Source organism: Excalfactoria chinensis, chromosome 2 (genome assembly GCF_039878825.1).
Source record: "Excalfactoria chinensis isolate bCotChi1 chromosome 2, bCotChi1.hap2, whole genome shotgun sequence".
NCBI classification, from domain to species: domain Eukaryota; kingdom Metazoa; phylum Chordata; class Aves; order Galliformes; family Phasianidae; genus Excalfactoria; species Excalfactoria chinensis.
In genome coordinates, this window is record NC_092826.1 from 7,404,787 (window position 1) to 7,465,734 (window position 60,948).

Consider the following 60,948-nt stretch of genomic DNA (forward strand, 5'->3'; position numbering starts at 1 on the left):
TGCAACCTTGTTATTACATGAGATCATGTCAGAGAACCAGGTGGGTTTTCTTCAGATAGTTCAGAAGTCCATTGGACCCATCTTAGAAAATCATCACATCTGCGGATAGAAGGGCTGAGAGCTGGCTTTCAAGTCTGCACCTGGAGCCTTCTGCTTGACTAAGACTAGGGTTAAGCAAAGAGCACTAAGGTGATGAAAGATCAGTAAAAAATGAGCCTTTGGCAGCTCAAATCTGCTTTCAGCCTCTGTCTCGAGTTTGTAACAGGAATGGAGGCGACCTACAGAGACTCCTTTCACAGATGAAACAACTCACTGTAAACAGCTCCTCAGCTGCCGGAGGGGCAAAGATCTATCGTTTCTCCCAATTGCTGCAAATCTGCATCAAGTGGCATGGATATAACATGAGGTTAAATTAGGCTCCCAAGGGCTTTTATGTCTTGGAGCTAATGGCAGTGATAACCCAGTAGAAGGTATCAGATATACCAGTGGTTCTGTAGACAAAACCAATGGTTTCCAATTTTGTCCATAACACTTCAAACAGATGTTTATGCTTTTCACAAAGTGATGTCTGGTTATGGTCAGGACTTCCCTTCTGGATTAAGAGGGCTTTTTTTTTTTTTTTTTTTTTTTTTCACGTTATTTAAGATTATAGCAAAATGACTTTGAAGTTCTATCCAAATATGATTGGAAATGGAAATACCATCTTTGAAAATTAGCCATAAAAACTGCAACATATTTTTGTTCTCCTTTAAATTCTGATAATTTTTAAAGAGCTCCATCTGAGGAGAAAATATCCTATGATGTGAGGGACAAACAAAGAAATAAATGCTTTCCAGTAGGGAAAGAATTCTAAACAGGAAATCTTGCATTCAGTAACTAATGCTCTCCATGACACTCCTTATCACTTTGCTCAGTATCTTTCTGAGCTGAAGGGACACAATGTGTTGTCTTTTCAGATGTGAGGCCTCAGACATCAAAATTTCAGTACATACCTACTTTTGCTTTTTTTCCCCAGGATGAAGTCAGTATCAATCATGCTGTTAAACAATCTGTGACTCAGATGTATTCATCACCAAAGGTGAGGAGACCCAATGACTGCTCCATGACACAAGGTGGTTTCCTGGTGGTTAGATTCTCCCTTTGTGCAAGGTTCCCTGGTGCTACAGTAGGTGGATTAATTCATTCAGGTCTTTCAAAAAGGTGTGTCTACATGCATTCAAAATCCACTCATCCTGTAATGCTAATATTCATGAGAGCTTTAATACTTGTAATTATTGACTCTGGGCCCAGAAGATGATATGAATTGTCCTCACCCTTTCAATAGTGAACATTTTTGGCACGAGCTCTGTCTTGATATTCATTTTTAGCAAAGCAGGGTTCCTAACCTGAACTCTACCCAGCAATGTAATAACAGCAGAAATGAACAATAATTACCTAGATCTGTAAAGTTTTGCTACATGCTATTAAACACTTGTGGCCTTGCATCCACACGTTTTATCTCACCACTGGGTGATGAAAAGCTAAATTAAATCCTCAGTTATTCTGGCAGAGACCTGCAGAGTTCATTAAGGGAACAGAGCTAAACACAACCTTGCTGCTCAGACTTTTTGAATAGCTGCTTTTTTAATTCAGTAACAATGGTGACCAACCCATTGGAAGAAAGACAAAGAAAGTAAGAGCATCCTGACTACAGACAGTGGGAACTCATGTCCATAGAGCTGTGAGTGCTGCTGACCACTATTGGCTATCTAGTACAGTATATAGTAAAAGTAAATGTGACATGCCTGCATGCAGCTTAAGATAGAAACCAGAAGAACTTAACTTATATATTCCTGCTAATAACACAGCTTGGCATTTTAAATGCATTTTTTCTAGTGCTGTAAACAGTGCTTTGGGTTATTTCTTCTTGCTCTACTTGGCCTGTTCTTATGGCAAAATGACAAGCTTTAGTCATTATTACTATCTCTTTCCACTGCATTCCCCTCAAGGTAGCCTCAAGAGTCTTCAATGGTTGTGACTTTCCTGTTCTTCTTAGTATATTTATCTGAATTCTCTGTCCCAGTTAGTGCTCCCTTATATGGAGTCTTTGAATCAAGTTCTCTTCCCTGGTGAGCTCTTCCCTTTCCAATGACAACTGAATGTGGAAATAGCCTGTGCAGCCAAACCCTACCTGTAATTTTAAACAGCATTTTAATCACTATCTAAGCCCAGCACTATAGCTCTGTCACTGTTGATCCACCATTTGCTCAAATCAAAGTATGACGTGAGCAGCTTTTAAGTGAAATTGACCTGCTCCTATTAAAAATGAGGCATTGATTATGCTACTTATTCAGAATTTAAAGACATGAGTCTGCCATAGCTAACATTCTTCCAAGATTTTCTTTGATTTTTAATTCTGAAAATTATTCTATTTATTTATTTATTTATTTTTTCCATAGGAACTGGTTTGTTCAATCTAGCAGTGACATTAAGCATGGTATATTCTAGTTTTGTGTCTCCTTTAGGCAAGGAGTGAAGCCATGTATGCCTAACAGTCATGTTACTGTATACCAAAATTTCTGCATTTTTAATTTATTTCTTGAACTTTTGGAGTTATTAGCCTGCATTCCATACCCAGATGACATGCTGTACTGTAGTATTTCAGGCCAGTAACCAGTTATTTTGGCCAGTAAGATGAAATCTTCAGAGTACACCTCTTGGCCTCTCTCACTGCCCACCCTCAGTGGTATGGTGGTAGTCCCAACCTTGCTGTGATCTACGTTACACCTTTCTTTGACAACTTTCCCTTTGCCTGCAACTTCCACTTAGCAAAACTTGTTTTTGTTCTCCTAGTTATGCCAAGTATGCTAAGTTTCTTAAACTTAGAGGTAATCTCGACCTCTCTTTCTGCAGCCATTCTATGTTCTGTCACTACTGAAGGTTTGGCTTCATCATCCCAGCAGTTTGCATTTGGATAGAGGGAGGCTGCTATTAGCCCACCCCTGAGAATCCTCTTTGCAAGTCTAAACAATCCCAGCTCCTTTACCTTCCTGCATGTAATATGCCGTAATCTCCTGGCTATATCTGCAGATCTTTACTAGGCTCTTGAAGGTTCTTGATATCTTGGGAGATTCAAAACCAGTCTCACCAGAGATAAATAAAGGAGGCAACAATTTCTCCAAATATTCTGGGCACATTCCTGATGTAATTCAGTGTGCATTTTGTATTATTTTCTGTGAGAGCAGCCTCTTGACTCATACTCATTCAGGCATCAACCACAGTCTCCAGATCCCCTTCACTAAGGCTCAGCCATCCAGTTCCCAGCTTGTGCCAGTGTATGGGATTATTCCACTCCAGGAATAGATCTTCCATTGCTGGATATCATGAAGTTCTTCCTAGTACAATAGTCATATTTCACAAGGTTCTACTGTGTTGAATCTTTGCTGCTTGGTATAGCAATCACTTTCCCTCAGTTAACACTATCTTGAATTTGCTGTGGGATACAGTAAATGATGATAATCTCATTATCCAAATAACTGATGAAAATATTGAACAATACTAGATCATTGCAGCACTCCACTTGTTACTGGCCTTCACCTGGGATTATTGCACACTTTGATCTTAGCAGTATATCCATTTCTTTAAGCCACATTCATGCATCCCATACTTACTTAGATAGAAAAGAATATTTTAACGACATTTGCCAAAAGCCTTACCAAAGCTAAGCTATATTATATCCACCACTTTCCCTTCACTTTTAAAAAAATATTTGGTTAAACTGGCCTTTTTTTCCTGTGTCAGTCAGTGTTCCATGTACCCAATTTGGATTAATGAGACAAGAAAACCTGTTCAGTTCATCTAAGTATGTCTAAGCTAACATAGGACAGAGTATATGCTCAAATCCCTGTCCTTCATCTGCCCAGATCACTTAATTGCTGTTTGCTGCATGGCTGTCCAATAGCAGCATGGGGAAGATTGCACTCCAGCCTACACAGATCCCAAGGCTATCCCATTGGGCTTTGCATCTTCCAGCATGCTTGTATTGTCTCATTCATACCCTGGGGGGTGCATCACATCCCTCCAGCTTTGTGCCATAGAAACATCAGTTTTGTGGATTGCAACACCTCCCTCAGATTGTTTCAGATCCTTTGAACTGAAAAACAGATGAATAATAATAATAATAATGTGCTAGAAGTATGGGGATATCACTTGTAGCACACAAGAAAGGCAGGGCCAAGTGCCATGCAACATTTGGGTGGGCAGTCTGCTGCAGAGGTCTGGTCTTATGACATGAAGCCAGAGCTAGTTTGGGCTACTTAGTGTCAGGGACAAAGATTGGATTTTGGTTGGTTTATATTTCATGGTATGGGCCCAGCATCTGTTTGAGATTTAGCTCATAAAAGACAAACTTAACACCGAAGTGGGAATTCTTCTGACTCATTCAATTTGTTAATCTCAAACAGATTTACCATGTCCTGTGTAATAGGGAACAGCCTTTAAAGTTATTAAATAAATGAACTGATGATTTAGAGCTGGCTTTTGATTCTGAGCAACTGTCTTGAAATGGCTGACAAAAAACAAAGCATGTTCAGCTTTACTGCAAGAACTGCAATCAACTTTTCTATCGCTCCCTTCTCCTGTCCCTGCTCCATTATTTCATCTCAGCATTGCACACCTGGTCTTTGACAAATTCTGCCTAAAGAGACCCTGAGACTAGATTGCAATCTATAATTCCTCTCTGTGTCCTACACCCTCTATAGCACCTTCTTCTTAACAAGAAGAAAAGTAAATCAACCTCCATTTCTCTGAATATGGGACAGGAAGGAAACCTGAGTTATTTGTTACATAGGTGCTTGTGTTTTTGTGCTTCCTTGGCTATGGGTTCAAATTATAAAAGCAGTTCTATAACCAAAAATTTCATAAGTAGTCATCTAACTGATAGCAAATTATGCCATTTGGCACTGCCTTGCAGAGCAAGACTTTCTTTTAATTAATTGCTCATCTGTGTTTTTGGTATGTAATTCTGTTCTCAGACCAAAATGTGTATATTTTTAAGTGCATCCTCAAGCAGGAGGTGTGTCATTACTGCTTTATAATGATTAGACAGATCTTCCTTATCAGACCTAGCTGGGAAAGAATTTTGACTTATACTTTCTTAGTTGCACCTTACACTGATGGGCAATGGCCAGCCTGTTCTGCTTTATTTCAAGCCATCTTCATCCAGTGAGCTCCAAAGTTTGTCTGAGATGTGAGTTGGATATTCAGAGTTACTATGAAAAAAGAAGTAAAAAATAGAAGAAGCATAAGAAGCATTCTGGTACACACATGTATTTGTGTTTCTGCATAAAGCAACACTTCAGCAAGACTGAGTGGGAGGTAAGGGGGAAGAAATTACCTTCCAGATTGATAGATAGTTGAGAAACCTCTTTCAAAACATAATCACAAAAGACGAGGGGTAAAAGGAGAGTGGGAAGCACTGTTATTTCAGTTTTGGAGCAATTTTTTTTCTCCAAATAAAGGTCACAAACAGTGACATCACCTTGCATTTGGTTTCTTCTGTCTGGGTCAGTACAGGAATTACAGAAAGTGACAAAGCTTTCAGACAGACATGTAAGTCAATTTGACCAACAACAAAGTGTTTAGAATTAGGCAGTTTTCTACTGGCTTCCAGGTTCTGTGATAAATGGGTCTGAACAGTCTGTCTTATCAGAGTACACACTCAAACCCTGTATCTTCCTGGTCATGACTCTATTAATAACAAGTCACTGCCAAGTCTGTACTACATAAGTAAGTGAAAAACTCCAGTCTTGACACACGTTGCTCATCCAGCCCTCAAATGAATTCAGTTTTAATGTTATTCGTTCTGTGCCTATAGGATGGATGTGCACAGTGTTTTCCTCCTAATGCTCAAGTATACAGAACACCTACTTCCTACTGTGTGAAAGCAGCTTTTTACATTTACAACTTAAAAGTATATCTTCAGATGGAGGATCTTGGCATCCCAGGACATCAATTTAGCAGATTGCAGCTGTAAGAAGTCTTAGATGTGTAACCGCATGTATCAGCTGGCCTCTGTTAAATACTTTATGTACACAATGTTTCAGAAAGTAAGTTAGTGACTTGTGCAGCCTATTTTCTCACAGGTCATTTTTGGAAGAGAAGTACACACACTGCTCTTAGAAGAGGAATAGAAAATAGCAGTTGCCCGTGCCAAAAGGAGTACTTGAGTCAGAGTAAACCCTTCCTGAATAATGCAAAGTATCACTGGATATGGGACGGGGAAGTTCATCTACCTTTGAGATCTGCAAAAAATTCCCACTCATTTATAAAGGTGCAATGTTGCTTTCCTCCTCTGACCACTGTTTAAGTTTACAGCACTGCTTTTAGTTCAGTGTTCAAACAGATCTCTGTACTTCCTTGCCTGCTTATAGTTGGCATGAAAAGAATCAACATGAATAAAACAAGAATAATATCTCATGCCCACTCAGTACAGCTACACCTAAAAGGGAATGAACTGCATTCATCTGTATGTTTAGCTTAGATCCCTAGTGAAATCAGCTCTATGTCATTTTAAATACAGGTGTGTACGTGTGTGTTTAGCAGGTGGGCAGGCCTGAAGATTGCAATATTCTCTCAACAGGCCTAAATAGACTCATAAAAGGGGCTATCAGGTGCCATAAAACCTATTTTCTGCTTTCTGAGAAGCTCCATACAGCTTTGTGTTTAGCCTTGGGAAAACAAGTGGGCCGCTGAGCAGCTGGCCACCATGCACTTTCCACAGAGGCCATCAGCATGCAGACAGGCCATGGTGAATGGTACTCTCCTGCTTTTGTGACAAGCAGGTGATAAACAAGATAAAAACGAAGAACCTGCCTGAGTAGAAAACATGAGATTAAATCAGGCAAGATAGTTAGCAACAATGCATTACAGTCCAGCTGTGGTTAACATGCAAGCAAATAAAGACATGTTGTGGTACCTGAAGGCAGGTCAGCACCATGCAGCCATTTGCTCACTTCCCCACTAACTAGTGGAATGGGGGTGAGAATCAGAAAAAAAAGAAAAAGAAAAAGAAAAAGAAAAAGAAAAAGAAAAAGAAAAAGAAAAAGAAAAAGAAAAAGAAAAAGAAAAAGAAAAAGAAAAAGAAAAAGAAAAAGAAAAAGAAAAAAAAAAGAAAAAGAAAAAGAAAAAGAAAAAGAAAAAGAAAAAGAAAAGAAGTAGAACTCGTGAATTGAGGTAAAAACTATTTTGTAATACAGAAAAGGAAGACAGAAATAATAGTAATGATAAATACATATATTTACAAAACAAGTGATGCAATAAGCGACTGCTCACTACCCACCAATCAATGTTCAAATGGTCTCAGAGCAGCAGCTACAACACCAGTCAACTCTCCTCAGTTTTATGGTCTTTTTTTTTACATACATGGAATATCTCTCTGGCCATTTTGGTTCAGCTGTCCTGGTTCTGTTCCCTCATAGCTCCCTGTGTTCCCCCTTGCCCCTCATTGCCCAGGCAGTACAAGCTGAGAAAAAGAAACATTCTTAGCTCTGTGCAGCACTGCTCAATAACTACAACATCACTGTATTATCAACAGTGTTTTTCTCCAAAGGCCAAAACATAGTATCATACCAGGCACTACGGAGGAAGTAATTCTGTCATAGCTGAAATCAGGACAAGATAACTCTGCCACCAAATCCAGACCTTTACCACCTGATATGTGCAAAACCACTGCCGTAGTAGGAAGAGGAGTTGTTCTAGACCTTAACTGAAATCCCATTTGGGATTTCCTCCTTTTTGTCTAATTGTGTGCAAGTTTCAGAGAGCCTCTGAAGACTCCATCTTTGCCCAAGAGACACACTGAAAAAACACTCTTCACAGATTCTTTGCTTTAATCTAGATATTACAACCTGAGCCCTGTTTGGAAGAGGACTGGAAAAATAGGAGTATTATGTGGTAAATCCTGATTCCCCTTTCTACAGTAGCAGGGATATGGAGCAATCTCCAAGCCTTTCAAAAAACATCTGTGAACCACAGAACCAAATTTGTCTGGTTTTGTCTGATTTGCTATTTTATTTTTATTTTTATTTTCCAAGATGCATTAGCATCAGTAAGAGAAATTGCAAGCAAAATGTTGTGCAAGAGTATATAACCACTGAGTAGGCTGTGGTTGAGATTTTTTCCTGGTAAGCAGAAGGGCTGGGCTCCAACTCAACTGCATATGTATGGTATCTGGCCTGCATTATCCATGGGTTATTGACTATGAGGCAGTAATAAAGAAAGCACTGACTGATGGATGATAGGTATTTTTCTCTCAGAGATGACTCAGAGCCAAAAACCTTATGTGAAATAAACATAAAACCTATTTTAAACCATGCCTCTATTAGCACTTTCTCTTGGGTAGGTTTAATATTTGCCATTCAACATTTTGACTCCTCTGAAACCCAGTTCATGGGCACTTTAGTAGTTCCAATGCATTGGACCGAATGCATGAGTGCTGATTCTGGGGCTGAGACCATCACTCAGCAGCTGAGTCCTGCTGTGAATTTTGCTCACAGATGCCGTGTCAGCCCACTGAACTTCCTGCAAAAAATGTTCCCTTCAGAAAAAAATCATACAATCATAGAACGGCTCGGATTGGAATGGACATGAAAGATCATCTAGTTCCAACCAAATCCTCCCAAATGCTTCACCAGAAGGGACATAGCTTTGTAAACAAATCAAAACAAAATAAAAACCAGCCTCTCCATTCATCAAATTATTACCTGGAAAAAAAAATACTCTAGTTTTTAAACAAACATAAATATATATATATATGTATATATGTCTGTTACTTCCTTTGCAAATGGAAGGAAGTTCATACTGCAAGCCCAATGAGTCATCTCACATCTATGCTCTTACTGAAAAGGATAAACCTGCCAAAAGTAGTTTCCAAACTGGAAATGAGTACTTATGCGGGGATGTGAATGATATCAGGGAAATCTGTGACAAGGGCATGTGAATCTGTAGTCCATTGTGTTATTTATTTATAATTTTTATTGAGGTCAGTGCCCCAGTTCAAAGCTGCACTGGATAGTTTTTGGAGGACAACTGATCCATATGGCTCCATGTCAGCATCATAAAAGGATCCAAAGACAACAAAAGCTCCAGTAGAATAAAATTCCCGGTGGATAGGGTGTGATATTTGATGGGTCACACAGGGAATTCTTCTTACATGAACCAGCAAACATCAAGTGTATTTTTCATAAAACATGTAGCTGTATTGTTAGTGAGAACAAGGGAACACCCAGTTACTCTAGCAGTGACTAATAATATTACCACTGCTTAAACGTAAATAGAGCTTTCTACAGAAAGGGACCTCTTAAAAAAAAATAATGTTTTGCTCCAAGTTCATTCAACTCTTTTTCCTTCTTTACTGCTGCAGCACAACCACAGTAATTTCCAGTGCTAATGCTGTCATAGCAAGGAAAGGAGAACAGTAAAATAATTGAAATCTCTTTCCATAGTATCTCAATACAGATGAAACTGCTACCCTTTGGTGGGTAAATGATCAGGTCCCTAATCTAGTGCTTCTTCATTCGTACCATCTTCTTTTCCCTGCAGCCTTGTAGGCATTGATTAGTTAACAGCTTTAAAGAGCTTTTTAAATTCTGAAAGATTGTTACTTCCAGGTATTGGAAGACTTAAGTAGGTTTCTGCCCAGCACATATGATTATATACTGAAGAATCTTTCTCTAACATGGAAGTATGGAAGTATGACCTTTCCCTTCTTTGCATGTATCTCTTTGGGTGTGCAAAGCCTCAGCTTACTAGAACAAAGTAAAACAGTAAATCAATGCCTATTTACTTTTAAAAATCTTGGGAGACTGATGCTGCCATCTAGACTGGAAGACAGAACTGGAGAGCAGTGACAGCCCGTTAGCTGGTAAAGGAATGGAAATCAGTGGCTGGGCAGCCTTCCCCACAGAGATGCTCATTTGAAAAAGCTAAGCTCATGCCAGCTGCGTAAAGCTGGTTTGTTAAATAAAATAATATTTAAAGTAGAAGTACTCATTAGCTTCTCAGTGGGCCCCTGTGGTTGGCAGCTGGCCTGTCTCCCTAGCACAGTGGTTCCTCCAGTCCGCAAGTCTCTGCACGTACTGCAAATGGTGCTCTGCCACCATGGGAAGGCAGCGTGCGCAGTCGTGCAGCCCAGCACAGGCTGAATGCTCACGGAGGCACTGCCTGCTGCTTTGTCAGCAGTGCCACCCTAGCAAATTAAGGCTTGAAATTCCTGTTTTCCCTGTTTTCTAAATAGACTGCCTGAAGCCAAGAGAATGAAGTTCCCCAAGTTTTCAGCTATGTTCCTTTCTGGCACATGGCAGGATTTGGCTCTCCAAGTACAAACTTCAGCAATTACATCTTCACATAGTAAAATACTTCCTAACTTGGTTTTGGAACAACATCATTTTATTTTGCAATCCAACAACCACCCTCAAAAGGTCCTGTGGATCACTATGTTATTCTCAGCCTGTTCTCAGCTATTCTCTTATTATAAACAAGCAGAATAGGTAGGAACTGTGCTTGAGCTAGTGAGGGGTCTCAATCTGGATGCACATGTTCCCAGCCACTGACTCCTGGAGGCTTCTACCTCTCTGTCCAGCATTTTTGAGAGTCCAACAATACATGTGATCTAAATAACAAACCGAAGAAGTCAAAGCAAAAGAAAACACTTCATTCCAACTCTCCAGTTTGTTCCAATCTCAGTACTGCAGTGTTTTTACTGCAGAAGTCTGTGTTTGCTGCATATGAAATGGTTCATTCTGTTTGAACCTTTTGAGTTTCAGCCCCTTCCCCAGAAAGCAGCCAAGCACAGCAGAATGAAAAACTGCTTGAGGGTGGGCCAAACTACACAGACACCAACCCAGATCTATTTTCTGAAGGACTGAATACTTCCGAGAGATTTTGTTTCATGATCAGATGAAGAAAGGATTAATCCCTTGGAAAATTAGTCAAGCCCATCTTTTTGTTCTAGCACTTGTTCCATAACTTTAGGAGCCACTGATCTAGACATATCTTCCATAACAAACAGTGAGCCAAGCTATTAGATGACTTCATTTTGAAGATCAGACTTTGAAATCGTCCCAGTTGTAAATGATTTTTCATGGTTTCATAGGCTTCTTGGCCTCACAGTTTAAAAGGAGTACGAAAACTGTTTGACCTTTTGTGATGAAAAAAACAAAACAAAACAAAAAGCATACACAGAGCAGCTCCATCTGTGTCTCAGAATGACAAATGCTTCCCTTTTGTTGTTTTAGAAACACTATTCACCCTTGTACACATCAACTAATCAAAGTTAAGAAAACCTGATGAGAACTTAGATTTAGTAAACACTTAATATTTCATAGTTGCTGCTGCACAACATGGTGTCTCACTATTTCACAGTGAAAAAAAATGAATGAGATTTCCAGTTTTCTTTTTCCAAAGTCAGCACTTTTGACTCAGGTGCAGAAGCCAGGTTAGGAGGAGAGAAGCTAATATGCATCTGAACAGCAGTAAGCTTTTACAGGCTGGAATTAGGAAGGTTATTGTATAGCTGAGAAAACAGAGGCTGTGAGTTTACCCGAGTTTCAGAGTATCAGGAATTTCTGATTTCTCCTTCAAGTTACTGCATGACAGAGTATCAAAATACACTGTGGATTTCAGTAGTTTGGGTCACAGCAGTCTGTCACAGAAGTGTGGCTGTTAACATGAAATCACACATATGGAGTTAAGTGTACTTTACAGGAAGTCAGAAAAGCAGAGCAGGCTGTCACAGTTTAACCTGCCCCTTTGCGGGTGGTTACACAGCAGATCTGTGTATATAGAGATACTTTTCACTCAGCAGGCTAGGGCCTCTTTTTGGAATAAACGATTAGCTGCGCTTCTTGCCAAAGAGCTGTTCTCTGGGAAACTCACACAGCACTTGTTGCACCCGCTGCACCCTCTGAACTTCATTAGAAATGTATGACGGCGTTATTTTGTCCCTGCTGAAAGCAGCATTCAGTCCTTGCGGTCATGTTAATGCATTAGTTTCACAATTCAGAATTTGGTAAGCAGGCTTATCTTTATATAGTAGTGCACACATACACATGATTTTGACCCACTGTACCAGGATCCCCCCCCTCATTGCAGTCGTTTGCTCAGCCTTTCCCAGGAATGCTACTTTTCAGGTCTTTGGGAAAACCTCTTGTGCAAACTCGCCTCTCCTCATTGAATTGTGTGAAACTCTTTCCCAGCACGGTAAACACTTCGTGAAACAGGGCAAGTCTCAGCCATTCACTGCACTCAAATCTTCCCCGGAAGGGAGGTGTAGAAGCGAGCCTCCTCCCGGCTGGGCTGCACGACCCGACGGATGAGGGGGGACCCGACTTATTGGTGGAGGGGCAGTGCTTCCACTTGAGATGTAGAACCCGGTACAGATCTGGCAGCCGATGTGTTGACATCCACAGGCGGCGGGGGAGGCACTAGGACGCTGGGACGGGCGGGCGGAGCCCCGAAACGGGTGGCGGCCCGCCCCGTGCGGCCGCCGGGAAGGCACGGACAGCAGCGGAGTAGGGCAGCGCCTCCCGGCGGGCGGGGCGAGGGCTATAAATCCACCCCGCGGGCGCAGGCGGGTGGCGGTCGGAGCGCGGCGGTGGCAGCGTACGGAGAGCGGCTCTTGGGGGCAGGTAGGGGCGGGTCCGTCTATCTATACCTACCTACCTGTCTATCAATCTAAGCTATCTATCAGTCTAATCTATCTATCTGTCCTGCCGTTAGTCTGTTTATCCATCAATCCCAGTTAGCCATCCAACCATCCAGCCACATAACCTCCCTCGTGAGCCTTGCAGCCAAGTCCATTCGAGGGTCTAGCACTGCATCATCCCATCTTTTTTTTTTTTCTTTTTCTTTCTTCTTTCTAATTTTCCTGCTTTTTTTCTTTTCATTTATTTATTTATCACCTTTTCTTTTTCCTCTTCTTCTTTCTCCTTCTTCCAAGCAGGGTTTTTTAGCTGCTGGCGAAGCAGGTGGAGAAGTGGCAGGGGCTGCAGGCTGGCAGCTGAGCCGTTCCCCAGCCCTAGCAGCGGCAAGGGCAGCTGTTGGATGCTGCTGTCACGGCTGAGGCTCCCGTGGCAGCAGCGGGCTGGGCTGGTAAACAGCTGTGAAGCGAAAGCACATACTTTATTACGGAAGTTGACTACTGGTGCTTGTTGCTCTTGTCTCTGTGCTGTCGCAGCTCCATGTTGTCTTTGCAACAGATGATAAACTTGATTGACATCCACAATTTCCTTGACAGTGGTTTCAGTGGGGCTACCATCTTATTGTGGTCTGCCGGGTGCAATAAATTATAAGTCCTTTCAGGCACTCTCAGGTTCACGGCACTTTAGTGTAGTTTTGTAGTGGAGGCAGTCTGTGTACTGGATCTGGTGAAAGAAGAGATTTCACTCTGCAGTGAGGATGTTTTGGTTAGTGCTTTCTATTCAGTTATGGTTTATGATTTCCCTATGAAACACTTGCAAATTCACCTTGCTTACCGTCTTACCCACTGTTTTATGAAGCCTTTCATGTCCCATTTTGCACCCCACCCCCAGAATAACTGGGGATTCTTTTTAGGCTCCAGGTAGAGATATCTACCAGCTGTGTGATTTTACTTTATTTATTTATTTCTGACTTATCTATTTAAATGAGGCTTGTGTTTTGGACCTGGAAAGTGCAGTAGTAGAGGCATGGAAGAGGCAATGACAACCTGAAGCTTTCTGTCCAGATACTCTGCTAGGTTTCACAGTGCTTTGACTTCCTCTGACTTTTTGTCCACATTTTTTTTTGGACTTGAGTGTGTCAAAAATATACAGCTGCTGAGAAGCACACCATTTGGGGGGAAAGCAATAGAAATAGCCTTTAAACAACAGCTATGAGGTACTTCCACACGTGCAAGCCTGCCTTGCTGTTTTTAGTCTTGGCTGTTACAGGCATAATTTACAGCAGAACTTTGGCCAGCAGCACTAAGTTTGTGCAGTTTGAACTTGGCTCTGGGAGCGTGTTTTTAAAAATCTTGTGTTTTCTTAACCAAAGTCTAACAGAGTTTGACATAGAGTGACTCTGTTCTTACCACATGTACTGAAGTCAACAGCGAGCAGCTAATGCTGTACTCTGTCCTGTGTACAGCAAGAGCTTAATGACTGTGGATGAAATGTAGAACAGGAGTAGAAGCAGCAAAAAATAAGGTTTTCCAAAGTATTTGTATGATCTCCTGAGTACTAATAAGCACCAGGGCCTTCAAGAAGAATAATTCATCAGTGGATTCAGGAGAAACTGGTGTGTGATTGGACATACAGAGTTATCTGGAAATCACTTGTACAGTGAAAACAGTTTTTAATGTAGTGATGAGAGACTTCTTAGGAGGTGTATGGTTTCTGAACCTGATATTTTTCAGCACAGATAGAACAAATGCTGTAGCATAACAGTTTGAGGAACTGCAGGCTGTGACTTCTGAATGTGAGTTCCTTGAGCTGCTGTTATGCAGACACAGAATGGGCTGGGCTTCAACTTGAAAACTTTGAACCAAAACATTCAGGGTATGCCCAATCTCAAGGAATTATTTCATCTCTCAGTCCACTTAAAACATTAATTTTTCTTAAAATATTAGGTGAACTGAGAGATGAAATAATTCCTTGAGACTGGGCATCCTCTGAAATAGCTGGCCTAAAATCCAAAACAAGCTAGTGGAGGGGGAGTAGGAGATCTTGCCAAAGTGGGATTTTTCATTTATTTCTCTTCAGAAAACAGATCTATATACTGGTACCCTTCATTCATTCATTGGTCACTTCACCCCAGGTGGCAGCAGGATGGAGATGCCGATCATTTAGGTGCCCATGGAATTTGGCAACAGCACAAGAAGTGATGTGGGTGTCCCTGCTGAGGGAATGCTGCTGCATGTACATGCTGCTGTTTGGGAACCAGCACCTTCCCCACCTAAAGCCTCCTTAAGTTGTGTTGTTTCTCCCCTGCACAATGGTGTTTTTTTGTTCTTGCCAAAACAGAAAGGAATGCTAAAGCCACGACAGATTATTTAAGTAGATCAGAAGAATGCTTGGTGACAACAGCAGGATTCCCCAGTTTTCTTTGCTCCCAGGGAGAATATTATTCTATACTTTGAGTTTTCCTTTTGACGGTTACATAGGAATATCACAGTGCACCTTGAGAAGCAGTTTGGCATGGGAGCCTGGTCATTAATAATAGTTCTAAACCAGATGAATAATTTGTTCTCACAGTTCAGGTGGGATTAACAGTGAGCTGACGTGAGAAAAATTATTTGACTCAAATTATTAAACCAAAGTGATGATTTTTTTTTTTTGCCTGAAGTGCAACATGCATCTTCTCATGGCCAGCTTAAGGGATTTTGGCAAACTTTGAACTTCCCACAGAAAACACTGTTCTTTCACTTAACCTTATTAGAGCTGTGTTGCACTAAATGTGGAGTGTAAACATAATATTTCCTGCTTTTGTTGCCTCAAAATGGACAGAGTGAAAGAAATTATACAGATGGGTGAAAATGGCTTGAAGTTCTTTGGAAAGAAGATGGCTAAGAACAGTAAAATTCTCAAAAAATAATACAAACTCTAATTATAGTTCAGCAGCATTTACATCACGCATACAGCTGGAAGCTTAAGGCAGCAAAAGCCCTTTTGCTGTCAGGGGAATACAGCCTGGGAAAGTGGTGGCCTGTATTAGTTAAATCCCAGCAGTATTCAGTAGCAGTGACTTTCTCTTGTTGCTCTGATTTGACTACTGGGAAGGGAAACTGCAGGAACCAGGAGATGATGACAGGTGCAGCAGCTGCTTGATACGAATATTGCTGAAATCATAGAATCACCAAGGTTGGAAAAGACCTCTGAAATCATCCAGTCCAACCATCCACCTATCACCAATACTTCCCACTAAAGCATGTCCCTCAGTTGATTCTTGAGACCAAGTGAGACTTCTAGCTGACAGACTTTGCTTCTGACTTAGAATCCTCACAGAAGTGCAGAAGGGCACACTGTACTGTCAGTGATGCTGTTTCTCCAAACAAATGCTGTTATATGTAGATAGCCCTTCAGCTTTTAGGTGAGCAGTGGTAAATTTACGTATGCACAAAGGTGCTGTCCCTGTCACCTTCTTGGTGGAGGAGTTTCTAGACTGCTGGGGATCTCCAGCTGATCAAGGAAGCAGCAGGTTTCCCCTGTTCTATCTGTCAAAAACTGCACCTGAAAAGTGGTGAATGTATGACTTTCTAGTACTGGAAAGTCATGGGAAATATTCTGAAACTGTTTAAAAGGCTTTTAATATGGAATTCTTGTTTTCAGTTTCGGTAATGTGTGTTGCTACTGATTATTAAAAAGCTGGGTTAGGTCCCTTGGAAATCAATGGCTATTGAACTTGTTTCTCTCAAATGGTGGTGTTTTTTCCTATCTATGTCACTTCCAGAGCTCTGGGTAACTTCAGTGGAGCCAGTCAGCGGGAGATAATCCCTATTGTTAATTCCCTTTGACTGCGGAGTTGGAATAGCAGTAACAAACCATTCACAGCTTCTCTCAGATAGGTGATCATGTATCATTAAAGTGTTATTATGACATAATTAAACTCAATTCAGAGCATCTGTGGGAATCAGTACCATTACTTAAACTCAGAAAGTGCTTAGAGAGTGAAGCCTGCAATTACCCAAATTTCAGACTCAAATGTGAAAGCTCCTATGTTAACAATGAGGGAGACGAGTTTAGTTTTACTTTTAGCTAAAGGCTGATGCAGGATCAGGCCTATTTTGTTTCCAAACTGGCACAGGAGTATTGTCTTTGGATGGCACCCAGCAATTTGTTGTCAACGGGATGTTCTCCATCCAGCAGAGCTCCGTGGTGTGCGTGTGGATGCACAACTGGACTGCTTGTACTGATGCAATTTTCCGCAGCTACATCTGTTTGTACGAAGCAGGATGTATGTCAGTTTTACTGCTCTAATTTTGTGTGGCTGATCACGTTTCCTATGTTTCTTTTGGGTTTTGTGCTACTTCCTTTCAGTTAATTGTTGCAATTTTAATATATCTTTTTCATCTGTCAGTCACTTTGACATTTTTTTTTTTCCTCTTTATAGCTGGATGTTGATCCATGCAGATCTTCCCTTTCAAGTCCTGTTTTTAAAATTGGATATTCAGTACTTTTCTGAGCCTTTAACTGCCCACTTCCTCTCTGAACTAAGTATAGCATCAAAAGTATAGCTCTTGTTCCTTCTTTCCTACCATGCCTAAGACCAGTCTGTTAGTACTGTATGGGTGATGTAAAACTTAATGGAAAGAGCAAACCTTAGAAGCTAGTGCAGCATGAAAACCTAATTAATTAAAGCATTTTTTTTTCCCATGTTCTTTCAAGGTTCTCCTGCTGTTTTCTTGTCATTGTTAGTTTGGTTTGACATTTATTTATTTACTGAATTAATTACTTGATTATTTCTTTTCTTGCCATTTCACCACTCTTATGACTATTTATCTATAGAATTCTGATGTTTAGGAAGAAAAAGTAAATGATAGGGATATTAACTGTAATGTCCCTGAAGAAGATTCTGTAGATCATAGTCATAGAATCATTTGAGTTGGAAGGCATGCTTAAAGTTCATCTAATCCAACTCCCCTGCAGTGAACAGTCATCCTTACAGGTAGGTCAAGCTTGGTGGAAGAACTGGTGTTCAAAGCTTAAGATCTGGAATATACTTTATGTACAGGAATATATTTAATAGTAAGCACAAAGTGTAATGGAAAAGAAGTTAGGAAAGTAGAATAAAACATTTAAAGGAAATCTTCTTCATTAGAAGAGTAAGCAGACATCTAGACAGGAAATGCACTATTAGAGGAAGGAAGGATTGCTCTTGTTGTGAGTTTTTGGTTTAACTTCCTTTGGGAAGCTTGTGTGCACCTAGTCAAGCTAATGATGTCATTTTCTTTCTGCTAGGATTATTGAGTGCTCTAAATATACTTTCTATGTATTGTATGTAACATTTCCCCACTAAATTTTAGGATGCATTTATATCCTTTGGCAAATTGGAACCATATTAGAGTATGTGATTATTCTGTGAAATACAGGCATTGCTGTGTTTAGTGATGACCCCTTGTATTTTGATGTGTTTAAAAAGTATTTTATTTAAAAACATCACGTTTTTTCTCCCTCATGGAACATATTGCATTTATTTTATGTTGTGTGTATGTGCATACCATGACAGTGTAAAATCCCAATTATGAATTGCAACCTGTGCCTGAGTAACCCCAGCCTCTCTTATAAAGAAGGTCTGGAAAGTGATAACTTGTTTTCACTACTTGATGCAAGAGATGTTGACCTGGAGTGTGGATGGATAAGGTATTGCAAAACATCATCTGAGGATAAAAAATTGCTTTCTCATCACCTTGATGGAATTTGGAAGTTCTTATTGTAAGAAACATGGAGCACTTGATGGTGTTAACTTTGATACTAACCCACTGACCTCTTACCTTATGATACAGACAATGGTATGTTCAGCCCTTAGGAAGATTATTTTGTATCTGTAGATGTTGATGCTTGTAGACAATATTGCTGTTACCCAATTCTTGCCCTGAGTAGTTCAGCATGTACTAATGCTTAAGTTTGAGTAACTTTATAATGGGAATTCCCTGGGAAGAATGAACGTTGTGTCCTTAACACAATGACCATTTGTGTAAAGTTCCAGTCCTGGTTAAGTTCAAGAATGCTGAAGTTCTTTCCAGAAAAGGGGACTGAAAGCTTGCAGGAACAAATGATATCTATAAATTATACTTAAAAACAAACAGAAACCATTGGACACTTGTTATGGAAAACTTCATCCCAGACATTTTGGCAAGGATTATAGAGAACTTATAATAGCAATGAGCAAGCAATTTTAATAGCTGGTAGAACAAGTAGTCTATGAACTCAGAAGCTGTAACCCATATAGTATGACCTAATGAATAAATGTAAATTGAAACACATCAGCAACTTTTGTCATGTTGTTTTGTAATTTGATTACTTGTATTTGCAACATCAACATGAAAATGCAAAATAAAAAGAAATTATTATGTGTTTGTAAGGGTGAAGCTTAGAGTCCAATAGCATTCTTCATCTCTGAGTATACCATGAGCATGTCCCTTCTGGAATAATCTCATCATGTTTTTGCATCTAACTTGCACAGAACCACCCACTTTTTGAAGTAGTTGCAGCTGGGCAGAAGCTATGAACTATTAAAGCATGGCAGATTGAAAATAGGAGGGGGTGGGGAGCATAGCCTGACACTGGTGAGCTGCAGAAACAATAGCTTGTTTCTTGTCTGTTTAGACTGCAATCTTTGTGGCAGAAGCCAATCTCCTTCCATGCAATGAAATGCTAAATATGTCTTTGCAGTATTCATTTTTTGAATCCACCTCCAAAGCCCAGATATTGCTCAGGTGTCAGGGTTTGTACTTTGCCCTTAATTTTTAGTTTAATCTTTGCTTAAGACCTTTCTGTTTGCCCTCAGTTCAAGGGAGGGTGTGGGGAAGAATGCTGAGAGGATTCTAGGAGTGCTGTGACAGTGAGAAGAGACATGCTGGCCTAGTAGTGTGAGAAAGCAAGGCTTGGAAGACATCTTCTTGCTCTTTGATTTTTATTCACTCTTTAGCACTACCACTCATGACCTGGAGTTGTTTAAAGCAAAACTGGCAGTAGAACAAATGGGCATAATGAATTTCTAAGTAAATTCCAGCTGCCACTTAGATATTGAATTTCTTCTCACCAAGGCCCTGTGCTCCTCTAATGCTATGCTGTGCTCTGCAAGGAGTGCTTGCTGCCATGTCAGCACTGAGCAGTGGCTGCTTGAGGAGGTGAGTGGGGATAACAGTATTGTTTGGAGCTAAAAACACTATTTGGTGCTAATATTAAAAGCATGAGGATTTCTAAGCTTTTTGGAATGATATTATTGGAGACTTTATTTTCCACTAAGATTTCCACCAGTTTCAGATGCTAAAGAAACATGAATTTCAGGGTCTGTAGTCTATCTTTCCTGGACTCGTGTTATTATACTCTAAATTGTATTGGGAATTGCTGAAGTAGGGGGGGAAAAATCACAACAAAAACATTAAGACATTGAAGGCTCTCCATTTCTGTGCCAACTATTGCCCATTATATTGTGGAGGAGGTAGGGGTGTTCAGCATAGGAAAAAAAGAAATGGAAGACATGGACTTTAGATAGCACTGCCACCTTTTGTGGTGTTACATTTTACTCCCAAGAAACATGGTTGGACCCCAGACCTTCCAAGGAACATTCTTAATTGCATCCCACAGGCAGAATATTGTGCAAATGGTATTGCAACAGTTCTCTCCAATTTACTCAATATCTGTGGAATAGAGAGAGGGTTTGCTTTCAGTTCCCTTTTCTTTGATGTTACTACCAGTGCTCAGCTGCCAGAGTGTATCATGTTTGTGAAGAGGAACCAGGCCCTGGTCTGAGGAATTGGCAGTGTAAGGGCTCTGTCTAATCCCAGAGTGATTGTAGCAGAACAACTCTGCACTGGTGCCAGCCACACAAGGGAAACAGATGGAACAAAAGGACTGGAGATGAGCCTTGAGATCTGTTTTCATACCCACAGTGGTATGATGAAGCCATAGGGAACACTGTGGGGCTTCACCTGGAGCCCAGCAGACCCACCACTGGCACCATCATTGTGGTCGTATCCTTGTGGCTTAACTCGACTGTTACTTGGCATGGGACTCAAGCTTTTGGCTGAAACATCTCAGTTTCCTAATCAGATTGATTAGTGCATGACATAAATCTCAATTTTAGAATGTCTAAAACTTTAAGCCCTAATTATTTTTGGCTTTGAGAACTGCTGTTATGATCCATTATGCTATTAAGAACCTATTTATTTATTTATTTATTTTCAGACTTCAGCTTTATTTTCTACTAAAGCATGATTGTGGAGTAACTTCAAAAAGGGGTTGGAAGGGAATGAAGCCTAATTGGTTAAAAGCAACAAAAAACATAAGGGTCGGCAATTATCTGTGCTTTAAGAAGGGTAACAGTGATGCACAGAATACCTATGAACCTGAATGCACCCTGCCACTCTGAGGCAGTATAATTGCTTCAGATTCCTGATATTATTTTATTAAAAAATGTGCATTTTGATAGGAGAGTTTAATCGATGTAAAAGTTAACTGGTTATTAGCATTTAGTTGAAAATCAAGAGGCTGATGTAGTAGTAACCAAAGGCTAAGGAAAAGTATCGTGTCCCAAGTAGGTGAGTGTCTTCAACTTTTGACACTTGCTGCTCAGCTTAGTTAGATACGTAACTGCCAAGTCATGTATTTTAAAAGGGGAAGAGCTCTGAAAGAGTCACTTCTGTTAAAACCTTTTCTTGATTTATTGTGTGAAACTATGCCAGAGAAAATCAGTAATTCAGACAGTACACAAAGGACCTCGTGACACCAGCGCCTGTAACAAAGAATAGCTTAAAGAGGGCATAGTGTGGGCAGATGCTTATGCATGAACACTTTTGGATGCTTGTAAGATGATTAATTTCCAAGCTAATCATAAACAGGAAGATTTATAACATTTGTTATGAAATAACTGAAATGCAAACTGCATATAAGACACTGTGGAATATAACCATACACTGTTGCTATCAGTTGAGGTCCATGAGTCTCTGTGTAACAGATGTTTGTGTTTTTGTTTTTCCAAGTTCCTCTCCAGCTCACAGAGACCATGTATATATATATTTTTTCTTTTAAGTCAATCAGACTAGCTCACAGTTAATCACTGGGAAAGCTCTATTTGGCTATATGTAAGGTTATAAATGCTCTTCGAACATCACAGTAACTTTTTTTGCCTTGTTGTCAGTGTTCTGAGCTGCTTGGTTATTTTTCTGACCTGAATGTGATAGGTCCAGAGCTTGGGAGACATGATCTTCAGTGTCCAAGGCCTTCTCCCTTTTCTCTTAGCCATTAAATCCTCACGAGTATTTAGTCCCATGTTTAAAGTGACTGCTGCCACTCCTGCTTGCTGATCTTGTGGTGGAAATGCTGCCAGGCTGTTCTGATGAAGTTAATTTCTTATATGTCAGTATTATATCTCAAAAGGAGAATAATATCTACTGCCAATGTTTAAACAAACTGTTTTGAGGAAATCACGTTCTTTATGAGGCATTTAGCCAGGAGTCTTTGCCTGTTCTTTGTTCTCCATGATACCGTGTAAATAAAGGTTGGGTTTGAGTGCAGAGGTAAATCCTGTAGTACTTGAAGTTGTTTCCTTAGGCCCTCATGAACATGGGACCAGCCTGCTTGACAGTGCACCCTGTGGCATGAACCTGAACATCCCTGTGGGTGTCTTCAGCAGAATAAAGTTTAAAGCAAGGTAGGGCCATAGAATGGAATCATAACATCATTTGAGTTGGAAAGTACCTTTAAAGGTCATCTGGTCAAATTCCCCTTCAATGAACAGGGATACCTACAGCTAGATCAGGCTGCTCAGAGTCCCATTCAGCCTGCTCTTCAGTGTCTCTAGGAACAGGACACCCACCACCTCTCTGGGCAACCTGTTCCAATTGCCACCCCTATTGTAAAAAAAAGATAAATAAATTCCTCATATCCACTCTAAATCTACTCTCTTTTAGTTAGAAGCTACTTCCCTTGTTTCATCAAGGTATACTGGAACTTGCTTGATTTCTGTTCTTGGAATGAATTAAACCATGTATATTATGATTATGTAGGGTTTGGTATGTGTGATTGCATCATTGCTGGTGTCTGAGGATGGATAAGCTGACGTGCAGTTTCTTAGCTCCTTTGTTGGGATCCCTGTTCTGAAAAGCCAGGATGCTTTGCCAGCTGAAAACCTTTATTTCCTCTTACTCAGAAAAGAAAAAAAAGATTGCTTTACAACTTAAAACTGTAAGGTGCATCTGCAGTGGATTCAGCTGACAGCTGGATATAGTGGGAGTCTGCTGGGTGGATGTGGCTTGTCCAAGAGGGAAGAACGTGGGACCTTTTGCAGGCTGAGTTGGCCAAATGGAGTGAAAAAAAACTTGTTTTTCTCCAACTTGGCAACTTTACTCTACTGCATGCAGATATAAATGAACTTTGTATTATGAATACTTCTGTGAGGCAAGTGCTTTTGCAATTGATATAAAAGAATGCCTGTCTGGTTATTTAGGGAAGTTATGCAGTTACAGTAGCTTCATGCTACCCTGTCACATAAGAGGGGAGCACAAAGCACCTTTTTAGAGATTTTTCAAACCTCTATGCAATCCAGCATCTTTCTCTTTGGAAAATTAGAAGGTTTTTACAGTGGATTCAGATAGCAGGGCTTTGTTTGCCAGCTCTCAGGAAGAAATAATGTGGTGTTGTGCCAGCTTATCACGTCTGTTCCTTAGTTGGAATATTTCAGGTATTCCTGATACAGACGGGGGAACCTAGAGCTTGTAAATGTCAGATTTGAAAACATAATGTGACTTGAAGGCCTGGTATCATTCCAAAAGTTAGAACGTGGTGCACATTGGGCTTTTGTTCAGCAAACTTGATGGCAGAAGTGTAATCTGCTGGTCAGCACTTCCTAATGTTGGTTCTTTCGGAAACATAGAGCAACAACTTTGAACTATTATGAAAACAGGATTGTTTTTTAAGGCTATAAAAGACATCCATGTTGTTCTTTTTGGCACAGATTTTTGGTCATTTGTAGTCAGTGCTCTGACTCCCTAAAAACCTGAAGCTGTCCTGGGTAAACAGCTTTCTTCTATGAGCGCTAGCTGTGGCTTTGTTCCCTGAGCCACTTACTGGAAAACTGCAGGGAGCCTGGCTTCTTACTTTCCTCCTTGTAGAGAAAACATGGAAAATCCCTTGTACTTCTAGCCTTCCAGATTGCATGTAAATATTTTCAGCTTTTATTTTCCTTTTCTGCCACACAGAGTTGCTAACTGTGTAGAATAGCACACTGCACAGATGGCTGTGATTTCAAAAATATGTAATGCTGTTTCTAAAGCATCACTTTCAGTTGCTTGAAACTTTGGCAAACTTGATTTTGCGTGTTCTTTATGATTAAGATCCTTAACAGCCAAAACTGGAGAAAAGGGGTGAATCTGTGACTGATGGGGAATTAACTCTGTCTTGACTATTCTGACTGCTTTGATGTCTTGTTGTAAATTTAGATTACAGATTACTGGGAATGGGAAACTAAAGCAAGAGATTTAGAATTTATATATATATAAAGTGATAAGGTAGTGATAGATAAGGGTAGATAAGGTAGATAAGGGTAGATAAAGGGTAGTGAAGCACTGGCACAGGTTGCCCAGAGAGGTAGTAGATGCCCCATCCCTGCAGCCATTCAAGGTAAGGCTGGGTGGGTCTCCCAGCAACCTGCTATAGCAGTAGGAGTTCCTTTTCATTGCAGGGGAGTTATTCTGAGTGACCTTTAGAAGCCCCTGCTGACATAAATGGTTCTATGGTTGTATATAACAGTTCTGCTTTTGCTCCTATGACTCAAGTTGTGGTGTTATATACCCATGAAGCACTTCTCTAAACATAAAATTCACTCTTCGCCAAAATTTCCATCCAGTTGTATAGCTTCCAAGGTTTCCTAAAATCTGAAGTCATTTACACGCATGTTGATGTCAGCATTTATTTGACATTATCCCTCTCAATCAGTGTTTGCTATTTCATAGCTTCCTGCTGTGGTCATTCATCAGGGCTTCAGAGGAAGCAGCCTCTGGCACTTTATCTCTGTGAAGAGAATGAAATATTCTGTTTTCTAGTTCCCAGTTTGGACTGATATATTCACCAAACTGAAGTACAGGCTGGTCAATATGCAGACAGTGCGTTGCATCTGCAGAAGGATATTGCTGCACCATTTGTCTCAGTACTCATGTACTCTGGGGCTCCACTGAGTTTTTCCAGTTTATGTGCCCAATTAAGCAGGGCAGTGTGATGCTGTGCCTTTACTAGAGCAGGATGCAGCATTCTTCCCTATGGTGGTTTTGAAACTTTTTATTGCATATGCTGCATTGGTGTGCAATTAAAAGCATGTTGTTTTTACTCAGTACATGGTACTGCTTGGTTTGTTCAGGTCAAAACAGGTGTTCCCATTCCAGTTTTACTCTTGCTAAAAGAGTAAAATGGTGCTTATGAGCATCTAATTTAGTTTACATAAAGCAGAGCTCCTGGAAAAGGAGCCTTCATCTGAACAAAAATAATGTTTAATTTAACTTTGAGAGAAGATGTTTGTGTAGATTTGGTTATGCCTCCTTTCACGTCTGAAATGAGAGTTTTCATGCGACTGAATGCTGCAAGTTCTGGGGTTCAGAGGGACCCATAAGCATCATCAAGTCCAACTCCAGCTGTGCTGCTCCTTGCCTGACTTATTTCATCATCCTCTGTTCTGAAGCTGCCAAACCTTTGTTTTGATCTTGCAGCCTTAACCATTCTTTAATCTCCTGTTGTATGGGTGTGTGTACATAAATAAACCAGGGTATGTTTTACAGGAGATTCATAACCCTCTTGCAAAGCTGTGTTAAACTATAACCTGAGACAGTGATTATTGGAGGTGGTGGAGGGGGAGGACCTTTATTTACTTCTGTATCTTTGATGCAAGCTGAAAACAAATATTTCTTCATCTTCACAGATACCAGCTACTGACCATGTCAACAGAGTTCCAGGATGCTCACCTTGCAGAGGTGAAACCTCTGGTGGAGAAGGAAGAGGTAATTATCTTAAACATTTTTAAAGCTTTTGTGTCTTTCTGGGTTCCTCTTGCAACTGTGTGTGTATTCTTCATTCTAACAAGCTGCATGGATAGTCAGGCAAGAAACTGATGGTGCAATAACAGTGTTTTTTGTTAATAAGGCAAAATTGAGTTTTAATTATTGCTCTGGTTTTGCTTTTCTTTAATGCTGATTTATTGTGTGTGTATATACATATATACACACACATGTATGTCCACAATAAATATATATATAAATATATATATATATTCCTGAATAATTACAGTTCTGGGTTTATTTTGAACAGTTCCAATTGGACAAACTCAAGTAGATCCACCTATTCCTGTTGACTTCTCAGTGCAGAGAAGGACCTGGGGGTCCTGGTGGGTGAAAAGCTTAACATGTGCCAGCAGTATTCTCTTGCAGCTTGGAAAGCAAATGGTATCTTGGGCTCCATCGGAAGAGGGGTGGTCAGCAGGGACAGGGAGATGATTGTCCCTCTCTACTCTGCCCTTGTGAGACCCCATCTGGAGTACTGTGTCCAGATCTGGAGCCTGCAGTACAAGAAAGTCAGAGAGCTGTTGGAAAGGGTCCAGAGGAGGGCCACAAAGATAATCAGAGGGGTGGAACACCTCCCCTGAGAAGACAGGCTGAGCAAGCTGGGCTTGTTCAGCCTAGAGAAAAGAAGGCTGCGGGTTACCTAATTGCAGCCTTTCAGTACCTGAAGGGAGCCTATAAATAGGAGGGGAGTAAACTCTTTGGAAGGCTACATAACAGCAGGAAAAGGGGAAATGGTTTTAAGTTGAAGGAGGGAAGATTTAGGTTGGATGTCAGGGAAAAACTCTTTGCCATGAGAGTGGTGAGGTGCTGGAACAGGCTGCCCAGAGAGGTTGTGGATGCCCCATCCCTAGAGGTGTTCAAGGCCAGGTTGGATGGGGCCCTGGGCAGCCTGGTCTAGTATTAAATGGGGAGGTTGGTGGCCCTGCCTTTGGTGGGGGGGTTGGAGCTTCATGATCCTTGAGATCCCTTCCAACCCAGTCCATTCTGTGAATATTCAAACAAACCTCTCCTCTTTGTTTCTTGAATCAAGGCTGTGATTTTTCTTTCACTTTCCCCAGTGACTGTCGTTCTTGACACGTGGTGACATTTTCTTCTAGTTTTACACTGAGATTCCTCATTGCTTTAGCTGCTACTTTCATTTTTTATTCTCTACCTCCTTTTGAGTAAACACTTCAGGAAATTATTTCCACTTACGAATGTAATGAAATGTCTAGAGAAACTTTAAACACAGGTCCTGTGCCAAGGACATTGCGTGAAAGCAGAGCTTTCAGGAACTAAGATCCCTTTCTAATGCCAGTGTTCAGTAGCAGCAAAATGAAGCAGAAGTTCTCTGGTTACTGAAATGTTTTTTGCTGCAAGGTTCAGAAATGTCTTATACTGAAGAACTTCCTGGGTTTCTGCAGAATGTAGATGAAAATTTGATATTTTGATAAGGAACCTTGTATGCTTTTATTCACAGTTGCCTTAATTTTTGTCTTTGTGGGGAAAGTAGCAGAGTTAATCTGGTTTGATCACCTGTTAGGCCATCCTTATCCTAGACAGAGGAAGTTTGTTATAGTATTTAGAGAAAGTGGAAAAATGATTGCCTCGGAGAACACTCAGCATGCTAGGACTAGTGGTGGAGATTGGCGTTGAGTGGGTGATGCTCTCTTAAGTCCAATCTTGACTTACTGTGTACTGCGCTTCTTTCTATAGCCAATTCTTCATTTCTGAGTGGTGATGGAGCCCTATTTCATACACCGTCTTGATAGTTGCTGTGTCTGCATACACCTTCAGTTTACAGACCACTTGGAAACATGAATGTTTGAAATTAGCTGTGTTAAAAGGTCATGAGTCCAACAGTACAGATAAAAGATTGTTCAAGTTTAAAAACATAGTCTATAATGAGTGAACTTTAAATCTTGGGCTTGGGGTGGTGTAAATTGATTTCCACAAATTCATCAGCTCTTCAGATACCTGACTGCATACACATCACACACCCTAGTCACCTAAAGATCACAGCTTTAGAGTTACATCACATTTGTGGTTTGGACTGAAAAGTTTAGAAGTCCATCCTCTAGATGGTATTACCCAAGACAGAGTTGTATTGCTTCCAATACCTTCTATCCTTCATTTACACAGGATTTTAGGACTGCATGATCTCCTTGTCAGGCTACTAAACTTTTCTTTTTATCTCTGTACTTCTCCCCCAAGATTTGACTTCCCTGTCCCTTATATTTTTATGATGCTAATATAGGGGACACAGAGGAGCTTGTTGGTAATAGCAATGGTTAGATGCAGGGGTGGATATTTGGACATTCAGCAATATTCAAGAAATGAATGAGAAAGAGCTCTCCACTGGAGAATCAGTGGGTCAGAACCAGTGTCTCAGTGCATATGCAAGTGCAGAACTTCTAACTGAAAAAGTTACCTGACTTAATATCCTATAATCTCTTCACAGGCTATCACTCGCCTCCTTCCAGACTTTGATGTTCAGGTCAGTGAAGCTATTCTTCTGTTGTTGGTGGTGTGGTTGTTTTGTTTTGTTTTTCCTTTAGTAAAAGAGAAAACAGAAAAATGGGATCAGAAACGAGTGACTGCTCATAAAAAAATGCTGTAGTTGTGAGAAAGGGCCTGAACGGGGCTCATACTCTATTCTGTGAAGGCAACTGCAGGAGGTCTTTTCAAATGAAAGCTGGGAAAAATTCATCCAAAAGAATGAGTTTCAAGTAGTTCTGTTCTTCCTATTAGAAAGATTCTTCAGCTGTGGTAGTAAAAGCAAAACGCACTCTTCCCACACAAATATGCAGTTTCCCCAATTAATTTCCTTTCATTAGTGGTGTGTGTGCATTTCCTCTGAGGAAATGGCCTTCTCGGTGTAACCCATTATGCTATTAAAAGTTTCCAAAATACTTGTGAAGCCTTGGGAGCAAGGGAAAGCAGTAAGCAATAGATTTTGTCAGTACCAAGAGTGATGGCATTTTCCATATATTCATTTACACCCTGTGCACTGTTGTGCATGAAGTACACTGCCAGGTCCATTGGCATTTTTCCATTTTTCCTATGCCTTGTGTGTTTGAGAGGTGACTTTTTTCTTTTTTGAATTATTTTATTTCCATGTGCTATTATGATTGAGTTTTGTTCTTGATGGCTCTTAAGTTACAACTAAGGAAATCAGTGCTGGAGTTAGGTTGGGTTGGACTGGGAGTGAGCAGTGAGTGTGCAACTGCCTCAACAAAAAGAGTGAGCAGTGTGTTCCCATCGGTGAGGACAAGGAGTATGAGTTGGAGACTGAGGCTTGCCAGGTGTCTTGTTTATGTCAAGGGTATTTAATGAGAGAGTTAGATCATGCAGGAATAAGGGAAGCTATTGAGTTTTTTTAGTCACTTGTATGTGCAAATGGAGGTTCTTGAAAAATAACCCTGTTGAACACTGTAACATTTTGCACTTTGTTTTCACTTCTTTATATTTAATTAAGTGCTTTGCAAATTGGTTAGAAATCCAGCAGAAACACTGCTGTCACTTCCCTGGAAACCAAAGGAGGCAGTTATTACAAACACCTCACCCTCTTTTAGCAGCTCTTAATTTTTTAGCAAGAGTGTAGTTCATGTTAGTCCCACATCTTCGCCTTCATGCTTTCTAACATTGAAATCCACTGCCTGAAGTCTTGGTAGAAGTTCTCATCATCTGACTTTCTGCAGGCCTGTGCACAGCATGGGAGGAGCTTGTTGTTTGGGCCCAGATTGACCACTTGTTCTAAATAAATCTGAATCCCAGATTAAGTCTGTGAATAGGAATACTGCACCATTTTGATTAAAAATCTAGAAGTGACCCATATTTTATTTCTATTCTTGGAATAAATTTACTAGGCTTGTAAACAGTGTGTATATATAGGTTTTTAACTTGCAAGATCAAATTCTCTAAGCCATTTTGTTGGGTTTTTTCCCATGTTTTGGATTAACTGTCACTAATCCACAGCAGTGGTTCTTGTCATTTAGCCCTGTTCTGCCATCTCTTGCTTTTTCTAATGATGTTCCTTTCTTAGACTTTAATCTTTGATTGTTCTAGTTCAAGGAGGCAAAATGTGGGAAAACAAACTCAATCCCTTATGTTAAGAACTGCTGCTGGAACAGAGACTTTGCTCTGGTGCTTAAAACCACAAGAACCCTACCTATGCGTCTTTGAGTTCCTTTGTGGTAGATCTGTGAAGAAAGATGTTTTGAAGCTGTTTTAAGAACCTTGATGACTTAATTCATTGAAGAGATTCTGGAGGATCCAGATGACTCAGAACTGACCATGAAACTCACATGTGCCCTTAGTGAGAGACCCATACCATGAGCTGTGTCTGGGAGAAGGATGCATCTAGCTAAGAAAGGATCCCAGGACTCAGCAAGACACTCCTTTAGTGTCCGTGTGTCTGTATAGGGATGTGACAGTTCTCTATATCACTGTCCTTTTGCAGACAAGTTATGCAGTGCTCAGTTAATAACTTCATTTCTGTCGTCAGTGAAAAGTAGTGGCTGTCCATGATGTGTATTTGTTCCAAGAAGAAATTTCATCTAGCTACTCCGATTTGGAAAGAATCGGGCTCTTACTTCACAGGCTATTTTTGACAAACTTTCCATTTTTGAAGTGACCCACTATACAGTAGAATATCATCCTTTAAATTGCAGGATTTGTGTGTAGTTATTCTCTGGAGAAGAGCCCTAAATGAAGCTGGACTTGATGATCCTTATGGGTTCCTTCCAACTCAGTATATGATGATTAAATGATTCTGTGAGTTACTGGGAGTTGTCCAAGGCCAGAGTTGAACAGAAGAACTGACAACTCTGAACACCCACCACTCCGTACTGTCTATATTTTTTCCTGTGATGCATACCTGAAAATGTAAGTTAAGTTATGCCTCCCAAGAAGGTGAATGTTCCTCGCCAAACCTATTTTAGCACAGTTCAAGATAAGCTGGTGCAGGGCAGCGTGCCCTGTGCTGCTTTATGTTGGCTGAATGTCCAATGTGCTTTTATTATATTTGCAGTTGAGAGAATTGGCCTGTTCTTTTACCTGTTAATACAGGCATCCAGGAATATCTGTTTCCCTGCTGCTGTATGTATTCCTGTGGCTCTATACTTCAGAAGTGAGCAGCCTGCCAGAACACTGCTTTCTCAATAATGAAGCAAAACTTTCCAAGCTGTGCAGCAGCTGTAGGTGGCAGAGAAGAACTTGTCCTGTGCAATTCAGGGCTCATGGCATGAAAACTCACTAGCATGCAAGAACCCCTTTCTCTTGCCTGGGGAGAGGGAATGAGCCACCACCATGCAGTGGAAGACAAATCAGCATCGCGATGTGATGGTGTGCATTTCCCATTAGCTGTGGGCCTTGGCAGTTTGTTAGTTGAGGGTTTCCTTTTAGATCTATGAAGGATAGGTTAGGTGACAGTTGAGTTACAGATCATTGTCACTCAGTGCTGTCTGGACTAGGAAGAATCCCCAGGGAGGAATTATCACTTCATCGGCTTCAGTCCTGTACCAAAGTTATTGTTATTTGTGTAACAGGTTCATATACAAACAAGCTGAAAAGTGGTGTGAATTCCACCTCGGCAGAATCACTTGTTTTAAATCTAAAAGTCAGTGATATGTTAAACATCCAGCTCACAATCTAAACTGGGGGAGTGTAGTACTGCTGATTTCAAAGAGACATCCCAATAAAAAGAAAAAGGACGAAGGAGAAGGAAAAGCAAAAGGGAAAAAAGTGTGCATTGGGTTTTTAGAGTAACAGAGGATGAATTGAAATAATTATTTTAGTGTAAAAGAAGGTAAGGGGAAAATAACTGAAGTAGGGTAAGGAGGATTTGAAACATAACATTGTAATACCATATTAAAAGCTCAAATGCTTTTCATCTGCAAAATATGAAGGAAAAAAGTGAAAAATAGCATAAGCAGGTATTAGTATATTAAATTTCTTAAGTAATATGTACTTAAAATACACTGTCTCAGAGCAATTTGTTAAAGAGGTCTGATGATTTTTCCCTCAATTCTGGGATAAGGGAAGGGAAATGTATTCAATTAGTTAGATATAATATAAATTAAATAAATGCATGAGACAGCAACTGGGAACTAAATATATCTGAAAGCCTTAAAATAATCAAAGTGAAAGACAATGTTTTATTTAAAATAGGAAATGCACTGTTTTAGGAAAATGGGCAATGTCTCTGTGGCTTTCCCTTTTAGATGGCAAAGATGGTATGGTTGCATATTCAGAAAAAAAAAGAAAAAGAAAAAAGAAAAAAAAAATTCATAAACGTTGCTCATTCTATGTCTTTATCTGCCAGGATAGAGAGAGGACGAAGATAATGAACTCTCTTGCATTACAGTGTTGCCTCCCTCCTATAGACCCATAACAGCATATCAAAAAATGTCAGTTTGACCCAAAGAAAAAGAAAATCTGCCATAGAAGGGAACAACTCCCTGCAAACCCAGATAGTCTGTCTTAAATTGCATGTATTGTAGGTATTTTTGTGTGTATTTTAGAGTACTTAAAGAAAGACTGCACCTCTGTTGAAGTGAGATGTGAACAGATGGCATGCTTGTCTTTATCCTTCTATCGGATTAGTGTACCTTGGATGTTTTTCTAAGATAGTGTTTTAATACAAATCAGTTGGTTGAAGAGCCTCTTACTACAATGTTGACGTTGATTGGGGTGTGCTGCCATCTGTTTTCAGTGCTCTGCTTTTTGAAAACATCCGTGCCGACATCACGTAGACAAATCTCTTGATCTTTAATAGGATCAATCGGGATGTTGAGTTGTTGGCTTGGCATCACTGAAGAAACGAGTTTAAATTGTTTTTTAGGAGAAAATTGTGGGCATTTTTCATTAAGAATTAACACTAAAGGAGAACAGCACAGCACTACTACTATTGCATTGCAAAAGCCTTCCTGTGAATATAACAAGGAATTAAACTAATAATTAAACTGATGGTGACTTTTGCCGGTAATTAGATGCATGGTCTCCCATTGCCGCTGAGCTATTTTTAGGTTGACACTGAGTTTGAATTAGACTCAGGATTCTAGTTCAGAATAATTAGCAGTGGAGGTCAGTGGGGTTGGCAGGTTCAAGTGTCTGGCTTTGTCACAGACAGATTTTTTCCTGTCCTGCTCAAAGAATGAAGAGTGATGAAAGGTGGTCTCTCCTAAGAAGGTGTGCTGGGCTGTTGTTGAGAAGGTCTAGCAATAAAAACCTGATGATAGAGAATGTTGTTATTCTCTAACTGAGGAGGAGATTATCTTTCACATTTGAAGGTGTGTTACTCGTTACAGGTGCTAAAATTCCCAACCTATCAATTCTTCTGTTCTCTATTGAGAATAATCTAAATGCAGAAGGAAGGCAGAATGTAGAAAACATTAATTACTATTGTTGTTAAGTGCTATCTACTGCTATTGCAAATCTCTCTTCTGTATAAGTAAATAATGAATATCCCTACAATACTCTTCTTTTGCCAGAAGTGAAACTTTGTTTTCAGATGAGTGATACTGAAATATTTTAGACTAAGTAAGTGTTGCTTATGCACTTTGGAAAACGTATTTAACATTTGAAGTCAGACTTTGCTTCATTGCTGTGCAGCATCGTTCTCTTTTGTGTGAAGTTTTTGATTTATTTTTGTTCTTTGTGGAAACTTTACTCCTGCCTTATAGAAATGAACCTGATTCTAATTTTATGTAGAATGGGTTTGAGGTGGTTTAGCATTTGAGCTAATGAAACCTCAAATTAATCTATACTTACATCACCAAAAAATACTGTGCTAATCACTTGTTCCCAGGTTTGAAAGTTGGCAATTTGCACATTGTGTGATAGACTTCATCTTTGATGTCTGAGCTCTACAGAATAAGCACATCCCCCGGTCAAACCTGACGCAAATCCTATTTAAGAATGACGTACTCCTGAGTTAGTCTGTTCTGGGTTTTCCGGCTGGGCACTGTGGGTGTCATAAGCCTATGCAGAAAAGCAGCCTCTCCATATAACCCAGTTTCCTACTTGGGGAAAGTAGGAACCAGCTCCTGTCCTCTCTCTGCTTGCTGGATTTATCACCCTGTTTTGCCTAAAGATGGTACTGGATGTGGAAGACACAGCATACCTGCTAAATAATGCAGTGAGTATGCAGAGGAATTAACCTCTAAGGAAGCAGAAAAGTTGAACAGTGGTGTTTCAGCATAGTGTAGTTCAGGCAGCATAGAGACTCTTCTAGTATGTGGGGGCAGGGAGGGTCTTGATTTGTTGGTGTGATCATAGCTTAAAGCTGATGTAAATTGCAAGGAAAATAGGTGAAATGTGGAACAGTGCTGCTTAGCATCCTTACATTCAACAAAACAAATAGTAAATTTCACATATGAAATTACTGAGCCATGATTTAGATTGAAGTAATTCATCAGATCTCAGAAGCTTTTGTATTTTGCTCTGAAGTGGTTTCTGCAGGGGCTGTATGGTCCTAATTTCTACAGCATAATTTGTAGTAGGTTTAATTTAATTTAACTTGGATTTTGCCTCTGGGCATCGTTGCAAAGAGTAAATAAAGCCAGGCAGGAGCAGTATGCTGAACTGAATGACATGGATATCTATCCGTATCCTTTGCAGAAAATATTCTTACTGAATATTGAAGCTGGTCACTAACTGCATACCACTTTGATTCCATGAGAGTAACTGTAAATAGAAAAGAACTGTGACGCCCCTTACATACATTGTCAAGCTAACAAATTGGTTGTGTCTATCTTAAGTGCAAGTGTGAAAGAAACAAAAACTGTTCCATACATTGAGGATGTTGGTATAAACAATAAGATTCATTTATTCAACATAGACATCTAGCAAATGAGATGGTAATGAAGGGGTCTCTGATTTGATAATAAAGGTGTTTTAAACTCATTAAATAGTACAAAATCCTGTTATGTTGGATAATAGCCATGGGCTGTTTAAGGTTGATCCTGTGATAATCACCACAGCATTGCTGTAGCCATATTACTCTGTTGCAAACTTCATTTTTTTTTAGAGATGGGGTACTGGTTAGGCTGCGGTTGGACTTGATGATCTTCAAGGTCTTTTCCAACCTGGGTAATTCTATGATTCTATGATTCTATGATTTGTGCTTAGATTTAAGCAATAGCAAGTCATAAAGCTAACTCGCATAGCTGTAGTGTTTATTGCAGAAAGCTGCTCTGATCACAAGGCCCTGCAGTGTGATAAGTCTTTATGGTGAATGCAAGCTATTTAGTAGAGTGCTTTTTAGGGGAATATTACTTATTCGCTCAGTTACAATAATTTTCCTAGAAAACAGAAGTGTTTTGGAAACTGGCACCATTGCAAATGCTTCTGGCCATACTTGTTAGCCATTGTTATTTTTTAATTATTTTTATTTTTTTAATGCTGACTGTATTGTGGTCATTTCCTCAACATCTAGTTTGAGCTAGCAGCGTGACTGCTTCTGTCATTGGCTGTCAATGGCAATCGATGACAGCTGTCTGTAAAACATTAGCAAAGAGCCTGCACCATGGGGAGGCATGGAATGGCATGGAATGTGTTGGTATGGGAATTGCAGAGGTCCTGGGGCCGGTGAGGGTGTGGACAGCTCTGAGATTGGTCAGGAGCTGTGCTAATGGTCATGGCTGCAAACATGAGGGTGTTAAGTAGGGCCCTTCTACAATCTGACAGTTTCATCTTGTTCTTTGTCAGGAGCAAGATGTGGAGACCATGCATGGCATGGTCCATGTCACCATGTGTGGGATGCCCAGAGGGAACAGACCTGCTATCCTCACGTACCACGACATTGGGCTGAATCGTAAGTTGGCTTTCTCTTTTATTGCACAGTGATGGCCTGGTTGGTTAATGCTGTAGCCAAAAATGTGGGATCTGTGATGGTTAGGAAATGTTTCCTAGGTCTTTGCACACTTGTGTCTACTGCATGCTCATATAAGGTACCGGCCTTTGTGCCTAGCCTAATTCTTCTCTTATGGCAAGTTTAATTCTCAGATTTACAGACTCACAAAGAAAATAATTGGAATATTTCACTTAAATGGGCAAAAGGATGTCCTGGTAGCTTGTAATGACTGTGTATGAATGCTGTAAAAACATCTGTAGAGGAAGGCTGAGGCTGCGTTGAAAGCAGGATTGACAAGAACACTGATGTTTCTTTGGCTTGTAGGTTCCTGTCTGAAACCAGTCTTACACTTCTGTGGGTTTGTATGAATGGCATGCCAAATCAGAATAATGAAATGAAAGCTGGCATTGTATCTTTAGCCAGTATTAAGAAAATGACTTTGACAAGTGCCTTCTGTCTTATCTGTCATATTCAAGAATATAACAAGCTAGATGTCCAGATCTGCTGGTCTGTTCTTCTCACTAATGCTCTGTTTCACACCATTTGCTGTTTGTTAGAAAGCCATCAGTTTTAAAACTAAAAACAGCTGCAAATCTTTTAATGTCTGGCTTTTGGGGGAGAGGCAGTAGTGATATTAGAAGAAAAAAAAAAATCTCTTTTTTTGCCTGTTTTTGTAACACTGCCTTATTTTATTTTGAGATGCCAGTGGATCAGGGCAAAGCTTAATCTGGGTCTCATTTTTGAATAAAGCTTTTTTCTTTCTTTCTAGACATGAAAAAAAATAATAATCTTTAAAATGAATAAGCTTTCCTTTTAAAGGAGAAGGGAGAAAGCTTTATGCCTATCTTGCATATTCTCCTAAATTTGGATTTAGCTGAAAATATTGTATATTCTCTATTGACTTTTTTTGCATGTTGTGCAGTGAGAGGACATTCAGAAACACATACAAACGTTGAGTCATTTTCTGTGAATATCAGATATGGTGCTACAGAATTCTTGCTTTTCCTTCCAAGAGGAGGACATGCTAACCTTCTCCCTACTCTAATATTTGCTAAACATCAGAAATCAAATAATCTCAGAGCTGGGGGCCTGCAGCATTCGGTATCCCAAAAGGATACTTTTGTCTTGAATTGCCTACTGTGAGAGACACAAATGTAATGTTTACCTTGTAATACTTGGGCAGAAAAACAGGTCACGATCTCAGAGCTGGATGCCTTTTTCTCCATCTGTTTTGACATAATCCAGAGAAAAATGGCTGGACAAGTAAATGGATAATTTTACCTAAGCCAGAACTCGGTATGAATATTCCTGGTGACACTTTATGACTATTTGACTTTTGCATAAGGAACATTTTCTTGATTTTGGTTTATCAAGACATCAGGACTTTCCTTTTCTTCCTCAGAAATAAAGGATTGTGTCACTTTTTCTGAGCTGATGGTAGGAACTTATCATTAATCTGCAGTCCAGGTTTCAGCAGAGGTATCATGGTATCACAGTATTGTGCGAGTTGGAAGGGACCTTAGAGATCATAGAGTCCAACTCCCAGGATTCGAGCCTTCTGTGTAGCAGAGCAGCATTTCTGCCACTTACGCCACAGGGGGGGATTTGAACCCGGGCCTCTGGTGTTGCAAACGGGAATTCTACCGCTGCGCCACTGGGGCACACAATTATCATTAATATCAAATGTATCATTAATAAACAAATGATTTTATTATAGATGCAGATTTACTAGTGAGTGGACCATTTAATCTCAGCAAAATTATTTCCTGTTTTCATTTTCAAGACAAAACTTGCTTCAATCCTCTCTTCAACTTTGAAGATATGCAGGAAATCACCCAGCACTTTGCAGTTTGCCACGTGGATGCACCTGGTCAGCAGGATGGGGCACCATCTTTCCAAGCTGGGTGAGTTATGAGGGAAACAGCCTCTACTTTCAGAGTTATCTTTTGTCAGGTGCTGGAAAAAGAGCCTTGATCTGCAGTTCAGCTGAAAAGCAATTGCAGAAAGAAAAGTTTTCTTCTGAACACTGACACTTCCTATTTAAATTTCCAGAGCTCTGCTGAGTTTTGTCCATTCACAGTAAATTTTTGGGCTGTAACTTTGTGTTTTATTGCCAATAACCACACTGCTTGTAAAGCAGTTCCTTGACAGGTGTTTACATCTGCCAGTTTAAGTATTGGGCTACCTTGTAATGACATCCTACCTGCAAATACAAAACGAAGTTGTTACTATCATGTCATCCACCACAGTATAATGTCTTTCCTAAGTCTATAGCTTCTAGGAAATGTCTGTATGGTAGTTGCTGGTAAATAGATCTAATAAGCTTCCTGGAAACTTTAAGTAGCTGTACAGTAACAAAGTGATATAACCTACTGAATTACTGCATACTCTTGACCATGTAACGTATATGATGTTGTAACTCTTACAAACTTGTCAGTTTTGAGTACTGTCTTTTCCCAAATGCTTGACCTATTTAGTGAAATAAGGTGGATTTGCCTGAAGATGCCCCTAGGAGGGGAGTCAGCTTGGTTGAAGAAGGGAGTAGGCAACATTTTGAGGTGGGAGACAAGTCAAGGGATAGTTTTCTGTAAGAACTGGGTATTAAGGAGCTTCTACATCCCTTATTGCATGAGCTGCACCTTCTTAAATTTTAAGCTGGTCTGGCTGAGTAGGTCATCATGGGCCATGTTCTGAGCAGAGTTAAATGCAGTGGCCCAGTTGTCTGCTCAAGCAGGTGACAAAGCTATTTCAGTCACTTCAGTCTGTGTTTCTTTGAATCAGAAGCTTTTAAGTGTCTTAACCTTCGTGTCCTAAACAGGCATTAACATGTCTGAGTTGTCAACTGCGCAACAGTCATGATCTCTGTTAGTAAAGACCACTGCTTAACATCATCGTGCTGGTAGCAGCAGAAGCTGTACTATGTTCTCCAGCTTCTTAGAGTGGACTTTTTTCCCCATTTGCTGCTCAGTAGAGATATTGTTAAAAATTTTCTTCTTTAAGAATTTTGTTGCCACTCAGCAGAACAGAAGCATTACCATAGAGCTGTTTCTGTCAGACTCCTTCAGCAGCTTCACAGCCTTCCTTTTGGCTTCAGTCTTTCCATTAGTATTAATAGAAAGTTTTCTTCATTTCATTGCTGTAGAAATGTACATCCTTGAAAACACGCAGGTAAATATTTGCCACAGATCTAGATCACACTGCAGTAGTCTGATTCTATGACATGTGGGAACCTTTTTGTGGTGAACCAGAAGTATAGATGTGGTGAATGTGGTTGGAAACTCACCTCTAAAGTTCAAATATTTTATAGGTTTTAAGTGTTGACTTGCTTTTTGGAAGAGAATTGCTGTGCTCTGTTTTGCTCTCAGCTGGAGTAGACATCTTTCATCCCATAACTCACATAAAGTACCATACTGAGTATGCTCATATTCCTGTGAAATCACTTAATTGTACTTGCTCCTGATTTAAATTCAGTGCATGCTGACCATGACCTGGCAATGGACACATTTGTTACTTAATCTGCAGCGACCACTTTTTCTCTAAATACAGCAGCCTACTCTACTGAACCTGGCATAGTAACTCACAGACATGTATTTTTGTAGGTACATATACCCTTCCATGGATCAGCTGGCTGAAATGCTTCCTGGAATCCTGAAACAGTTTGGGTGAGTGCAGAGTTCTTGACTTATTCTCCTCCTTTATTGTCTCAAAAGGCATCTGTGCTGCCCCAAATTTTCAAACACGCTACCTGACATTTGCCTACAGTTACAGATGTGGTTGTTTTTTAACCCCTCCATTATAGTTGGCAACCTTTTGACTTTGATCCTGAAAGAGCTTATTTGGCCTTTTTTATGGAAAGTTTGTATTTTTAAACAGGAAGCAATTTTGAGTGAAATCACATGTGCCTAATTTAGGGGTTTCCTCCAGTTTTTTGTGTTCGTAGCCCTGACAGGGACAGGACACAGACAATCTGTTCTTCCCACTGAAGCAACCCACGTTTTCCTGTGTGGTTAGCAGAAAAAAAAAAAAAACGTAGCTCCATCTGAAGACACGTAACGTAGTGTTTTGTTTCTGTGGCTTGAGCACATGTAGGGGGTCAGTCCTGACTCATTAGGCCACTTCTGTAAGTGCAGATCCAGATTGTTGATGCTGAGGAACTTGGTGAGTGTTCGTGTAATCACAGAATGGCTTGGATTGGAGAGTTGATCATCTTGCTCCAGCCTCCCTGTTCCTCTGTTGTGTACCTGCAGCAAGTTGAGCTGTGTATATTCCTTCAAAGCTTTGTTTTAACTGGAGCTATGCATAATGCCTTCCCTACTACAGAGCTAGGGCTCCCGATGTGCAATGAATCATAGAGTCATTTGAGTTGGAAGGGATCCTTAAAGGTCATCTAGCCCTACTGCCCTGCAATAAACAGGACACCTGCAACTAGTGAAGGTTAGAATCTGCAGGTGAGCACCTTGCAGGTATTTTCAGACTAAGGAGACAAAGTCTGACATTCAGAGTTAGGCAGCCTCGGTGGACAAGCAGGTTGGGCTGCTGATAGAGCCTTCTGTCTCAGACCACCACCTCACTTTAGACAATGCTCAGCATACAAACCATTTGTTACAGTACCTTGACTAGTATACCTCTCTAATCTCACTACCTTCCTAAAACAAAGGTGTGGTTTTAAACCTCCTTTTTTTGAAATCAAAGCACAGTATTGACCTTTAAAAAACACAAAAAAACATGCTAATGTAATGTCAATACCTTGAACACCAGCTAATCTGGAGTTAATTTACATAGTTTGATTTAATATTGTAATAAGAATGAAATCTTTCTCAAGATATTTTCCTAAAAGCGTTGCATAACCTGTTTTTCTGACAGGTTTTGTCTAGTCTCCCTTCCATGTATTTTCTAAGACCTCGAAGGGGTTGCTTTAGAACCAATTTGAGCAAAAGCAAATATTTGATTTGTCTCTGCCCTGTTTAGTTCTGAAGTTTAATCTCACTCACTCCAGCAACTGGATAGCAGGAGAGGTTTCCCTGCCAGCTCCCTGCTAGAGAGGACTCGGCATCACAGCTGAGGGCAGGAGAGACTGAGGTGGGGTTGTTGTGTTTTGACTGCAGACCACAGGACTCTATCTTAGAAGTTTTTCTGGCAGAGGAGCCATTTCCTTCCAGAGTCAGAACAATGCTGTTGTTGCTCCATGTATTTACTTAAGGATAAGTGAGGATTGCTGCTGGGCTGCAATGCGTGAGGACCAGCATCTGCTTATCTCCTAAAACCAACTAGTTGCTATGCCCAGCTCCATACTGATGGTATTGCTGAGAGTCTGTGGTTTGCTCAAGCTGTGATCTGCCCTTTCACTGGTGTGAAAGAAGAATCACTGAATCATTAAGATTAGAAAAGATAACTAATACTATCTGGTCCAACCATTAACCCACCCCACTATGTGTACTAACCCATGTGCCATGTCTGCCCTGTCTACCTACCACCCTGCCTCTGCCACCTCCCTGGTTAGCCTGTTCCAATGCTTGACCACTTTTTCCAAGAAGAAATTTTTCCTAATATCCAGCCTGATAGGAAGGCTGCTGATAGGGTTTTGTTTACTTTTGGTGCTCTCTTACTGATTTGTATCCTCCATCTCATGGCACATAACTGCTGTGCAGGCTGAAGAGCATTATTGGAATGGGAACTGGAGCTGGTGCCTACGTCCTGACAAGATTTGCTGTAAGTTTCATGGAATTTTCTTAAAGGCTTGAACCCAAATTCCTTGAGCTGTTGCTGCCCCCATAGGGTGTGCAGAGAATTCCTGCTCTGCTGCATGCATTTAAGCAAGCAGCCAGGCTTTTAAGTGAAATACTCTAGTCCGCAGGATAGCTCATCCAAAAGACCTAGATTTTCCATTCTAAAGCCTGGGCTCTACCCAGTTCATTTGCAGAAGGTTTTTTTAATGGGAGTTCTCTGTTTAAACTGAGGGTGGGGAAAATGTTAAATCTTAATGTTCTCCAGCTGTTCAGTTGAATTGCTTGAATGATTTAATTTTTTTTTCCATACATACGCTTGTTTTGTGCAAGATTTAACTATACCTACCTCCTTCCTTTCCAGGAGATAATTTTCTAGTTTAAATTTTATGTTGACTGTCAGCTTGCAAAGGACACATGATGAATTTTAACTCAAACCTTTTCTTTTGCAGTTAAACCACCCGGACATGGTGGAGGGATTGGTTCTCATTAACGTAAACCCTTGTGCTGAAGGTTGGATGGACTGGGCAGCAACAAAGGTAAACATTTTTAAGTCAGAAAAATAAATCATACTGTGAGGCTGTCAGGCATGAAAAGCTGGACAAGCTGGTGTGTCAAGACAGGGCTGCAAAGACAGAATATCTTAGGGAAATTTCTTTTGGGATTATTATTTCATTTACAAACATACCTCCTATAGGACTAGGGATAAAAATAAGTGCTGCTGGGAAGCACATACCCAACAGCTCCATTATACCATGGGTTCAGACAATTCTTGAAAGTTGGTAATTACGTGGAAAAAATCATTTTAGCCTGGCTGTGAGTTAGGTTTGGATTGCTTTCTTCCAATTAAACTTCAAGCTTAGTGTTGCTTTTCTTGCCCTTGGCTTTGTTTACAAGCATGGTCCAAAATATTAATTGAAGCACAGAAAAAAAATGCTCAAAACAGCATATTCCTGGTTTCAGCCATCTAGCTGAGTCTTGGATACTGAAAAGACTCAGAAAAGAGCATTAGCTACGCTAACTCTGGACAGACTGTTTGTACAATTAGACTTCTAAGTGAACTTGTTCACAAACAAAGAATCCCCTGCAAACTTCATTCTTTTGTAGCTATAAGATTACAACGTAGGGAAAAAAGGTGATGAGAGCTGGTTTCAAACAGCCTCAAGGAGCTAATAGAGAAATAGGTATAAATGTTACATTATGCATCACCCAGTTTTCACTTACTAAAACATTTTTCAGAGGAGACTGAAAAAGCTGACACTTTCTGTATCATTTAGGGTCATGTTGTAATGAATGACAGTTACTATGAACACATAAAAGTACAAAAGTTAATGGTTTGTCTTTTAAGCATACATATAGGCAACCTACATAAATGTCTCAGGAGACATTAAGTGATCTGGATGTGTATTTGTTAACTCATCTACAATGAGATATAGCAGTTGACCCTTTTGGGGTATCTCATCCAGTATTTCTCCATAATTCAATTCTTTCACATCTGTGCCTCTGCTGTCTGCCTCTACTAGGTGCTGTCAACCTCAGGTGTGCAGCAGGTCCCTTGTATCCTTCCATCTTTCCAAATTAAGAGCATGTATTCTGGAATGTGGTCTCTAAGGTCCTTAGGTTCCAGCTCCAAAGTATTGTCATTGTGTGATTGTGTTAGGAATGGTATTGAACAGTGAGGTTAAATTGCGCACATCTGTCTGATTTTCAGGGAGTAATTCTGTATATACTTATGCCGCTGGTAGTATGTTCGTATCTGCATTAGTAAAAACATCCTATGAGATCAACTCAAACATAATCAGTGTTATAGTAGAGGGGAAGAACATCAGTCCAGGATATTACAGATAAGAGCAGCAGAGAAAAATCCATTCTCCTACTTAAGGGTAATTAAAAGATTTCAAAACGTTTTAATATCACATACTTAGGTAATCTTGCTGTTCAGATTTCAGGCTGGACAAACGCTTTACCAGACTTGGTTATTTCGCATCTCTTTGGAAAGGTAAGCATGTTCAAAATGTTATTCTAGTGTTTTCAGTCATTTGTATTTACCTCCTGGAGCTGGAAGAGGGGATAATCTTTCACTGAAGTAGCAAAGTTTAATTTTAAACTAGTGGAATAGGATTAATACTTGTATTCCCAGCTCTTTGAAGTGTGGATACTGCAGTGATGCTTGCTGAGTGACAAACAACCAAGCACAGTGCTGCCATGGCAACTCCATAAGGTGTAGTTTGGCTTGCTGATATTTAAGCTTGAATAGCTTAGTCTGCTTTTATACAGTAATATCCTTGTACCTCTGGGAAAACTGCTTAGTAGTACAAATGATGTTCTTCAGTACAAGCCTAATCCGAAACTGAAAAACGTGGAACAACAGTCAGATGCTAATATTAACTCTGGGTGATAACACTGAGTGCTACAAGTCGCTCCTGCCCTAAGAGTGCACTCCTGTTGTATAGATATGAGCCTGATACATGACTGCTGTGCCATGTCTTCAGACTCTCTCAGAAAACAGCCCCTGTTCTGAACAATTCTGTTTCCACTGTAGGAAGAGATTCACAGCAACCATGACCTGATCCATACTTACCGTCAGCATATTATTAATGATATGAATCAAACCAACCTTCATCTCTTTGTCAACTCTTACAACAGGTAAACAGATTTACCTGATTTTTAACTGGAAACTGTTTTAAGATGCTGTCCAGCTCTTTTTCAGTCATTGTTACTTGTGTGGTGGAGTTACTTGTTTTCCCCCATTATGAAATTCTACTTAATAAGAACCTTTAGGGTTCTCAGGTGGTTTGCTTATGGGAGATGTTCCTTGTGCATTTATGAGAAGAAAGGTGGTACATGTGGACATTGATACTTCAGTTTAAAAGTGTTTGACCATCACTTATGGAGCTTTCTACATAGATTAACATATTGTGAGTGTCCATGCTCTCTGTAAACTAAAATTTGGAAGCATCTGTTAAATTTCAGTGTGTCAAAAATATTTGTCTTCTTCATTTTCTTTAGTCGTCGAGACCTTGAGATTGAGCGCCCCGTTCCTGGATTAAATGTTGTCACCCTTCAGTGAGTATTTCATTTCCCATCAGTTCACTTGTATGTGGTGTGAGCCAAGAGATGGAATCTGTGGGTGCATTGCATGGACATCACAGAGCTGTAGCTGAGTTTCCGCAGGGCTCTGTAGTTTCATCTGGGAGCTGAATTGTTGCTGAAGTCAGGGGCATACAGCAGGGAAACTTCCCCCTTTTAAACTTCAGAGCCTTATTAACTGAAGTACGTAGACAAGTAGTGCCTGCCATGTGCTGTGTACTGCAAACTTGGGCTTACAGACTAGACTAGTTAAAGGGAACTGTGGATCTGGATGCTCTATAGCCATGCTTACCCAACTAGAGAATCATAATCAAAACCAATTAGAACAACAGAGATCTTCAGGAAAGTGGAGCAGGTGTGAGAATGGTTATCTACCAGATTTTCTGCTGATAGCTTTTCACTTACACTGCATTTTGTAAATGAAATAGTTTTCCAGTCCTCTACTGACCTTTAAGCATGGGAAACACTGGTTCATCTGTCAGAGTGGTTGGAATTGGCTGATTGTCCAAAAGTTAGAGCTGGGGGAGTAGTGGAGAGAGAGGTGAGACTTTGAGGTTGATACATTCAAATCCTTATTAAAGAAACAAATAAACAAACAAAAAAGAGTGATGGGAAAGGGTGAGAAAAAGAACAGGATCTCAGGCAAGTTATCAGAGCATTTCTGTGTATCTGTACTTCTGCTGTGTGGGTGACTGAGTACTGGTACTGGATGTCCAGAAAGGCTGTGAGGTCTCCTCCCTGGAGAGTTCCAAAAGCCTCCTGGATGTGGTCCTGGGCCCCCTGTGTGTCTCTGCTTCAACAGAGTTGGGCCAGATGGATGCCAGAGGTCCCTGCCAACCTCAGCCATTCTATGAGTCTTTAATATGGGGGATTTTATTTGTGCCAGGAATGAGCAACACAATTTTCACACACCTGTCTCATCCTTTGTAGGGCACAAAATGAAGCTGAGGGCTGCATCACAGAAATAATACTGCTTTTGTATGCTTCCTTGCAGGTGCCCTGTGCTCCTGGTGGTTGGTGACAGCTCCCCAGCAGTGGATGCTGTGGTGCGTATATTGAGCCCTCATTACCACAGTGTTGCTAGGCAGATGACTTGAGATGCTTAGCCAGCCCAGCAGAGCTCCCAGCAGCACAGCAATCTTGCCAGCCATCGAGTCAGCCCAAACGGCAGTCTTCTTTCAGACCGCAGGAGAGCTGCCATTATCCCTGGCTGTTTGTGCCCTCTGTCTGAGCATCACTGTTTAATAGCTACTGCATTAAGAACAATTGCCACAGCAGTTCCAGTGAACTGCAAATATTTCTCTTTAGAGAGGAATCTGCTGCTGGTATTTGAACTTGTTCTGTGGCACTGGAGTCCTGCCCTGGGTCACTATGGAAGCAAAGAGCTTCTATTTGTCTATTATTACTTGCCCCAGATGACTGGGTGATTTCAAGTGTTGTGCCCTAACAGGCATGCCCAGCCTGCTGGCTGGTGGCCATGTGGCTATTTACCTCTTGGGATGTTACCACATGACCCCAGATCACAAGATAAACAGCCCTTGTTGCCACAAGAGTACCAGACACACATGAAAAAAATCCACAAGCCCTAGACAACATGTTTGTTTATGCATGGAAAAGAATACAGTTGTAAGTGTGAACTGACACTTGTTCAGCTTTATACAAATATATATATATAGTCCTTATGCAGAAGCCTAAGATACCCAGGTTAGTCTGTATTGAGCCAGGAAACAATGTTTTCAACAAACAGTTTATGCTGCGTATCTTGTTACCATACCTTATCCTGCTCTTCTTTCACATAGGTTGAATGCAATTCAAAGCTGGATCCAACAAGAACAACACTTCTGAAGGTAATTAGAGCCATTTCTTTTAAAATTATCATTCCCCTTATTTAAAATCATATGGATTACATGAAAGAGATGCAGTAGACTCTGACTCAGTAGAGGTAACACAGTGAGATTTCAGTTGTGATGTAGAAGGGTAGTGCCTTCAGGGTTAGAAAAGGAAAGCTGTGAGAAAGATGAGGACAAACACTTTAACAAGGTCTGTTGTGACAGGACAAGAGGAAATGGTTTCAAACTGAAATAGAAGATTGAGACTGGATATATGGAAAAGCTTTTTTACAAGAAGGGTAGTGAGATACTGGAAGAAGTTGTTGTCCAGAGAGATGTAGTATGTCCCATCCCTGGAGACATTCAGTGTCAGGCTTGATGGAGCTCTGAGCAACCTCATCTAGTTGTAGGTGTCCCTGTTCATTGCAGGAGAGACAGACTGGATCTTTAAAGGTCCCTTCCAACTCAAATGGTTCTATGATTCTGTGAATATTTTATTATAAACCAAGCTGGGAGATTCAGTCAAGGCTAACAACAGGGAACCTCACAGCTTCTCCTACGTTCCAAAACACCAGAGTTGAGACTTGGAATGCTCAGTATTTCACATATCTGTAATGAATCTGACCAGAACTGCAAGGAGTGGAAATGCAAAACAATCCATTCTAATTTCCTCAACATCTCAACAACTTTATGAGATGAGTGGGGAACTGATCTATCCTGCATAGCATTGACATCCATCCTGTGTGGTGGACACAGTCCAGGACAATTTCTGTTTGGAAATAACTTCTATATTTTCCAAAAAGTTGGTAAATCGGGCCAACAAAACTGCAAAGAATTGTGCAGTCTTTGGTACTTGGTATTCATAGTATGGATGCAATTTCTGGCTCATTAATGATGACATAAAGTATGATGAGTATAATAGCATGCAAACAGTGACACAAGCTTGGTCATTTTTCTACTGGGAAATTCTAATGTACTTCTCTTTACTAAACTGTCCAGAGGAAATGAGAGTAGACAATTATTTTTTTAAATCCTTTTTCCTCCTAATGTTGTGGAGTTCCAATGCTGACCTACCATGTGGCCAAGAAAAAGCTGACAATATCTCTAACACTTGTCAGTGGCCAACCTTTACTCCTCCAAAGATACGGCTGATGCTAGAACCTGCTGCAGGCCTGTTTTGCTGCTAACTAATCCTAGATAGGATTTGGGGTTTCCTGTAATTCACAACTCAGCTTTTTTCAGCTTGAGGTGTGCCTTGGAACAGGACTGTTTTCGTTGGGATGACGTCGAGGGGTGGAGTGGCAGGAAAAATGAAGTGCTCCAAGAATACTGCATGCACTCAAGATAGCTTTCTAATTTGGCTTCCTCTGTTTCCCTTGGCAAGTCAGGCTGATGCTTGCTATCCGCAATCTCAGCAAAGTGTTTTTACCTCACCTCTGAGGTTTAGGCATTTGTTTTCTCACCTCTGTCATTAAGGTCAATACTACATCACATTACTATAATTCAGAACTGGAGGTGTAACCAGGACTGTCAAGCTAGTTTCTAAGAAACTGATCCCTTCCTATCAAAAACATTTATCTGTAGCTCTATCTGATGTTTTGCCTGAGGGTCATATCACTTCAAGGGTTTTCTGTGGTGCAATCATAGCTCTCATGAATGCTCAGCTACTTGCTTTAGTAAGCTCATCTACATGTGTGTTACTCATATAACAAAAGGAAATGCTTTCCTGCCCGATTGCTTAAAAAGGTCATTTTAGTGTATCCTGAGCACACATGAGTTCCTCTGGCAATACTCTTAACTGTTCTCATCCTCATTTCAGATGGCTGACTGTGGTGGGCTCCCCCAAGTTTCCCAGGTATGATTTGGCCGACGGAAATCCTACTAATCCTGTTCTGCAGTGTCCCAGGCTGCAGTAAATAATGGGTGTTTTCCTCTCGGGTACTTGCTGTTCCCAAATTTCAGCCAAAAAGGGTGGTAATGATTTTTTGAATTATTAAGTCAATCGGTCATCTCAGCTTTTTTTCTTTAAGGACCAGTGGAGCTCAGAATTAAGATTAGAAGGAGGGTTATTGTTTCCACTAATTAAGTCTTAACCAAGGAAAGATTTGATGTGGGAATGAAATGATATTATTTTATGTCTGTCTATTAAGCTAACACAGATTAAGGCTTGTGCACTCACATTTTCAAGCTATATTTTTATTTGGACTATTTTTAGTACAGATCAGGAAAGTAGGAGGCAGGGAATAACAACACTGCGCTCTCATGTACACTGGCCTGACTTGACTGAGAATGAACTGGAGTTTCTGAAATATGTTTAGGTACAAATCTGGGGGCTGCTAGTACAACCAGGCTGGGAAAGTTATGTTCTAGTTTTACTTCACTAAAAATGCTGACCTCTAAGTCACATTTGGTCTGCGCATTGGCCCTCTGTGATAGATTCCATTCTTTGCAGTGATTCAGATAAAAATATGCTTAAAATATTAATAATATCTGCAAACTCAGTAACTGAGGTAGAGGCTGATCCAGCTGATGTATCATCGGCAGAGAAAAATAGTGTGATCTTCACTGCAAGAACATCAGTCATACAGTTGTACTTGGATATTCCCACTTAAATTTAGCCTTGTAAATTTAACTATTGGGTCTGACTGTTAAGATTTGTTCTCTGTTGATTAAGACCCAGTATGAAATGCTTTGCATGAGGCCAGTCGTTTTACTTTGATTCATCTGCCTAAATAACTGCACTAGTAAAGTTTGGACTGGGCATAGACCACTTATAAACACTTCTCCAAAAATCTCATTGTGAAATGCTTGCATCTATTTGTTAATACGATGAGGCAGGGAAGCAGATGAGGGAGGGCAATAGTGATGTTTCCCCTTGTTAATGAAAAACTCAAGGAAATTCAGAAGAACCTAGAAAATATTTAATATGTTCCTATTCAGGTCAGGTCAGACATCCATGGTATCTACTATGCTGTAATATAACTAAATTGCTGATCATTGTGTACAGTAATATTCTGCTTCTCTTACAGCCTGCCAAGCTTGCAGAAGCTTTCAAATACTTTGTTCAGGGGATGGGATACAGTAAGTATTGGTATTATGGAATTGTTCCTGTAGCTATCAAATTTGGTGGGCATCTAAGCATTCAGAGAGTGGTGGTGACTCCATTCAAGCTGAGTCTGAAGAAGCAGTCCTTTCATTGCCAAACTTGCACCCTCCAGCAACCCAAACTGCCTGTATGAGGAACAGGAACTTGGGATTTTATACATGGTAAAAACAGTGCTTCCACTTCTGCGTGTGAAGAACTGTATTCAACATGGATGGGTAGTTAAGGCTGGGAGTAAGGCAAGGACTTTCTTCCAAGCCTAGATAGCACGATTTTAATGAAAGACTGTTAGATGGTTGAACTAGACCATCTTAGTGATCTTTTCCAACCTTAATAATTCTGTGATTCTGTGATTCTTCCAGTGCCCTCTGCTAGCATGACCAGGCTGATGAGATCCCGCACTGCTTCTGGCTCCAGTGTAACCTCCTTGGAAGGACAGAGGAGCCGGTCCCACACTGGGGAAGGCACAAGAAGTCGGTCCCACACTGGGGAGGGAACTCGGAGCCGATCCCACACTGGGGAGGGCTCCAGGAACCGCTCCCACACAGACACACGCATTGAGCTGACGCCGAATTCAGCCAGCAATGCTGAGCAATCAGGACCCAAGTCCATGGAAGTGTCCTGCTAAGCATGTGTGGGAGGTTTAAACTGGTCACAGTTTGAGAAAGTAAAGGATGCCCCTTGTGTATCACAAAAACATAACTGGTATTAATCTCAAGCTATTCTGTAGGATGAGCTCTGTTCTCCAGGGTCTGACGGGGACCAAAGAAAAGAAGCATCTCATTTGCTCTATCATTTCTCTTGTAACTCAGACAGTTGCTGCTATTGTGCCCTCCTTCAGTGGATGCCAAATTCTAAAGGAAACTTGCCAAAAGCTGATATGGTTGTAAACACTTCAGAGTCAAACCAGACTTGCTTAATATCGTTCTTCAAAATCGATTACGCACCCCTTTATCTCTAATTCTCTTGAAGTAAACTTGCATAATTTGTGATGAGCTTCAAAGAGGGGGAAAATCACTATTATGGATGGCTTGTTTAAAAAAAAAAAAAAAAAAAGGAAACAAATGTGTTATGGCCTCATGTTGAAGCTGGAGTTGAATGCATTGTATATAGCTTGACTTCAAATGATAGAGAAGTTAATGTATCGTGCATTTATAGGCCTTCTAATTCATTAGTTTTCCTACATATAATAATATACTACTAAAATAGACAAATTTAATGTGACTTTAAGATGAACTAAATCTTTAAGCTTTTTTTTATTTCACTTTTTTGAGATCTAGTTCCAGTCTTCCTTTCTTTCCCCCTTTCTAGACCCTAAAATCTGCTTAGCCAAGTGAGGACATGATTAAATTCTGTAAGCAAGGAAGCATCTCTTCTTTGGGATCTTGGGCCAAAGGGTTTACAATGCTGCAAAAGTCGGTGTAGTCTGAGCAAGTAGGGTAGCTGTGCATGCCAGGAAAGCAGAAGCAGCTTGATTTTTACTTCAGACAGCTTCCTATCTATGCAGCCCAAGTTTTTGTGTCCAGCACAATTGGAAGACATTCAGAATTCTATAAGCACAGCCAGATCCAGCTGTTCTTTATTAGGAGAGATGAATAAGTGTGGAATGGCATGTAATTAAATGCTGTACATTCAACTGTGGCTAATTACTAGATTTGAAACTGAGATCTCACTGGTGCTGGGAAGCGTATTTGAGAAAGTGATGGAACGACAGTACTGTAACTGCAAAATGCAGTGTTTAATGACTGTGTAATGAACTGCTGGTTCTGCATCTTTAAGTTACTGCCCCAATACCTTGGGTTACTTCTTTTGATGTTGGTGGTTTGCTATCTTACTGCCAGTCAGATTTTCAGAGTTGGATGTCATTAAGTTTGTCCTTCATCATGTCATGGGATGGGATTTCCTGAGTCCCAGTACATACCTGCTGCATTGCAGACCTTGCATAAACAAGAAAACTCAAAGACTGAGCAGTTAAATAGCAGATGTTAATACTTTGGGATTGCTTGTTCAGAAGAATGCCATCTAGGTTACTTTATATTGACTAACTCAGCTCTCATGTAGAATATCCATAATGGTTTGTGGGAAGAACAGACAATTTCAAGAAAGAATAAAGCTATTGTGTAAAGTCTATCATGAAAAGTTTCTTAATGAAGTATTTGTATTTATTTCAAAACAAATAAATTTGTAACTTTGCAATGTTGTGTGTCTTCATCTTTTACCAGGAGTACAGCAATCTTTCTCAGTGGGAGCATTTTCCTTGTCACTTCTTCGTAGACATGAAATCTTTTTTCCTTGTGCTCCTATTCCTGCCCTTCCCTGCTTTCATGCTCTGAGCTTTTTCTTTTTTTCCCACTCCAGTGTACTATTTATACTAAGAAAACACAAAACATTTAGGTATCAAGTGTTACTGGCTGTTCAAAATACTAAAGGACAATTCTCAGAAAGAGTGGTGAGGCACTGGCACAGGCTGCCCAGGGAAGTGGTGGAGTCACAGTCCCTGCAGGTGTTCAAGAAGTAGGGAGAGGTGGCATTGAGGGACATGGGTTAGTGGAAGGGATGGGTTGATGGTTGGACTAGGTGACCTTAATGGTGTTTTCCAACCGTAATGATTTTGTGTTTCTATACAATCCTATCTTTCTGACAGGAATTGGTGTCTTCCTTATTGCATCCTTTCTGTCCTCAGCCTAAGTTGCAGAATTTTAGGTGTGTGACATGTCACCTAGCTGTCTTTGGAAGTATTTTTGCCTCTTGACTACGTTGCAGCTACCTCTCTGTCTTTCTAAGTGCTGTTCTTTTTTGACCTAATGGAAGAATCTCACTTCAGAACAGTAGGGATAACTTATCCCCCCTTACAAACAATTTTTGAAAGCAAACTGATGCAGGAATCTGATGCAGGAAAGAATTAAAGCTTTGTTTTATTTCTGTCCTTAAAGCAGAAATACAAGTTTCCCTTCTCATGCCAATCTGGGTGCTGGTAGACCACCCTGGTCTGGTTTTATGTACATTGGCACTCTGAGAATCAGAATTGTTTGAGCTGGAAGGGTCTAATCCAACTCCCTTGCAGTCAACAGGGACAGCTACAACTAGATCAGGTTGCTCAGAGCCCTATCCAGCCTGAGCTTGAGTGTCACCTGGAACACAGGGCATCTACCGCCTGTTCCAACACCTCACCACCCTCTTACCTAGTGACCAACGTAAGATACTGTGAGTTTCAGGGATAGGGAGATTTTGTGGATTTGCTGGAGCAATTTTGATGGTCTTTCCTCCTGTATCTCAAAAAATACTGTGATACAAAGAGACAAAAGCAAATATTTGTCATGTCTGAGCCCTGGTCCCACTAAATGTGATTATTCAGCAGTTGTTACTGGAGTGTAACCAGTATAGAGATTGGTTTGGTCAACCACAGCCTATGCCACTGCCAGTGAAAACGGGGGGAATATGTGCCAACACATCTTACAAAAGAAGGGCAAAGTCATGTTCTTCTGTGAGCTTTTCTAGGAATGACTAATCATTCCTTCCACAAGGACACCATGGTGTGTCTGTCAAAGCCTAGGCACTTAAGTTTTTTAAACAGGGAGGAAGGCATCCAATCCTTCTTGTAGCACAAAGGGATCTGTGAGCACTTCTCAGCAGCTGGGAGTTGCTAGGACCACTATAAATGTCAGCTCTAAAACAAAAAGTATTCATTTGGCAAGGAACAGTGTGTACCTGCACAGAAAAGCTGGAGGGTTTTGCAGAGAAGTGGTACTTTACCTCTCAAAAGGAGTTAAGCCTCCTTTTTTGCCTGCAGCACTGGGCACCCTTTACCGGTGCTTAACCTGAAGAGATGTAAGTAGCTTGCAGGTTTATGAAAATGTATTAAGAAACAAAAACACCCAACAACTCCTACAGCTGGCAAGAGCCTCCAGATCTTTTTTCCTCCTTTTTTGTAGTGAGGGGCCCACATCTGAACTCCGTACTCAAGGAGTGGCCTCCAAGGAGCAAGGAGTGCCTATGGCAGAGAGGAAATTCTGATTAGATAGCAGGAGTTTTCCAGAAATTAAACAGTTCAACTTGCATAGTGTTCCTGGGGTTACTGAGAGCAGAAGAGAATGTGCTCCTGACTGCTCCTCAGAACCTGTGGTAGAAGGGATGTAATTGATGAAATCACTGTTCTTTCCACCTTTGCCTGTGCCTCAGCATCTACTATGCAAAAATCAACTAAACTTCAGTTCCTCTCCCTGTCCTTGCAGAGCAAGAGTGGAAGTGGATGTGCCAATACTGCACCAGCAACACAGGACTTTTGTGCTGAAGGATGCTGCTTCTCTATTTAAAAGTCTCTAGAGACCAAACAGCTGGAAACTTCAACCTAGATGTGTTTTGGGGGGTGATTAATGTCACATGATGCAAGAGATGGGCTGAGCTGGAGGAAAAGAAACAGTTTATAGAAAAGCTGCTTATTTTTCTCTTCACTGCTGGAATCCTCTTCCTGTCTGTTTTTGTGTCTGTTGCAATCCGTGCTGTGCCAGTAACATGCTGTTGTTTTTACATTCAGCAGTCTCACAAGTAACTCGGTCTGCCCTCTTCCCACATTCTGTCTGCTTTTGTTTTGCACAGTTTTGTACTGTGTTGTGCTATCCCACATTCACTGGACCTGTAAGTCGCTCTGGGTCCGTACATATCAACATCTGTTTTGATGTGTGGATTTAGTGTTTCCACTGAGCCAAATATAGGCTTTATGTTGATAGCTGATAACTGCTGCGTCTGATGTTTAAATAACCAAAAGAAAGGATGTCAGGGTATTTTAGGAGATCAGCCCTTCCCCCTTTGCAACAAACAGACACAGCCTCTCACTGTTTCTATCTATTGCTTCATTAAGGGCTCCATTCATCCTATAAACAACACAGCTGCTGACCAGTGTTGGGAAAAGAGAGAGAGAAAAAAAAAAGGCTTTTGATTGCAACTGCCAAACAGTCCAATGTCTGTTCCCTGCAGTCCAACATGGGGATCTTTTGCTTACCCAGCAGCTACTGGGGGCCAGATCAGAGCTGTTATTCGACTGCAATTAAAGAAGCAGCCATAACAGCCCTTACCCTGTGTACCTGTACCTGTGTACCTCATACACTGGACACAAACATCACTGAGCAACCCCAGAAGAGACTGAAGGTTGGGAAAGGGGTTATAGGAAGCTCTTCCTTCCCACACAGCACGTAGCACAGTCACTACTGCTGTGGTGAGCTGTGACCCACATCAGAGCTGAAAACAGTCCTTGGGTGACCCGCCATGCACTGCTATTCCTTGTGGCTGAAGTGGATTATGATATTCAGGTCAAGGTCAGTGCGTGAAGAGCACTGGGGGCAGGGAAGAGCATTTTGCTGGGCGATTGCACTGAGGGAGAACTAGGGCAGCTCTTTGCACACCTTACAGACATAACAAATGGTTCTTGGAAGAGTGTAAGGCTGCTAGCAGCCTGGATTTCATAGAATCATAGAATTATTAAGGCTGGAAAAGACCGCTAAGATAATCTAGTCCAACCATCAACCCACCACCACCACACCCACTATAAACCATATCCCTCAGTGCCATATCTACTCTGTTTTTGAATACCTCCAGGGGCTGTGACTCCACCACTTCCCTGGACAGCCATTTCCAGTGCCCTACCAACCTAGAGCTCCCCTGGTGCAACTTGAGGCCATCACCTCTTGACCTATCACTGTTATCAGGAAGAATAGCCCAATCCTGGTCTGGCTACAGCCTCCTTTCAGAGAATTGTAGAGATAAGGTCTCCCCTGAGGTTCCTGTTTTCCAGACTGAACAATCTCAGTTCCCTCAGTTGCTGTTCATAAGATTTGTGCGGCAGACCCTTCACAGATTTGTTGCCCTTCTTAGGATACGCTCCAGGGCCTCAATGTTCCTCCCATAGTGAGAAGCCCAAATCTAAACACAGAAGTGGGGCCTCACCAGAACCAAGAACAGAGGGACAAACATGACTTTGGTCCTACTGACCATACTGTCAGCCTTTAGCTGCATGTGTGTGTGCGTGTCCCTGCAAGACCCAGCACCCTGCAGGCAGCAAGGTGTACAGGAGAAGGCACAGACACCAAGCTCATGTTCCAGCCCATGTGGTGGTCTTGTTGTGTGACACAGCCAACCTGCTTACAGGGCTTGGTAAGACCAGCAGTGGTGAAGCTGCCCCTGGGAATGGTGCCACCCAGCACCACTGAGGCTCCTCTTGGTCTCTGCCTCATACCAACATTTGCATCTCCCCATCTGGGGAATAGTCTCTTCTCAGCCAACTAGGATTTGGTTTCATTTAATACGAATGACAACTAAGGAGCAACTCCTACAAGTCTTAGTTCTTTACTACAAACTGACAGTACTAAACCTTGACCCCACAGTCATTCCCTTTTCACTGCTCAGGTTGGGCTTTGGTTGTGGGGAGTGCTTGATCACATGAGGAATGAGTGTGTGATCCAAGACAGCCAACATGGCTTCACCAGGGGAAGGTCATGCTTAACCAATCTTGTGGCCTTCTATGTTGGAGTGACGGCATTGGTGGACAAAGGGAAGGTGACCAATGTCATTTACCTGAACTTGATCAAGGCCTTTGACATGGTGCCCCACCACATCCTTATCTCCAAATGAGGGATGTGGATTTGATGGGTGGACCGCTCGATGGATAAGAAATTGGTTGAGAGGTTGCAGGCCCTTGGTGGTGATTAATGGTTCGATGTCCAGGTGGAGGCTGGAAACAAGCGGTGCTCCCCAGGGGTCTGTCTTGGGACCAGTGCTCTTTAACACCCTTATCAATGACATCAACAATAGAATTGAGTGAAACCCTCAGCAAGTTTGCTGATGACGCCAAGCTGAGTGGTGTGGTTGATACGGTGGAAGGAAGGAATGCCATTCAGAGGGACCTCAACAGATTTGAAAGGTAGGCCTGGTTGAACCTAATGTTCCACACAGCAAAGTGCAAGGTTTTGCACTTGGGCTGGAGGAATCCCAGGCATTAATACAGACTGGGAGGAGTAGTCCTTGAGAGCAACCCTGCAGAGAAGGACCCGGGGGTCCTGATGGATGAAAAGCTTAACATGAGCCAGCAGTGTGCTCTTGCAGCTTGGAAAGCAAATGGTATCCTGGGCTCCATCAGGAGAGGGGTGGCCAGCAGGAACAGGGAGGTGATTGTCCCTCTCTACTCTGCTTTTGTGAGACCCCATCTGTAGTACTATGTCCAGGTCTGGAGACCCCAGTACAAGAAATACAGAGAGCTGTTGGAAAGGGTACAGAGGAGGGCCACAAAGATGATCAGGGGGCTGGAGCACCTCCCCTACAAAGATAGGCAGAGGGAGCTGGGCTTGTTTAGCCTGGAGAAAAGAAGGCTGTAGGGTGACCTCATTGCAGCCTCCCTGTACCTAAAGGGAGCCTATAAATAGGAGGGGAGTCAACTCTTTGAAAGGGTGGGGAGTAAACTCTTTGAAAGGGTAGATAACTGCAGGTGAAGGGGAAATGGGTTTAAGTTGAAGGAGGGAATATTCAGGTTGGATGTCAGGGGGAAGTTCTTTACTATGAGAGTGGTGAGGTGCTGGAGCAGGCTGCCCAGAGATGTTGTGGATGCCCCATCCCTAGAGGTGTCCAAGGCCAGGTTGTATGGGGCCCTGGGCAACCAGGTCTAGTAAATGGGGAGGTTGGTGGCCCTGCCTGGTTGGGGGGCTGGAGCTTGATGATCATTGAGGTCCCTTCCAACCCAGGCCATTCTGTGATTCTGTGAATCTCATAGCAGTAGATCCCATCATGGCTGTCAGTACTTGATTTGGAAAGTGCAAAGTGCTTGGGAGGTGATGGTTTTTCCAGGCTAGTCCAAATACAGTGGCTGAGAAAGCAGCATCAGCCAGATGAGACATCTGTAGGAAATGTGTTGCCTTTACTGAAGCATACTGCTAGAATGTGTTTATGTTGTAGGGGAGTTCCCTTTTCAGCCAAACAGGCACACTGAAGGAGAAGGCTGGGAAGATCTTGATTTCTCACCTAATGCCCCAGTAGCCATAAGCAAGTCCAGCACACAGCCCCTGCAGCGGGCAGGAGGCCATGGAAATTGCTTCATGTTCCCACTGGGTCAGGAAATCCCCTTTAGATTTGTAGGAAAATTCTGAAAATTTTAATATGATAACAGTTTAACTTTTCTAGAACTAACTGATGGAATCCTTACCGGGCTCAGATGTGAGCATTTGTAAATACAGGGGTATGGAACAATGATTCTTTAATTAAAATGTGTTTTTCCATGTCTTTAATAACCTTATTTAAACCATTTCTGTCCATGCAGCTGTTGCAAACAGGTTATTCTTGCAGCTTCTAACAAGACATAACAAAAAAGTCATGCTTAGGGAGGTTGAGTAACACTCTTGACTTAGCTGAAAGAGCCTAGACAAGGTATCCGAAGTCTAGTACTTTAGAGTCAGAAACAGGCCTGCAAACGAGGACATATAAACTGGGGAACACCTGGCATTCCCAAGCTGCCAAAGCATTCACATTGAAGGAACTGCTCTCAGAGCATCCTTCTTTTCCATACAACTTTATTTTTGTGTTTTACATATCCTACAGCTCAGGGCTTTGTCACTCATTGCGAGCTCACACCTGGACACTGGCCAGAAGAGGGGAGTGGAAAAGGAAAAAGAAATGTCCAATGGCAAACATACTTCACCTTGCTTGCCTAAGCTTCTAAATGAGGTGTCAGTCGTATATTCATTAATCATTTACCACTTATGAGGTCATTTAGTATATTAAAACCACAGAAGCAACATGTCACCAACAAAACCTCACCATGGTGCTGTACGAACAAATAACATGTGTTATGTTGTTGGTGTAACTCAGACTGACACTGCCAAACCAATTTGTTTTTCTTATTATTTCTTCATATATTTCAGCATCTGAAGCTCAGAAATATTTCTGCAGGACTGTTGAAATAAGGAAGTAGCAGACTGAAAATGTATCTGTATAGATATTTGCTCACTTGCAGTTAATGAGAGATCTCTGTTTCCATCAGTTTAATAAACTGCTTAACTTAAAATTCATTCCAAAAAAAAAAAAAAAAAAATGGGGGAAAAAAGTCACAGGGTTTAATTCACTGGATGATTCAGAATTTCTGAGTGTTGCAGTCCTGATGCATGACATATATACAGCACAATCCTTGTGAATCCATTAAAAATGAAGCAACTGCACCACACCCTGCATGCACACCAAAAGCGTTTTAAATTCTAGCCAAAGCTCTATCCATGCAAAGCCATCTTGTAAGTTACATGCTTGTTTCTTTCCATACTTCAAGGAGTGGTTCCTAAACATAGCATCTTGACCTGCCATACAGACACTGGAAAAGCCCCTGTGGAAAACAATGGGCTATGCATACTGGAGCCTTGCCATTTGCATCAGAGTCCCATACTCCATCCTTCACCCAGCCTGCAAGGTCAACATGGTAATCGTCATGGTCGGGGTCAAATACTCTCAGCTTAGTCCGCATTGCAAAATCCTCACTCCCATCTTTTCTCAAACCTGTTTCTGAAGTACTGCACCAAATGGGTCTAGCACCAGCTCAGGGCTTGACATCTCCACAATGGTATTATTGTTGCTTTTTAGGATGATGACACCACTTTCAGGTCCCAGCAGAGACCTGGGCCCATTGTGCAAGGCACAGTACAGATGCACAGTGATCATCAGTTCCTGTTGATTGAGGAGTTTTCACTCTCACTAGAGGCAATGAACACTATTGCTTTGTTCTGGCCTCGCTAATGAAGGACTGAAGATAGGCAAAGCAAAGGGCTGGATTCACCAAGATCTTGGAAGGCCCTGCTCCTAAGCATATTTAAATGGTAATCACAAAGGTATTTTTCTGAAGTTACATGACTTGTTCAAGTTCAGAGAGAGCCAGTGAACCAAACCTAAAGGTTTTAACCCTAACACTAATATTCCAGTAAACAGCATCCCTTAAAACAAAGGAGCTTTAAAGCACCACAAACTGCAAGTCAGGTTCATTGGCAACAAGAGTTACTCATCCCATTCATCCTCACTGCATAGAAGAGCAGTTGCACCAGCAGCAAAGCTAATGGTGCTTGGTTTCCTATAGATTTGTGTCCGATGACTCAGAAATTCACTTAGAGCAGGTTAATAACCATTACTTCCCACCGGGTACCTTCAGCACTCCCTTCAGCATGGCTATCCATTTCCAAATGACAGATACATTCAAAATGTCTTAATGCTGCTGTTGTGGTTGGGCCATCCCGCAGCTGTGCTGGCTTCCTGGTGGACACGTACAAATGTGGTAGAAGCAATGTGCTGGGCCTCTCCTCTGCTCTGCTGTCTTATTTCATTTTATATTTCAGGAATGAGAATGCTTTTAAGGACTTTACTCCTTTGCCTTCTTTGTTTGACATTCACTACCAAGGGAGTGACTGAGAGATAAACAAATGTTTGCATATGCCTTGTTCCCTTAGAAAACCAGGCCAGAAACAGAAATATCTTGAGTGTTTAGGGGGTGGTCTGTATGTTTTAGGCATTCATTTCACTAGAAACCAACACACACTGGAGCTGCTGGTCACGCATTAGCTTACAATAGCTTCCTTTATCTCTCAATGAAATCTGTGTGGTTCAGCCACTGCAGCAGTTGACTACGGTGGTTACAGTGTTAGGTCATTGCAAATCTAAGCAAGGGTATTGAGTGACATAGCTTTGGGTCTGTGCATTCACCCTATCTTTTTCTTTCTCTATCTGCTCTTGTAACAGAGAAAGACTTACTGTACATGGAAATACGTTGTATACACACTTAGTTTTATGCACCATATATTTCATAATAGGAATATATATACATAATTATATACATATATATTCAAGGACATGTTCATAAATGTTTTATATATAAAATATATAAAATATTATACTCAACATTACGTGTGTGCATGTATATAAGTCATGTGTATATATATTCTTATATACATCTACCTATGTAGATATGCACAAACATATATGTGTATATACATGTGTACACACATACACACACACACACATATATATACACATAGTCCAAATCTAAAACATAGTCCAAATCATATTCAGGGGAATCTCACTGAATTCCTATGATGACCTCTCTACCAAGAACCTCAGTGCAAACCATTCCATCTTACGGAAAATGTTACCAGCTTCTCAGCTAAAGCCTCTTATTCTTATGCCTCCATTGGCTGTTTTTCCAAGTGATAATGTTTAAAATGTAACATGCTCAGCCTTGCAAAAGTTGAGCTTCAATTTGGGTTCAGCTTTGAATTAAGGAATAACCCAGCTCTACGGGAATGTGTACACACAAAATCCCTGTACATAAAGTTGTTCTTGAAGCTTAGAGTTTTGAAGATTTGCAGCATTTCTCCTATGTGTTTTTATCTACAGATTGCATTATTTTCATCCTACTCACAATGAATATTAATATATCATTAGTCAGAAAAAATTATGTCTCTTGAGAACTAATCTAGCTTCCTCTAGCTTATCAGGATGAAGACAGACAACTCACCATTCAGAACTAAAGCAAAACAAATGACTAAATTAAAACAGTTGCGTCATCTGAAGTTCAGACCTTTGAGGGTCCAGGCTCT

The 60,948-nt window shown here is 40.9% G+C and overlaps 1 protein-coding gene across 1 annotated transcript; it reads left to right on the plus strand.

The window, feature by feature from the left end:
- Nucleotides 1-12,514: 12,514 nt before the first annotated feature.
- NDRG1 (N-myc downstream regulated 1) lies at nt 12,515-51,536 on the plus strand. The gene is made up of 16 exons (XM_072328841.1): nt 12,515-12,665; nt 25,624-25,702; nt 28,203-28,238; nt 35,453-35,558; nt 37,381-37,501; nt 39,197-39,259; nt 41,246-41,306; nt 41,773-41,859; nt 43,263-43,319; nt 43,863-43,966; nt 44,330-44,386; nt 45,405-45,456; nt 46,210-46,257; nt 48,059-48,094; nt 49,269-49,320; nt 49,705-51,536. The coding sequence occupies exons 2-16, from the start codon at nt 25,640-25,642 to the stop codon at nt 49,968-49,970; spliced, it is 1,209 nt and encodes a 402-aa protein (XP_072184942.1). The 5' UTR covers nt 12,515-12,665; nt 25,624-25,639; the 3' UTR covers nt 49,971-51,536.
- Nucleotides 51,537-60,948: the final 9,412 nt, after the last annotated feature.

Coding starts and splice junctions, on each gene's coding strand:
- NDRG1 (XM_072328841.1), top strand. CDS start 25,640: ATGTCAACAGAGTTCCAGGATGCTCACCTTGCAGAGGTGAAACCTCTG. Junction 46,258..48,058: donor CAAGAACAACACTTCTGAAG/GTAATTAGAGCC, acceptor TCCTCATTTCAG/ATGGCTGACTGTGGTGGGCT. Junction 49,321..49,704: donor TGTTCAGGGGATGGGATACA/GTAAGTATTGGT, acceptor TGATTCTTCCAG/TGCCCTCTGCTAGCATGACC.